Raw genomic sequence first — 70,020 nt, forward strand, 5'->3', positions numbered from 1 at the left:
CTGAATCTCAAACCAAAGCAACCTTTTGTTAAGGAACAAACAAATAAACAAAACTGCTGAACATCAATTTGCCAGGGAACAGTGTGAACAGAGGTTCTGGGCAGAGTGTCCTGCAGCAGATGCCAACCCAACCAACGTGGACTGGGGGAGGGGCTGGCGGGGTCGCGGACGTGCTCCTGGGGGCCCCGCGAGCTCTTAGGGGGTGCATCCGTGTGCACCAGGGGACAAGGCTGAGCCTTCCAGGGAGACCACAACTACCGGCCCATCGGGAGGTACTGCCAGGGGCCGGCTGGGGAAGGGGCCTCCAGGTGGGGGGCCCCTGAACAAGGCAGGAAAAAGGGGTGCATTTTGGGTGCAGGGCCAGGCTGCATTGCGTATGGGGAGAGCCGGAGAGCGTTAGAGGTTTCGTTTCCCTGAACGTCCATCCCGGGCCCATCCGAGGCAAGCTCCCTGACCCGGTCACCTTGGGGGACACTGGGTCTTCCCGAGCCTGCAGACATCCCCAGGGCCTGATGCTGTGTCTCCTGCACAGCCCACTCCCACGGGTCCTGGGACGTGGACCGCCTGGCGTTCTTCCGCAACGCCACAGTCCGGCTGCAGCAGCTGAGGCCGGCGGAGGCCCTCACGGCCAGCCCGGCGGCCGAGTGTCCAGGAGTGGCGGCCAGGCTGTGACCAGAGCCGGGGCTGCGGCCAGAACATGGAGCTGGTCATCTTTCACGACAAAGTCAGCCCCCGGAGACTGGACTTCCTGGCGGGATACAGGTAAGGCTCCCCCGGCTCTAAGAACCTGCCTCGTGCCCTGGGCTCTTCAGAACCTTCCGGTCCCGCCTCACCCCTGCACCCCAGAACTGCCCCGGGGGGGGCACAAGTCCCTGTTCCCTTGGCCTCAGAAACGTACCAAGACGGTGGTTTACTGTCGGTCACACAAGCCACTAGCAGAAAGGGACATTCCCACCGTCCTGTCCCTCCTTCCTGTGTGCAGAGTGATAACGCGTGTCGCTCCACGGGTGCCCGTCACCCCGCCCTCCAACCCCAGGCGGGGGCTGGAACCCCAGACCCACCCACAGGAGGCCTCGGGGGCCGTGGGCAGCTAGCACTTGCGCCCCTATCCAGCTGGGCTGAGTCGGGGGCTGTGACCCCTCTCCCGGGACAGCGGCTCTGACGGCCGCCCCCCACCCAGCCTCGTCGGGCTCTCGTGTCGGTGGTGATGGTCGCGGCCAAGTTCATCCACGAGCACTTCCCCGGCATCGCCCGGTCCATCATGTACGACCAGCTGCCCGACGTGGTCCGCGTGCTCGGGCTCTGCGCTGCCGTCTTCCCGGTCCGCGAGCTGGGCAAGCTGCAGCTGGAGCAGAAGCTGCTGGCCAGGCTCAGCTTCCTGTACCGCTCGCCCGAGACCACGACCAGTGGTCTGCCGTGGCCTGCCGGCCCCCAGCCACCCTGTTGCCGGGGCTCCAGAGGGGCCATGGGAAGCAGCCGTCACGTCCTCAGGCCCTTTGGCCTCGAGAAGCAGGGTCTTTGCCTCAGCCCTGGGTCCCCCGATGCCAAGCCCTTGCAGCTGCTCCCCAGCTGAGTCCCCGGGCCTGAGGCCGCCTTTGTGCCCACACAAGGGAGACTCAGTTCCTCCCGGCTCCCTGACCCTGCATCCTGCAGCCTCTGTGGGGGGTGTGGGGGGGGACAGTGCCAGCTGCCTGGAGGAGGAGCTGGGCCACCTCAGTGATCTCTGGCTCCTCCAGGGCTTCTCGGGGGAAGCTGGAGCGAGCTGCCTCCTTCAAGACCATTAAGCACGCTAATGACCCGTGAAGGCTCCTGGCCCCTCCGGCCCCCGCGCCTCCCTGAGCTCACAGCGTGGCCCGCCGAGCACCCTGTGACCACTACTACTGCGACTTAACACGTGGGCCATGGTTTTCCCAGGCGGGGCTGTGCCCACGGCAGGCAGTCATTAAATACATGCTTGGGACCAAACCCAGAAAGAGTCACCTTGATTGTCAGGGCACAGCCTGGGGACGAGTGTCCTGCAGCCGCGTTCTCGCCCTCCCGTCCCCAGCAGAGGAGGCGTGGGCAGCCGCCGCCATGCCGGGTGGGGCCCGAGTCCCCGATCTCCTCCGCTGGGCCCAGGTCAGGGGTCTCCCTGAAACCTGGCCAGACTGGGCCCTTCAGCACCTAGGAACATGCCCGGGGGGGACCTTCACTTGAACCCGTACAACACTTGCCTCGTGATGTGCTCGGGGGGTCGGGACAGCCTTCCCTGCAGACTGCAGGTCGTGGGAAAGCCCTAAGAGCCCGAGGAGTCTACGCTCTGAACCCTCAGATCCAAGATGGCCCAGGCTGTGTGCAGGCCTGGACCCGAGGGCCCCAGGGTGCTCATCTGTAAAAACGAGGTTGACAAGCTGCATCTCAAAGCCAGATGCTGGTTTGGGAGAAGGTGGTGGCATCCCGGAGCCTCAGGCCCATGGGCAGGCGTCAGGGTTGCTTTCTAAAATGGGCTGGAGAGAGAGTGAGACGGAGGCAAAAATGTGATGTGGTTCAGCCGTATTTACTTCCACCCCCAGTGAATTCTAAGGAGCCGGAGTAGAGCTTCCTCTTGCTCCATAAAATTGGGTCCCCGAAGTAAGTCACCTCCATCCTCTCAAAGGGCAGGGCTGCCTGGAGGCAGCGGCAGCCCTGGCTGGAGCACGGGCCTGGGCTCTCTGTAATGTGGGTGCCACGCACAGGGCCCAGCTGGAGACTGGGCCACGGCACCCACCGTGGACACAAGGGCCGCGCAGCCCAGAGCGTCAGGGCCGCGCACGCGTCCTGGGGCCCGGGGTCGTGCGGAGGCCCCAGCAGGGAGCGCGGTCTGCAGAAGCTGGCGGCAAATCAAACAGAAACAAGCCCACTGCTGCCCGCACAGCCCTCCCCGGGGCCCCCGCCAAACCCTGAGCTGCCTCCTAAGCCTGACAAGAAGGAGCCTTTCCGTCACCACGACAACTAAAAACAGAACAAACCCAAGTTCATCTTAAGGTATAATCTTCCAATTGCTTACAATTAATCAGTGCAAAGTGAGGTAAAGAGCCCAGCGCCGCCGGGCGGGGCAGCCGCGTCACACGAGCCTGCGCTTCTTGGAGTCCCTCTCCACGTCCTCCTCCTGGGCGTCCACCTCACAGCCTAGCGGGGACACCAGGTTCAGCAGAGGGTCCTCAGAGGCCCGGCCGAAGAGCGCCAGCAGGAGAGCCACACCGAAGCCCGTGGCCCGCTCACCCTGTGGGCGAGGGCAGTGGAAACACGTGCGGCCGAGCCACAGCCGCTCGGCAAACCGCGGCCGGGGTGTGGGTGGGGACTCCTGGCTCCCGGACCAGGGCGTCTGCCCCCCAACATGCCCCACGGCCCCCTTCTCTGTCCCGCTACACTCCGGGCCGGTGGGCAACGGGCTGGTGGACACGGCCCTGGGCTCCCTGCCCCCAGCCCGTCTCCCTGGGGTGGGAAAGGGCGAGACAGAGGGCCCTGGGCCTCCTGCCGAGGATGGGTCGGCTGGGACGGACTCCACGCAGCAGCCACGCTGTTCCCAGGGATGAGGAGGCCAGAGGTCAGGGGGACCACAGCTGGCCGTGTGACCCTCACACACAATGTTTCCGATGAGCTCAGCCTGCAGCTCTGGAGCCAGAGAGGGGCTCTGGATGCAAGAGAGGGTGAGGAGGGGCCGGGGAGGGGAGCAGAGCGGCCGGCCGGCCAAGCGAGTCCTAACGGGGGGAGGCGGGGGCACCCCCGGGGCCTGGACTCACGGCGTGCACGGGCGCAGCGATGTCCAGGTGGACCCAGACCCCGGGCCAGTCGAAGCCGATGTGCGAGGCGATGAAAAGGCCGGCGCAGGAGCTGGGGCCGTTGTCCCGGTCCTGGGGGAGGAGGACGGCAGTGACCCTTCGGCACCCGGCGGCGGGGACGCTGAGGAGGGGCTCGCCCAGAGCGCCCTCGGGGCTGCGTCCAGCTGGGCCCTCGCTGGATGCCCCGCACCCGCTCCACCCCACCGTCCTCAGCGACCACGCGGGGAGCGGCAGAGAGTGACCCCGAGGGCCATGCCCGTGGGCTACGGGGTCTGCCTTCACGCCAGGCGAGGGGGGCGCCAGCGAAAGAGCTGATGGGGCGACGGAGGCAGAGCCCGGAGTGGGGAGGACACCCCGGCGCCCGCCGAGCGTACATGCCGGCAGAGAGCGGCGCGTCCCCACTTGGGACGATTTCTCCCCTCCCCCGACCGGAGCCCGAATCTGGGGCCTCGTGGGGGGTACCTTGCCCTGCCCTGCTGCTGCTTCTCGGGGTCGCTCTGACCCCGCTCCGCCCTGCTCCACACCTACCGCCACTGAGTTCTTCATGTCTGCCACGGCCGAGGTGAACTCGCTGAAGTGCAGCTCCGGGCAGTAGACGAGCGGGTGCACCAGGTCCCCGCACTGCCGCCCGGCCTTCATGCAGGCCGCCTCCCACTCGGCGCTGTTGGTGAGCACTGCCGCGTGGTACTTGCCCGTGGCGATGCCCTGGGGACGTGGGGAGAGATGGAGAGAGCCGGCGGGGAGGGTATCCAGGTCGGGGTGGCGGGGAACACCCAGGACAGAAGAGGGGCCAACAGAAAGTGAGGCAGCAAGACAGCGAGAGAGGCCTGAGCGCGGCCACCTGGGGGACGGTCCCTGTCCTGCCCTGACGTTCCCGCTGTGGTCCTCGGGCCCTGCGCGCCTGCACCCCCACGGAGCCCCATGGGCCAGCTCCGGCCCCTTACGAAGATGAAGGGACAGCAGACCCCGCCCCTCTCAGAGTCAAGGTGGCCTCCGGCTCCTCGGGGCCACTGCTGAGGGCCCCACCTGAGCTCCGGTCAGCGTGGCGATGTCCAGGATGATGTCGGCGCCCAGGTCCTTGCATGCGTAGGACACGCCATCCGCCAGCACCAGCCTGCCCTCGGCGTCCGTGTTGTTGATTTCCACAGTCCTAGGGTGCGGCCAAGACCCCACTGAGAGCCCCTCCTTCCTGTCCCCGACAGAAACGCAGCACCAGGGCCACGAGCAAGGGGGTCCGGAGCGATGCCCGCGCCCCCCCGCTCCCGTGCCTCCATTTCCTCATCTGTCAGATGGGAGAACAGGGTTGCCTGGGTAAGTGAGGGGAGGCGGCGCCTCTCGGGGTCACCCTGGGGACAGGCGCCCGTGGGAGGGCTGGGCGGGCGGGCGAGCGGACTCCGCTATTCTGAACCCTGGGCCACCTGCTCCGCCAGAGGCTGCCTGCTGTGACTTTCGAGTGTCTCCTCCTGCAGCTGAGAAGAGGTAGCCCAAGGGCTGATCTCAGGGAGGAGATGCAGGGAGGGCCCCCCTGCTGGGGGTCTAGGGGTGCAGGCCTCAGACACCCGAAGGACGGTAAGCCAAAAGGTCGGCAAGGGCCTGTCCCCCTAAGGCAGGGTGGGTCCCAAGCCCCTGCGGGGCGCCCAACACCTCGCGCAGCGACACGGCCACGCTCGCGGCTACCCTGGGACCAAGCGGCTGCTGCCCAGGGGCTCCTGACACAGGGCGTCCTCCCCACTGCGTCTGGCCCTGGCCGGGGTGAGCTGGGCGTGGCCAGGGCTGCCAGCCGGGTCTTGGGAAGGGCCACGAGTTCCAACAACAGAGGCAACCTGAGGGGGGCAGGCACTGTGAGGTGGGCGGGCGGGGTCGGCCTTACTTTCCTGAGTACAGCAGGTGGATGTCGTCCGGCCTCGTGGCGCCGGGTCCCACCGAGTTCTCAGCCAGGCAGAACACGGCATGGAGGGTGTCTCTGAAACCCTGTAGGGACAAGGGCGGAGGCTCCAGGTACAGTCTGGGGGTGCCGGCAGTGGGGCAAGGATGGGCCAGAACTCCCCTCTGACCCACCAGGACAGCGACAGACAGACAGACAGGCAGACAGGAGTCCAGGGAGCGGCGAGCACAGCCTCCGGCACTCCCCGCGGTCCTGGCGGCGGGCTCTAGGCCAGGGGTCCGCCACCAAAGTCCGTGCAATGCAGCGTTGAGCCCGGAAGCAGGGCTGCGCTGCCGGGTTTGAGTCCCAGCCCGGCCGCTCCCCAGGGGCCTCACTCAGCCCTTGTCTCCCGCCCACACAGGGTGGCCAGCGGTCACGGTCCCTCACCACACACCTGCTGATCTGCGGGCTTCTGAGGTTGGCCTTTTGTCTCTGGCGTTTCCTTGTGCCTACCCTCAGGTCGCGTGTGCTGTCCCTGCCCGGTGGAGTCCACGGGGACACAGTGACCCCCGCCCCCGTGTCCCACCGCAGAAGCCCTTGCGTGGACTCACCTCCTCGCTCCCATTCTCACCACACTCACCTCTGGTTTTAGCATCTGTGGGTCATTCTCACCTGAGACAATTACTACACTGCTGTTTGCCCCATGGTGGTTTTCTATTTCTGTCACTTGTACCGTAAGCAACCGGGATTCTGCTGTGAATAGTGACTGTGGCTGCCCGTGTGACGCGGGGATACTTATGCTATTCTGTGGGTTACGATCCGTCTCCGTCGTTAAGCGTTTCGGGGCTCGTATTGAGGCCCGCTCCCTTCCTTACAAAACCAGTTACAAGCGGAGCCTCCAGGCTTCGGCCCCTGTGGGGTGGGGACCCCCAGCATCCCACGGCAGCACGCTTGGCGGTGGAGGGTCCAGAGGAGCCCCGAGACCACGCACGGCCGCCAGCTGATGAATCGGCGTTAATTGCCAAGCAGCTCCCTGCACACAGCACGGGTCTACCTGCTGCGGCGCCTCCCGGCCGGCTTGTCTGGATGCCAGGACAGACCCTCCACGGGCAGTTACCCGGGCCCCTCAGCAAAGACTCCGGGCAGCGCGGCCACGTGAGCTCTCCAGACACTCCCCCACGAGCTGACAACAAGCAGCAGCCGCCCGCGGCTGGGCCTTTCCCCTCGCATCCCCGTCGAGCTCATCCACCGAGGGGGCGGCCCGGCTCAGCCCGCAGGGCCCCAGGTGGGCAGGTGAGCTGGGTGCGGCCCCCAGGCCGGGCCTGCGTGTGCCAAGCAGGGCGAGGGGACGAGGGCCAAGACCCCCTCCCCACCCCACCCCTGGCTCCGCAGAGGGGGGGGCCACGTGCTGCTCCTGGGGGGTCGGTACCGTGGCCGCAGCTCTCCCTCCTAGGGAGGCCCCCCGGCACCGTCGGGACGCAGGCCGAGCCCTCCTTCCTCCCGGATTTCCTGCTCCCCTCTCGGGGGTGCCTGGGCAGAAACTACTTGACAACATCTTTTCACTGGACGCCCACCCCTGGGAGCCACGCTGCTCAGGTGGCCCCTGTCTGTGGGGAAGGAGAGCTTGTATCTGGTGACACGAAGGGCCGGGCTTCTCAGAAGCGCCCGAAGGAGCCACACTGAGAGGTAAGTGGCCCTGGACGGCCGGTGTGCGCCCACCCCCCTTTGCTGGATAAACACCCTCTACAAGGGAGCAGCCACTGCCGCTGGCCCCCCCGACGGGGCTCCTCTGGCTCAGGAATCTGGTTCCAATCGTTGGGCTCCACGAGGCCTGGCGTGCCCAGGGTGGGGAGTGAGGGGCCCTCCGGCTACCCTGGACGTCTGTGCTCAAAGTGGCCACCAGGCTACTCCAGGGCCGACCCCGGGCCCCCTCCTCCGAACAGCAGCCCGGCCCTCCCCAGACCCCGACCCTGAGCACCGGACCCCGAGTGAGGGCGGGCAGGCCGGGCGGGCAGTCTGCTCCACGGCACCCTTCCCGTTTCGGTCCGGACGGGCGAGGCTCTCAGAACTCAGCGGGTACCCGTGAAGCCAGACGCGCAGGCGAAGGTGACACGCTCGGGCTCGGGTGGAGGAGCCCGAGGGGCCCAGGGCTGGGGTGCAGAGGGAAAGGGGCCAGGGGGCTGCAGAGGCTCAGGAAGGACGCGGGGGGGGGGGCGCTCTGGGGAGAAGGGCCGCGAGGGGAGGATGGGGCCGCACCCACCTGCTTGACGGCGGCTCTGAAGGCCCCCAGCACGGCCGCGGCGCCCCCGCAGTCCCTCTTCATCCCTGGCATGGTGGTCTGTGGGTGGCACAGGGGGACGAGAGAGAGGTGAGCGGATGCTGACCCCCCAGCGCCAGGGCCCCCGCCGCAGCCCGTACATCAGGGCCCCGGAGGTGCAGGACCTGGTGCCCACAGAACCCAGGAAACGCCACTGGTCGCCTGGGGTCCCCTAGAAGCAACGGGAAGCAAGGGCTAAAGATGCCGGGGTGCCTCCGGCTCGAGCAGAGCTTTGGGAGTTACTGAAGGGAACTCTGCGAGGGGGGAGGGGGAGGGGGAGACGTCCAGAGCTGCCGGATTCGCCGTGGCCTGGCTCCTGGCTAGGCCATGACCAAGTCCCCCTACCCTGACCGCCCCGTCCGGGTTAATGGGAGCTCTTCCCAAATGTCACCAGTCACTGTGACATCACCAATCCCACCCCCACCCTGAGGATACCTGCCACCCGCCCCAGCTGGCGTCTCTGGGGTGACGGGTCTAATGGGAGGATCACTGGAGACAAAGGCGCCCTCCGGCCCCAGAGGCAACACGATTTTCTTTAGGCTAGCTGAGAGCAGGTACGCGTTTTTACATTCCATAGGTTCCCAACACTAACCCACAGGTTCGTATTTTAAATTAACAACAGGTCATCGGATGTAAGGATTTGGGATTGAAAGGTGCCAAGAGATTTTTCTCAACCCTTATTGGATTACGTGAGCCTCGAGTTTTAATGGAAAGTATCTTTAGATATAAACGGAGCTGCTTTTCCAATTACGTTGAGTGAAAATGACTCAGCTAGCACTACTGAAAATAAGCCATCTCTTTTGACCTAATCTGCAAGAAACCACAAGATTGTTTAAATGGAAAAACAGGGCCTCAGACCTAGAATCAAACCCCTTGCAAAATGGCCACACAGAAAATGGCTCGAGATGGTCCCTGAAACCCCGTGATCCCCTGTCACGGGCAGAACAAATGTCCCACCAAAAACGCAGCTCAATTGACTGTGTCAGCTTCTCGGACCCCACCCGTCGTTCCTGTTTTTATAAGAGAAACGATTTCCATGGTAACGCCTTGGTCACTGGTCGGCTGACACGTGCACCAATGGGGCAGGGGCAGTGATGGCTGGAGCCGTGGCCCGGGGCCCCACGGGAACTGGTAGTCACTGGATTCATTTCCAGGCCTTCCGGGAAATAAGGCACTGCTCATTTCACTCTAGTCTTCTTGCTGAAGCAGTAAACGATTAACTTTTCAAAATCTCAGCCGTGGAGTACAGCTGTTCCCAAACTGTCTGTGATGAGATGGAAGGTGCCGGGAAGGCCCTGCTCTCTCTCCCCGACGCCCGGCAGTCGGTCACGGTGGGTCGGCTGGAGCCCAAGTGGGAGCGGGCACTGAGTCCTTCCTGAGCTCAGCAAGCCTCTCTGTTCTTGCAAACACCGTTGTACTTGGAGGAACCACTGACACGTGCTGGGGATCTAGACTCAGGTATCTGCAGCCATTTTCTCAAAAACTATCAAAGTGAGCCTCTCGCCTCCAGGAGGGCACCGGGCACTGCCTGGTGCCAGTGGTGAACTCGGAGCTGCCAAGCAAAAACCAGAAGTTTGGGAAACTTGTATCTGCCTCCATGAGGGCTTCCTAACACTCACCTTTCTACATGAGCTAGATGGTGATATTAACGAGTATGGTTTTAAAAGATATTATATAATGAAATGTGTCAAAATCTGGAGGTTCCGCATAACTCTGTGAACAATATTTTCCAAATGACCCACATCATGGGTGATATTGTAAAATCATACAAAGTTCGAGACAGACCCCGCAGATTTCAACGTAGCAGAACACCAAAGCGCGCAGACGTGGTTTCAGATGCCACATCGTAACTAACCTTTCAGAAGCTCCCACCTGTCGAGTTTTGGTGTAATAGCAAAGAAGAATGTCCTGAGTTACCTGAAGAGGGTCCTAAAATGCTTCTCCCTTCTCCAACTACAAAAGGACTGAGGCCAGATTTTCTTTTTATATTTCAACCAAAACAGATCACAACAGACTAAATGCAGATCACAGCTGTCTTCTATTAAGGCACACATTAAAGAGCTGCAAAAATGTAAAACACTGCCACTCCTCTCGGTAATTTGTTTTCGTTTTGGAAAATACAGTTCTTTTCATAAAACTGTATTATTTACAATGGTATGCAATGGGGTCATATTGTTATTTTTTAATGAATTAATAAATATCTTTAAAATCTCCCAGTTTTAATTTCTAGTAGGGTAAATACCAGCAGACATCACCCTTATAAGCAAAATCTCTTTGGAATCAATACTTGTTAAGACTGGAAGGGGTCCTGAGTCTAACACACTCGAGACCTGTTAATTCATGCTGATCCTGATTTGCCTTGAAAACCGGGGTTTTTCCTGCAAAACTGGGAGAGGGTACCACCGGCAAAATGACTAATTTCCAGGAAGTCCTGCTTCTCACTCCTGCCCTCCAACAAGCCACCATCCAAATGAGCCCGAAATCCTGCCCCCAGAACTCAGGGCAAGAGCCCTCGGCAAGGGTGTGGGCGGGGAGCCAGCCCCAGGTGCAGCTAGAGGGGCTCATCATCTGCAGAGCATTTAAAACGGTAATAAACCGACTAGAAGTCAGTCTGCCTGTTGTCATCAGTGGAAAAAATATTCCTCCTGCTGTTGGCTGAAGCGAGCCCTAATCACGTGAATAAAAGCTTCAAATCCACCTATGTTCACTCCTACAACACTGACTCCAGCAACACTGTCCTACACGGATGCTCATCGCTGCCGGTGGCGCAGACTCCGCGAGGTGCCCTGGTTCTGAGTCGGGCGGGCTCCGGAGGCGGCCGGCCGGTCAGCGTCCACGGCGCCTGGGATGGCGAGTTCCTGCCCTCGGATGGTGCGCTCGGAGCGAACCCCAGGGAGCAGCGAGCCTCTTCGCTGCCCTCAGTCTCGGGGAACCACTGGAGTCGTGGTGTTTAAAATGTTTTTACTCCACAGACGTCTGAAAGCTGCTGGACTTGATCTCAAAGGACCGGAGACATGGCTGCTACACCAATTTGGGGAGTTTCTTGGGAAATGGGATTCTTAGCAGTCTCTGCTGAGGGACCCTACTGTTGGAGACTTTCCCTGAGTATTTGTGTATCAGCTGCTTCATGGGATAGAAACTCTTCAAAATTAAAATGAATTGTGTTGTTTTGGGTCAACCATGAGTGAACACAGACTGACCAACCCGGCACCTCTGTCTAGTGAACACAAAGATGTGAAGATGACCGATTTGGATAAAGTCATTGACAAGTCCCCAGAAGCTAAGGCCTGGCAGCAGAGCCTGATGCTGGCACGCATCACCACGCGAGAACAGCGTGGAGGCGTCAGTTTTTTCCTATCAGAAATGACATTAATGCTATTTTCTTTTTTTTTTTGGCCGCACCTCACGACATGCGGACTTCCCTGAATAGGGATCAAACCCACGTCCCCTGAAGTGGAAGGTGGAGTCTTAACCACGGGACCACCAGGTAAGCCCACATTAATGCTGTTTAGAAGTGTTAATGGATGACTGTTTTATTTGTACTATAACATTCGTTTTTAATTTTTTATTGGCATGATAAGATGTATGGAATTCAATAAAAGGGAATTCACTATCGGGGAATTCACGACTGGTGTTTGGTTTTTTTGAACATTTATTATTTGTTTCATTTCCCGATTAGTCCTGAAAGTAATTTTGTTGTTTAGAAGAGGAGGGATGTTAAAAAAAAAGATCCTCCACTCTGGGTGCAAAGAGGAGCAGCACAAGCCCTACCCTAACCAGCAGCTGACCCTGGGGTGTGACGTCAGAGGAGCGACAGGGAGTGGCGGGACCGGCCACCAGCCGGAGGAAGGAGGCGCACCCACAGGGGCAGCTGCCGCTTAGCTCCAGCAGGGCGCCCCAGGTGCCAACGCACGACCAGCGCTGCCAGGTCCCCTGAGGTTACAAAAGGTACGAGACCCAGTCCCGTGAGAATTCTTCCTGTTTTTAAATGCTGGTAACGAACTCGGATTTTAAAACACCATCTGGGCCAAGAGGACGCGTCTGAGAGCCACGAGGGCTGCCAGTCGCCAGCGTCTTCCCTGCGCGAGCTTGGCTCGCGCTCGGCCGTCTACAAGCTCCCTCTCCGGGATGGCTGACTCTCCTCTTCCAGTTTCCCCCTAGAGCCCAGCCTGGGCCTGGAGCACCTGCATGTGGGACGAGCAGATGAAGACACCTCTCCCCCTGCTCCTGGTGCAGGGCAGGCCCCTGGGCGTGAGAAGGGGCCGCCCCTTAAGAGAGACTCTGGGACTTGCAGCCTCCCAGCAACGCTCCCAGGCGCCTGGCTCCTGGGCCCAAACTCCCCTCCCTTTAACCAGGGTGTCTGCTTTCCGAAGGTCTCGTGAGAACCACCACTAAGCATCCTCTTGGGGGACCTCAGACGGTCATGGAGACGGTGGGCGTCTCCCCAGGCCCCTTCCTTCTTCTCCTCCAGATTTTCTGTTTCCTGCCTCCTGTCTGAAGTGCGGGCGTGAAATCGTCTGCCTCTCGGGGGACTGGGCCCCACGGTCTCCCCCCTGGACACCCCGACTCCGAGGCCCAGGAACCTTGCTCCTTCCTCCGACGCCTGAGAAGGGGCCCTCCCACCCGGCCCCGCCCGAGCCCCAGCCCCGCACCTCACCTTCCCCTTCATGCTGAGACCCCCGGTGTCGTAGACGATGCCCTTGCCCACCCACGCGATGGTCTGGGTGGCTCCGTCCGGGGTGTGGCTGAGGACGGCTAGGGCTGGGGGGTGGAGGGCGGCCTTGCCCACACCGTAGATCCCTAGGGAAAGCACAGGACACGTCAGTGAGGTGCGGGCTGGACCCAGCAGAGGACTCCCGGAAGCCCCCCAGCAACACTGCTCTCCCCCCGAAGTAGCCACTGGCCTGTGGACGTTCCTCCCGGAGAGCTCCCTGCCCCCTCCCGCCCCCTCCCGCCCTCTCCCGCCCCCTGGCCGGTGTGGGATCGGGGAAGGCAAATGAGTTCACTGCCCTGGGACTGCAAATGAATTCTGCACGAAGTACTGTGAGGCAAGAAAACCCGCTGAGAAAAAAAATACTGTATCATTCCCAGAAAGACGTGAACAGGATTGCAGAATGAAGTGGTTTCTGGATAATTCTGCAAGGCCGCTCCAGCCCCTGCCTGCCCTCCCTTCCCTGACCTCTCTGTGCACTCAGGAGGTACCTCCCTTCCCGACCTCGCCCCCACCACTGCCTCACTGTTGGTTCCTGGGCCCCATCTTCTCAAGAAAACTGTGGCTTGCTGTGGGCACAGCCCATGCCTCACGGTCCCCCAGTAATCGGACCAGTAACCGTAGCAACCAGGATAAGAGGCAGTAATAGCTGCCTGGCAAACTGCTACTCATCCTGCGAGACCCGCTGCCAACGCCACCTCCTCCGTGAAGCTTTCTGACTACGGCCTCTGCCTCCACTAACGCGTGCCTCAGATTCTGCCTCTGAACGGCCTCTGCCTCCACTAACGTGTGCCTCAGATTCTGCCTCTGGGCATTCACGAGCGTGTGGATCCCCTCCCCGAAGCGTGGGCAGGACGGCAGGTCTCTGTGCCTCTGGGTGTGGCAGAGATGACAAGACCACTCCCAAGATTAGGTGACAGAAGAAGACCTTGCCTCTATCTTGCTCTTTCTTGGCTCTTGTTCGGAGCCCTTGCTCTGAGAGAAGTAGTTGCCACGTTGTAAGTTGCTCAAGGACAGGCCCACAAGACAAGGAACAGCCAGTGGGGCCCGGAGGCCTGCTGGCGGGGCCGTGAGTGAGCCCTGCTGGGAGCACGCGGCCAGCCCCAGTGGGGCCTTCAGATGACCGCAGCCTCGAGAGAGACGCTGGGCCGGACCCAGCTAAGCCACGCCCGATTCCCCCCCCCCACAGGACTGCAAGACAAGGGATACGTGTTGCTTTCGGCTGCTACCTTCTGGGGTAATTGGCTTTGCAGCCTCAGATAACAACGACAGTGACCTTCCCAGCTCCTGTCCTAGTCGTCACCGCACCTCAGCGCCTGGGATTGGGGGAGGACGGGCCTGGCAAGGAGGAAAGGCTCTCTGAGGAGGTGGCCAAGACGCGCAGGGTAAGACGGCCCCGTCGTGAGACTATCTCGGGGGAAAGCATCCCAGACAGAAAGGGCCGCAAGTGCAGGCCTTGATGTAGACGTGAACTTGTGTATTCGAGGAACAGAAAGGCCCTGCTGGGTGAGCCGGGCAGCCAGGACGGCAGCACGTGGGAGGCTGCAGAGGGAGTGGGTGGGGAGGCCTTGGCTCCCGAGGCTTCCAGGATCTGAATCAGAATCTGAATCGCTGCCTCCGCTCTCCCCCACAGATGGTCTGCTTCCCAGGGTCTCGCCTCGGGGCTGGACACGGGCTGGGTTCCTTCAGAGCGAAGCTTGGGACGACACACCATGCAGCCTGGTGCCCCCCTGCCACCCAGGTACCCCGGGCCGCTCCTGAGGCCAGGATCTGCGAGGACCAGCCCCCACCCACCTCCAAATCCTCTTGTCTTCAGCTCCTCATCCCGGATAACGGTTGGGACGATCCCCAGTTCTTTTCCAACTTTCTTAATCTCCTGGATGTGTTCATGGAAAAAACAACAACACACAAACACGTGAAGACGGCTTAAATCAGGGCGAGGCCAGGGCCTGGGCCAGGGTGAGCAGATGCCTTACGGTGGGAGAGGGATGGGCTGTGATGCCGTGGCTTTGACTCTTGGCTCTGAGCATGATTAAACCCAGGAGAGGCGGCTCCCCCTCCAAATCTGCGATTTCCTGCAGCCCATGGCTGGAGGCCTGCCGAGGGGCCTTGGGGAGGAAGCTCTGCCCTCCCTCCACCCTCAGCTGAGGCCTGGGGGCCCCTCGGCTCCGGGTGGACGGCAGGACTCTGCCCGCAGCAGCCCGCGGCTTCCCCAGACGAGGTGCAGAGACTGTGGACCATCCCCCTGCAGCCCTGGGTTTCCTGACTCTCCTTGGGGTCTACCGACACCATCCCAGTCCTGGCAGGACCCCAGGGCTACGAACCTCGAGGAAGGTGTCTGTGTTCATCTCATTGCAGGGCGTGTCCACGATGCGGGCTGCCAGCCGCACGCCTTCTGTGGCGCTTGTTAAACACTAGGAGAAACAAAAGGCCGTCACTGGGGCCCGGGACCAGGTGGAAGGCATCCCTCCTCATCCGATGGCCAGGGGCCCAGAGTTGTCAGAGGCACACGTCACCCGGGACAGGTTGCAGGGCTGCCGCCAGGGGAGCGAGGGCAGGTAGAAGGGAAGCAAAAGTTTGCCCGTGACCCTCCAGCCGTCTACATAACGTCCAACGCAGCTCCAGAATCACAGAGGAACCCTTCAAGTGTGGCTGCCCGGCCTACGAGGGGCCCACCTTGCTTTCTAAACCTCATCTCCTGCTACGTACGCCCCTCATCCAGGTGGCAGGTGGCCCTCCTGCCTGCCTCTGAACACACATTATGTCTGGCCTCTGCCAACCCCCTACCCCCTTCTCAGGAGGAGGTGTTGCCCTCTGTTATGGACTGAATGTCCTGAAGCCCTGACCCTCAATGGGGTGGTATTAGGGGGCTTTAGGAGGTGTCAGGGTTCAACGAGGTCAGGAGGGTGGGGCCCCATGATGGGATGACTGCCCCTAAGAAGAGGACATAGCGGGCTTCCCTGGTGGTGCAGTGGTTAAGAATCTGCCTGCCAATGCAGTGGACATGGGTTCAAGCCCTGGTCCGGGAAGATCCCACGTGCCGCGGAGCAACCAAGCCCATGAGGCACAACTACTGAGCCTGTGCTCTAGAGCCCGCGAGCCACAGCTGCTGAAGCATGCGGGCCTAGAGCCCGTGCTCCGCAACAAGAGAAGCCACCGCAACGAGAAGCCCACGCACCGCAACGAAGAGCGGCCCCTGCTCACCGCAACTAGAGAAAGCCCGCGCGCAGCAACGAAGACCCAACGCGGCCATAAATAAATAAATAAAATAAATAAATTTATAAAAAAAAAAAAAGAAGAGGACACAGCAAGAAGGTGGTGGTCTGAAAGCCAGGAAGAGAGCCCTCACAGGACCCACCGTGATCCTGGACGTCCTAAACATGCGCTGTTCAAGCCCCCCGTCTGTGGGCTGTTGTCATGGTGGCCTGAGCAGACCAAACGACTCCCCTTCTGTTGCCAAGATCCCAGCTACGCTTTGAGGCACTTCTCAAAGGCCATATCCTCCAGGAGCTTCTCTGGATCCTCCCAATGGAGAAAAGGTCCCTGGGCCCGCTGGGGAGGTGTTTTTCTCACGTGGGCCCCATGTGAGTGTCACAGCCCCCCACCCTTTTTCCTGGTCGTCTGATGTGACACTGCTCTGGCCACAGGGCCAGAGGGAAGGACACAGACAGACCGGCCTTGCGCACCGACCCAGCGCCCAAAGGGCAGCAGGAGCCTGCCACCGGCCACCGCGGGAGGCACTGCAGACGGCACGTGCACACGCAGAGGTCATGTCCATCCCCTCCCCCCTCGGCTGACGCACGGTGGCCGCGGGTCAAGCCTGGCTCCACCCCTGCTGGCGTGGCCCCGGTAAGTCGCTTAATACCTCTGAGGCTCAGTCTGCTCAACTCTAAGTGGGGAGAGTTAGCAGAACCCATTTCACTGGGCAGTTGTGAGAATTAAGTGTGTGTGCACACGCGTGCTCGGAGCAGCGCCTGACACCTGACAGGCACTCGCAAAGCGCTGGCCCCTGCTTGGTTGTGAGGCAGTGGGAAGCGGAACCGGAGGGGGGAGTCTGGAGGCAGCGAGGCCAGTTAGGAGGCTGCCGCCATGGTCCCAGAGAACAGTGGGGTGCAGGTGGGCAAAGTAGGACGGGTGGGACGTAGGGGCCAGGGAGACCCTTCATCACATACAAAGCCGGTGCCGGGATTCTTATGCACGGGACCAGGACCCGGCCCTCCGGGGGCTGGGGGACTCTGACTCCAGCGCAGGGAACAGAGGCTAAACTCAGATGCGTCATGTCCGGCGCGGATGGCTCTCGGCTGGCAGAGGGTCTGGCAGTGTGGGAGAGGCCGGGCTAGCCAGGATGGCCAGGCCTCCCCGAGGAAGGGATGTGGGCAGAAGCCGGACTGAGACCAGGCAGAACCAGAGCCGGAGGGGCCCTGGAGAGGGACCCTGGGCAGGACTGGGCTTGGTGAGGCCAAGGGACAGCAGGAGGCCAGTCCCTGTGGCTGCGGGCAGGAGGAGAGGGGCTTGGAGGGGCTAGAGGAGGCTCAGGCCTCCAGCCCCAGCCCAGAACGCAGAAGGAACTCCCTGGAGCTGGAGGGAAGGAGTGATCATTGGCGTCCAACTGCAGGCTGGAACCCAGGGGCACTGAAACCACCCAGAGAGGAGGGAGTGAGGCCAGAATGCCCCCACGGTTGGGGGGGGGGGTGGCGACCACAAAGGGAATGCGGAGAGGGCGGGGCAGGCGGGAAAGGTACGGGGAGGAGAGAAGGCTCAGGCTCCTGGCTGGGCGGGTGCCCTTCAAGGAGGGATGACCAGTGCTCAAGTCAGACAGATGTGGCCCTTGGAAAACAATGTCAGGAAGGGGGTGGGCGAACTCCATGCTGGTGGGCTGAGGGGGGAAAGGGAGTTAAGACAGGCAAAGCAATCGGACCATGGGAGGTGAAGGGAAGAGAAAAGAGGAGCTGTCTCAGGAGGGCAGAGATGAGGCACATGGTCTCCTCCTAGGGGAAAGAATCCCGGTGGAGGGGGAGCAGTTACAGACCTGGGGGCACAGGGCGGATGAGGGGCTGCTCAAGGGGCTGGAGACAGAGCGCCGGGTGAGGGAGGGGAGGGGAAAGGACCACCTGAGTCTGGCGGTTGGAGCGGGGGCTGCAGGTGGGGCGGGTGAGACCGCAGCACCACTGGGCTGGGAGGGTCACCACGGGAGGGAAAGCTGGCATTCGGCCCACACGAGGACTTCTAGGTTGGAAATCACTTCCAGCCTCGCCGTGCCTCAAAAGGATCAAACGAAGGAGGATCAAATGAAATAACATACGTAAAAGTGCACCATGAAGGGTAACGCGATACACACACGGGCAGGAGCATCAGCATCAAAACGTGAAAGCGCCTGGCGCGGGGTGGGTGCTCGATCAACACTGGCTGAACAGAACCGAACCCTGAGAACGAGACCACCCCGGGGAGAGGGAGCCCGCTGCCCGGCTTTGGACGGGCCCCGGGGGCCTTCTCGGGAATGCCAGCAGCCCTGTCCACTCCCAGGGAGTGGGAAAGAGAGCTCTGCCCAAGCTGGGGGGTGACAGGGAGTGCGGCATGGGGCCCCGGTCTGAACTTCCAGACACCCACTTGCAAAGTGGACACTTCCACTGGCCCGTTGTCTTGTCCCACCAGGAAAAACTCCACTGTGACGGTCTTCTTCTCCGGGCGCCGTGATGCCCCCGAGCGTTGGGTGAAGAGTGGGAAAGCGCGGGCCAGGGCACAGGCCGAGGCGAAGGCGTCCGACCGCTCACAGACCATCTGCAGCACAGAGAGTGGAGCTGTGGTGAAGGGGAGCGAAGCGGGGTTGGGGCGGGGGGATGGGACCCAGGGCCCAACCCATGGGAGCCGCCACCAGGAAGTGCTAGGGCCCCAGAGCTGGGTCAGAGGCCACTGTGGAAACAATCTGGACGGAGACGCCCCAGCAAAGCCATCATCCCAGGGGCCTTCCCCGGAATCACTGTCCCACGATGTGAGAAGAAAATGTCAGCCACCAGATGGGGTCAACTGCCTCTCGAGACAGGAAGGCAGGACGTGCAGCGCTGCACAGCGGACACAGGCTCAGGAAGCCTGGGTCTGAGTCTCAGATCTGATCTGCGGTAGACCGTTCCGTCTCGGGACCCTCGGTATCCCCGGCAGCGGTAAGGCCGGGGTTGCACGGTGCGGTCGCGGCAGCATCATCCGCACCGGGGATACCGTGGGCCGGAGTGCTCTGCGGTCCGGAGGGCTGAGCCACAGGCCCCGGCCAACAGGCCAGCACGCAGCGACCCGAAGCTCGGGGGCCCGTGCGGGGCCAGCCCCTCAGAAGAACTCACCAGAATGCACCGATGGGTTCCCGGCGGCAGGCAGGTCCGCACGAGCCGGGTGACGAAATGCGCGGCCGAGGGGCTATTGTGCCGGCTCACCCTGGAGGGCAGGGCGGCCACGGTGGCATAGTTCAGGTAGAGGGGACAGCTGTCCGTGGGGCTGGGGTTGAGCGTGCTTAGGGCAGCCTGCCAGAGCTGCATCAGAAGGGGAGACACAAGACAGACACCAGCCTTTACAGGGCCGCCGGCCAGAGCCCTGCGCGCAGACGCCTGCCTCACTTGCTAAAAGGGCACTTTGCAGCCTCCCCGCGGCACCCAGGATCCCTAATTAAGAAGTGTCACATCTCACTAGATAAGCGCTGTGTGCGTACGCTGGCGCGCGTCCACCCTCGTGGGATTAAACAGTGGGGACTTAAACGGCCAGGCTGGAGGCTGCTATGCTAAAAACGCTGGAAACCTGCACTGGGGTGGGACGCAGCCAGGTGCCCCTGGAGGGGGGCGGGCGGCACCGCCACAAGGGTTCTGGAAGGTGGTGTCAGGGCCGCGCAGGCTGCCGGGGCCCGGCCCCTCGAGGGCAGTTCCTTCGCGCCTGGTCGAAGGACAGGCCAGCTCTGCCCACGAGCCTGCGGCCCGGGTGGGTGCGGGGCACGCGCGGCCTCCGGGCGGGGCTGCTGGACGGGAGCCCGCTCCTCTGCTTCCTGGGAGGCGGGCGGCCCCGGGCCTCGCCGGCCGGCCTGGCCTGCTGGGCGCGCCCGGGCCGGCGGGCGGGCGGGTTGGGGGCGCCGGGCGGTCGAGGCGGGGCCTCCGCGGCCTCCCGGCCGGCCCGGCCCCGCCCGACCTCCGCTCGCCGGCAGGGCGGCGCATGGCGGCCGGCGCGGCCCGCTCACCTCCTCGGTGACCCGGGGCAGCAGCTTCCCGCGGACGTGGCTCCAGGGCACGCGGTGCAGGTGGTGCAGCTGCCCGAGCAGCAGCAGCGGCCGGCTCTGCGGGTCCGCGTCCCCGGCGCTCGCCTGGAACTGCAGCCCCACGCTCGCCATCTTCGCCGGCCTAAGCCCCCCGCCCCGGCCACCGCGCCCGCCGCGCTTGGGCTCCCGCTCCGGCCGGGCCTCGGCGCCGCCCCGGCCCTGCCCGGCCGCCGGCCCCGCCTCCCCCGCCGCTCCGGGCCGCTCGCGAGACGTGCAGGGCCCGCCCGGGGCGCGAGGGGGCGCCGGGCCGGCGGGGCGGGGGGCAGGCCCGGGCTGGGCGGCCCGGGGCCGCCCGGACCTGCAGGCCCCGGCCCGTGGCGGGCCCCGAACTCCGCCAGGCCCCGCACCGCAGGCAGTAGGCCCAGGCCCGGCCCCACCAGGCCCCATTCCCGGCAGGCCTCAAGCCCCGGCAGGCCTCAGACCGTGGCAGGCCCTGACCCTGGGGCAGGTCCCGAGGTGGGTCCTTCCGTGCTAGTGAGGAAACACAGTTCTCCAGACGGTACTTCCGGGAAGGGGCCCCCCAGCCCCGGCAGGCTGCCAGCGGACCCTAGTGGACCTGAGCTCCAGCAGGTCCTGAGCAGACGCAGGCCCGACCTCAAGGCCACCCCAGCCCGTCCACCAGACCACAGTCTAGGTGGGCCCTGAGCCAGCCCAGCCCCGAGGAGAGGCAGGCCTCCCGGGGTCTCTGAGCGGCAGTGGTGGTCCAGGTGGACCCCTCCCGGAGCCCTCGCCACACCCTGTCGCGTTTGGGCTGGCTGGGTGATTCTTGGATTCGGGCCAGCTCCCAGTCGCACGAGGCCCCCCCTGGCATGCTAGGCAGTGTACATAGTCCCCTTCTCCTTAGTGGGTTCCTGAACCTTTGTCAGACCCCAGTATTTGCCAGGCCCGTCCTGGATGTAACGAGGGCACCGGGGACTGGGTGTCCATTCAGGTTGCTGCTTCTGGGATGGCCAGTTGTGAACCCAGGCATCACCTCGCCAGACCACCCCTTTGCGAGAAGCTGTCCCTGCAGCCTCCCACCGCGCTTAGGGAGAGAGGAGGGACAGCCAGTGGTTTACAAGACCCCTGAGCCCACCCCTCGCTGAGGAGGGAAGGCTAGTGGAGGGGCCCCTAGAGGGTGGGGGGCACCTGGTGGATGGTGAATGTGCCCGGCTCCCACTGCGGCTCAGGTACGAGGGTCCAGGGGGTGGGGACCCAGTTGAGGAAGCTCTACCAGGAGTCATTTAAAGATAAACACCTGTCACTCCATCCCGTCCACATCCTGATTGCTCAAGGGCCTTTGGTTGGCACCCCTCTCTGCTACCTCAGCTAGTTCCATGCACCAGTCCTCTTACATTTAGAGTTTTCTCTTCATAACCAACCTTAAAAAGCAGCAGAGCCAACTCTCTAGTGTGGCAGCCAAGCGCCACGGCCGCTGACCTCCCAGCGTGTCCCTGACTCCCTGACTTGTGACTTGCGCCACCCACGCACGAGCCACACTCCCATCTTCCCTGTCTGCTCCCTCCACGTCTGTCCCTGGCACAGGGCAGACGGCCCCAAGCATCCCACGGACTAGAGCCTCTTTCTTCAGGGCCTGGCACAGAGCAGCCCTCAGTTTCTGACTGAGTGAAAGGAATTCCTTCGAAACCCTCAGCTTTCCCGACACAAAAGTCGGCGCTAATTGGAGCTTATTTTCCTCAAAAGATTTTAAAGCAGCTGAATGTTTTCACACATTTGTAAAGGGTACGAAGAGCATGCATGAAGATCTGTCACTCTTCTGTTTGCAAATATGCTGCAGACAGGCGTGTGGGGCACTTGGGGGCGGTGGGGAGGGCTTCCTGGAAGGTGAGGGACATTAAGCCCTGCCCTGATGGATGAAATAGGACTTACGCAGGCTAACGGGATGGGACGGGACGGGACGGGACGGGGATGGGGGGAGGCACGGACCCCCGTGTCCACGGGGCTCTGAAACCAGAGTGTAAGAGCAGCGGGTTGCCAGAGACTAGGGAAGGAGCAGGGTCAGGGGGACCAGGGAGTCTTTGAGTCAATCCATAGACTTTTGCAAAGTGAGGGAGGATCTAAGCCGCATTTCAGAAAGCCAGATCTGGCAGTGTTTGTGTACAGGGAGTTGGGGGGCGGGAGGGGGGCAGAGAAACTGCTGGTAGACCATCTTTCCCTTTAGAATTCTTCCGTATTTAATAATAGACTGAATAACCCCGATGGCCCCAAGAAAGGGTGAACAAGATGATTAAATGTAACCAACATTTATTGAACACTTACGTACACAAAGCAAGAGAAAATGGTAGATGCTTGTTAGAAGCAGATATTCCTGATTCTGGTTTTAAGCCATCCCTGAATCAAAGAAATCCAAACTAAACAGAACACTAAGGAATTATTCCACTTCAAACGCCTGCCAATTTCCTCAAGATGCCGCTTGTGACAGATATAACTATATTCCAGGAAAGTACTTTCCCCTTTTCTCTGCAGACTCTGCAGACTTCAACATAAATAAGACAGGCCCCACTTTGTTTAGATAAATTTTTATGAAGGTATTAATCCTGAGCTTAGTATATATTTCACTGTCAATGAAAAATTCACCTCAATTTAATTTTCTTAAAAAATGAAAATTTAAAACAACTTACCAGGCTCTTTAATGCAACCCAAGAAGTAACTCATGTTTTTGATGACTTGAAACTCATTCCAAACTCAACTGGGTCTTCAGACTTTTAATTTAGGAGTTGAGGAAAAGACTAAAATCTTCTGGAAGAAATCAGAATAAAGTTCCCAGGACATATTAGGAAGTTTTTTGGTACAGGTTACACACTAGAACATAATACTTAAGTCATATCATGTAAGATGGCTCTCTGTGTATGAAATGTGCATTTTTGTGTTAATTTCATGCCAGAGTTTACCTATATAAAATCAAAACATATGAGTACCAGTTCTGAAGAGCTTCAGGCCAGGTCAGGCTTTGGGGATGTGCAGCAGTGTGTGTGTGTGTGTGTGTGTGTGTGTGTGTGTGTGTGTACGCACATGCGTGTGTGCGTGTGTGCACGTGCGCACAGGGGTGAAGGAACAAACACAGCAGTAAAACCAAGAAATTCAGTCACTGGGAGAAGACTGAGTTTGGATGAGATATTTGAGCTGGGTCTTGAGGGCAGGTGTGCCGGCCAGTCTGATCCCTGACAAGGGAATCGCTCACGCGAAGACCCAAAGTACTACTAACGGGCAGGGCCCATTCTGGAACCACCGTGGCTCCCGTGGCTGCACATAAAGTGTGCGTGAGATGTATGCTGAGCCCTGGCCTTTGGACTTGACCTTGCGGGCCACTGAAAGCCAGTGGACGTGCCTCAGTCAGGACCAACGTGAAATCAAGGGAGGGCTTGTCCCTGGTGGAGAATGACCTGCTGCTTCTTGTTCGCAGAGGATGCAGAGGAAGGCTCGGCTCCAGCCACCTCCCTCCATGGAGCAGCTGGCCTGCAAGGGAGCTCCCATCCAAGAAGGGTGGTGGGTGACCCATGCATGACCTCCCTGGAGGCTGCCTGTGTCCAGCGTGTGCCCTCCATCACCATGCCTGGACCTCAGGGAGCCTCCCAGTTACATTTTGTAAATACTGCGTCAGACGTGGCAACTAGAAGATTTGTATGTTCCCTCAAGGATTGAAAATTAACTGATTGCCATAAAAATCACATTTCCCTAAACACTTTTTTGAAAAATGCATGAACTTATGGAAAAGTTGAAAAACCAGTACAATGAATATGCGCTTCACCTAGGTTCACATATATGTGTATGGATATGTATGGGTGTAGATATAGGTATTTTTCTCTGCATCATGTAAAGTTAGCTGCACACACTTAACCCTACATGCCTCTGTGCATCTCTCTTAGGAACAGGGACACCAGCCCCCATGATGACAACAGCCATGGAAATTCAACACAGAAGCCATTCTATCACCTAACATGCAGTTCCCATTGAAACTTCTTTAATTTGTCCCCACAATGTCCTTCATGGCCTTTTCCTTTTAAATCCAGAATCCAAGTAAGGATCAGGCGTTCTGCTGGGTTGTCAAGCCTCTTTGGTCTCCTTTAATCCAGAACAATCCCTGCCTTTGTCTTTTCTGACATTGACGCGTCTCACAGAAGGTCCCCACAGTCTGGACTCCTCTGATGGTTTCCTTATGATTAGATTCGGGTTAGATGTTTTTGGCAACAGTGCACATTGTGTTTCCCACTGGGCCCCATCAGGAACCACATAACCTAGGTTGTCTCGCCTTATTGGCCAAGGCTGGTAACTTGGTCTAAGCGGGGTCGGCCAGATCTCTTCATGGTGAAGGCACACTTCCCCCTTTATACCGAATAGAATGGAAATCAGCTTCCTCTTTATAATGCGTGGAGTGGCACTCTGAGACGATGAGAATGTTCTGTTTCCTGACAACCTTTCCCCCATGGCTTTCAAATCCAATAATGATCTCTGCCTGCATCAAGGACTGGTTGCAGCATGGTTATGTTTCCAGCTATCTCATCCCTTCTACACTTGCTGCCTGGTATTTTTTTTTTTTTTTTTTTTGTGGTACGCGGGCCTCTCACTGTTGTGGCCTCTCCCGTTGCGGAGCACAGGCTCCGGACGCGCAGGCTCAGCAGCCATGGCTCACAGGCCCAGCCGCTCTGCGGCATGTGGGTTCTTCCCGGACCGGGCCACGAACCCGCACCCCCTGCATCAGCAGGCGGACTCCCAACCACTGCGCCACCAGGGAAGCCCTGCCTGGTATTCTTGAGTAAAGAAGCCCATCACCTGTGGAGGTCTAGGGCCAAAATGAAAATGCGGAGCCTCTTTTTCAAGATGGTGACAGAAGAGCATTGAACCCAAGACAGGGCCTGGGCAACTGCAGTGGCTGCAAGCCCAGGATGCCGGCCTTTCCCCCACTGAGGACATACATAAGTGGGTATCTTTCAGCATCTCTGCTCCAAGCGTCCCCACTTAGGCCGTTGAGAGCCCAGCAGGCAGGCTCCTGTGTCTTTTTCCCATGTCCCTATCGGTTTTTGTGTACTTCTGTCCTTTCTGGAACAATAAGATGACCCCCGGGCTCACAGTGTCCCTTCCTTGCCCCACATCTACAGCCAGCCACTTCCAAGGAACCCTGTTTCCTTTTGGTTGGGGGAATGGCTGGTAAGAAAGTAAGAGCTTCCTATGGAGAAACCCAGAACTGCATTCCAGGTGTGCTCACAGCTCCTTGGGTGTCACTGCTCCCCATCCTTCTAGAGGACAGCAGTAGAATTTGTTTTATAGGGACACTCAGTTGTTCTTTCCTACAACTCTCACCAAATAGCGTCCACTCCTGACAACAAACCTACCGCATCAAGCTTCCTTCCTCCCCTCCTTCCTTCCTTCTTTCCTCCCTCCCTCCCTCCCTCCTTCCTTTCTTCCTTCATGTTCTTAGAATGTATCCCACTGAGATCTTCAAAGTTTACTTCGTGTCTGTGTGGTCTGTCTATGTGACGTCCATCTAGATTCCTGTTTCTGTTTGTATTCAACATAAGGGTTTGCTGGGTCAACTGAAGTAAAAACGCACAACGTGAGAGCCGTGAGTTCAGTTCTATTTGGGGACTCACTGAGGACTCTAGCCCAGGAGCTCTGAGGAACTGCTCCAAAGAGGTGGGGCGGGGGGAGGTGTCAGTATATATGTGATATTGGAGAAGGGGTAGGTGCAATTAAGCACACGTCTTGGTAGAAGGTTACTATTAGTCACGAGGAACAGATACCTCAGTTCAAGATTTCAGCACTTTTCTAAGTATGGGAAGATACAAGAATCTAGGTTCATGAAATTTTCTCCTGAAAAGATCTAACTATCTGAGGGCCTGTTCTCCTTGTTTTCCCAGAGCACAGAGGGCCTCATTCCTGATCTCCACCCTGAATTCCTTTCAGGGTATATGGTAGGTAGAACTGGATGATGGGCAACATTCTTTGTTTTACAGCTGTTTTGTAGTTTTTTTTACATTTTCAGTTTTTGAACACGTAAAACATTTGTACGGTTCAAGAGATGAAGCTGTAAAAAGGAACGCTCAGAGAAATCTCCTGTCCCACCCCTTTCCGCATTCTCCCACAGTAACCATTTTTATTACTTTTTAGTTTATCTTTCTTGTTTCCTTTTGAAAAAAAAAAAAGATGATATATATTCACGGATCTTACACAAAAGACAGCATATTGCATGTCATCTTCTGCGCTTTGCTTTAAAAGCACATTCTGTAGTCTCATCTCAAGTCCTGTGTTTGTTTTTAACCTTCCAGGATCAGTGGGACGACAGAATGTGTTAATAAAAACGTTACTAGTGGAATCATTTATGAACAACAAAAAGCATGCCTTCTTAGCATCAGTTTTCGGGGCTTCTCGATAAAATGAGGGCTGAATGAGTTGCTCTCGGAGCCCCCTGGCCGTGCTAGCAGCCTAAATGATTCTCCCAGGAAGGGGAGAGTGTCAGATAGTAATGACCCTCATGTCTCGGGAACTAAATTTCTATTTACTTCTCAACACCTGCAAAATTATTTTTGTGGTTGTACAAGTTTTCAAGGGCATATTGAAGACCTGGAGCCTGGGGATGGGGTGGCTGAAGGAAGTAAGAGAGAAATCATTAACAGACCAAACGTGGTTCCACATTCCTTGAAGCAAACTCAGCCTATAAAACGGAGATGTATAGGAAAGCGAAACGAGGGGTCCGTGTTTATTTTGATCAAGAAATCGTTTCTTTAGGAAAAGCTTCCCTTACAGGATCCTCTGAAGTAGTAGGCTTCTCGAGTACCTTGAAAATGACTCAGTCTTCAAAAACCTGAGTCACATTTTTTTTGCAGAAACACTCTTGTGTAAAGCAACACGTCTATCTTAGTATCTAAATGTGGATCTCTTCAAAAGTAAAGACGAATCCGAATCTGTTGCTGATGATTTTGGTAGAGCTGAGCAGTGTGGAGGTGAGGCTGGGGGAGGGAAAAATTCACCAGAAATCGTTGGGTTTGTTTTTTTTTTAAGGCCCATGAGAAGGAAATTCAGTATTTTTTTCTCACTGATTCTGGAAGGCTCCATATTTTGGGCCGGTTCCTAGTCATGGATGGGAAGCACAAAGATGCAGCAACCTTGCACGTATTTACCATGCAGGTTAAAATGCTAGGTTTGAAATCAGATCACTTATCCCTTCTCGGTGATTTACGAAACTTGAGTGACATTATAACCCAAACAGAGTAAAACGCATTCCAATCAGGTCTGTGGTTCTCCTAACATCTTCATAAATTCAGTAACACTTAAACATCACCTATGAGAACCATAAAAAGACATTCTGAAGGCTTTTTCTTAAAACGTTGGGAACATGTAGTAAGTACGCACTATAAAGTACTGTTTTTAAAACATGATTGATTTGTGACATTATAAATTCAGCAGCACATGAAACCAAGAGTTCCCCTCTTTTTTTTCCCTATCCTTTAAATGAGAGGCTACTCTCCATCCTCCAGTACTCCTGGGGCCATAGAACAGGGAGAGGAGAGGTGGGCGGGGTACAGTGTCAGGCGCGGGGGGCTGCGGCAGTCCGAGGGGAAGGAGTGACAGGGCTGCATGGCAGCCGGCTCTGGCACTTAGCAAGACAGGGTGCACGATCTGCTGTGTGTCTGCACCTTCGCCGGGGACTTTCGCCTGCCGCTGTTGTGCAAAAACACACGACGGGTGCCTCCACAAGGCAGGACGTTAAGTGTTGAAGTCCTGTGTAAATTTAATTATTAGCATGAACTGAAGGTACTGTCATCGTTTAACTCAGCCGACCTTTTAAATGGATAACCAACCTTGAGGCTTAATTGGATTTAAAAAAATCAATTTCTAGCCACTGCCTATCGTGGAAATGAAGCGCTACATTCTCAGGCAACTGTAAAATCAGTTCTGCTCGAGACTGTTTTTTATTATTTACAACGTCAACATGACACGATCCATCTTGGTCAGCGTTTTATGCAGACGTACACCTTTTATGTGGACAACCGCAGATGGACACGTACGCACACCGAGGCATATCACAAAAGCAGCGTTACTGTCTGCTGGGCGGCAGCCTTAGTCATCGGCAGCCAGCTCTTCACACCAATTACACGAAAAACTGAGCTCGGGGTAATGACATACCGCTGTTGGCAAATCTCTCTTAGCCTCAGTCTGTTCTAATCTTTGTAATAAGAAAAAAAAAAATCCTTGAGGAAGCTTTTACCAAATCACATCTTGACCATTAAATCTTTCTGGAAGAAGGTCATTTAATTTTATGGAAAGAAATGAACAATGAAAAGGGCATAAGCAGGAACAGTACTGGTCTGGAAATTGGGAAGTCGAAGATTCTAGTTCCCGCCGTGCGTTCCACTAGTCTCGTGACCCTGGCAAACCCTCTGTCGGCTCTCAGTTTCCCCATCTGGAAAAGGGGGAGGTTTGGCGGGGAGAAGGGGGGCTGCTCTATTTCCCTAACAGCTGATGAAAATGGAGGTCTATTATGGTGCCGAATCAGAACACCAAGTTAAAAAAAACAAAAACAAAAACAACCATTTGATTCCCTCAGCACTTCCTCTGAGCAAAAGAGATCAAATGATGCAAACCAGAGCCCTTCTGCTTCCATTACAACAATTACAAAATGAGAGAAATAGTGATTCCTAACGGCGGAATTTGGACAATTAGCTAAAAAGCAATTTTAGCATAACAGTTGACAAACAGAGATCACTAAACCCAGTGGTCTAGCTTAACTAAGCCCGATTTACATGTGCACCGCACTGAGTGGAGTCTCACTTAAATGGTCCATTTTAGCCAGATTGCAGAGCTGAAACGGGGGCCCACACAATTATCTTAAACATTCACGGCAGGCCAGAGAGCTCATTTGGACAATTGGACAAACGGTTATTTTCTTTTGCCTCAACTGACCAGATAATTGTACACAAATCCCTGCCATTTGACGCTGTGGAATGTCCCTTTGTGTTGGAAGAAGACCCAGCCACGGACCAGCAGACCGCCGTGGGGGTGGCGCGGAGTCGGGGGACGGGATGCGCACGGCACACAGCTGATGCCCACCGTCCGACTCCAAGTCCTGAATCGGAGACACCTTCGGACGAGCAGAGGCTCTACACTCCCGCACCAGCACCCTCATTAGTTCTAACACCCATCATTTCGAAGGGGGTTGTTGTCTCCCAATTTAAAAACAAAACTAAACAAAAACATCAGGCAGCAGGGTTCGAGGTGGCACCTGGGTGGTGCAGGGAACTTGGAGAGAGGAAACTAGGAGTTTTTAAAGGGCTCACACACACAGGGATCTACGCCTCGGGCCCACATGTCCCCGTGTGCACAGCGCTGAGTTTCAGTGTAGCTAACATCAAACAAACCGAGTGTGCCCCTCTAAGTCTTAGGAGGAGAGGACACTTAGGATAACCAGACGATGAATTAGCACCACCCCATCCTCCCTACACCCGACTAATGAGTGTCCGATCTGCGGAGACAGCGAGCCAGTTTCTCTGCATGGGTCCCACATTTGACTAGAACAGGGGGTCCTGATGACCAGAGTTAATAAGCCAGCAAGTAGAGAAACACGCTACCCAATAAATGCAGAAGCAGATGATGGCAGGCTGGGTGGGTCGTTCTGCTGTGGCTACACAGGTGTGACGGACAAACCAGGCGGGATTCTAGGCTGCTCCGACTCCAGGTTACCATCACAGCTCTGAGAAGGCGCTCAGGACACTGACAGGGGCAACTACTCGCAGCCTGTCCTCCTACCGTCAGTGTGTGTCCCTGAGAGGAACCACCCAACGGCCCACACGCGACACAGTCACGCCTGAGGGTCGGCACCCAAGGAGCTCTCTGCCCAGCAGGCAGTGTTTCCAATCACTGTACCTGCGCGTACCTGGAGCACCACCTCAAGAGAAGGCCACCAAAACCTCAGCGGGAACACGACCCACGAGGCTACCGCTCAAGGAACACACGCGTCCGGCAGAGCCCACGCGTGTGGCCGCTTCTACCGTGGCCCCATCAGGATGGAGCGTTTCTTCGGTGTGTATCCTTGGAGAGTGGACTTGATCGTGGACAGAGCCAATGGCTGATAAGCAAGCTGGGGGGCTGTGGTTCTAGTCCAAAGACAAGGTGAGCGCACAGGAAGAGGAGGTTGCTTCTTCCGTGTGGATCAGCGGGCTCCAAAGACACCGTGTTGCCTGGGGCACCAGCGACCTCCAAGGACTGAATGCCTGGCGCCCAAGGAGACCGCCTGCAGAGTCAGCTCCCGCTTCCATGTGTGCGGACCCTGGGGTGCAGCTAAGAAGACACACGCCCGGCGCGCCCCGATGGCATCTCTCGCCAGGCATACGTGGGTGAGAGTCAGCGATGAGTTTACAGAGAACCATCCCGGCCTTGGAGGAGCCCAGGACGTTCGAGGGGAAATACGGTCCTGGCTTTGAGTTCGACTGGCAAACACCACCTCTGAAATTTTCGGATTAATAGGATGGGAAACGTTCGAAGTCATTTAGAAGTTCAAGTCTCCCGGAGCCCTTGTGTACGAATTACTTCTCAAAAAGGCACACGTAACTACGGTTTTATCTAAGATCTCCAGTGTTTCTTGGTATGTATAGAAAGCATACATTTTCATAAGGAAAGTAATTATCTGTCTTTTTGTATAGTGGATAGCAAATCGACTGGTCCCCTTGAAAGCATCCATTAGACAGAAAGATGGACTCTCAGACACTGAGACAAAGGCCTCGGCACAAAACAAACAGTCATCAGCCCAAACGATCACAGAACAGGCCAGGCTCTCCCGAAACACAGACGCACATGAAGAAAACATGCACCCCATCGTTAAAATTAATACTAGGATAGCAGGATGTTCTTTAATCTGCACGACTGCTTTATTGTACAAAAAGTTTCCAGTAACAGTAAATTAGTTTTTAAAAAAGGACAAAAAAAGTCATTTTAGATAGAAGCGCTTCACTAATTGCTTTATTTAAGCACACAAGAAAAAAAGTCTTATCTGACCAATTAGGTTGGAAGGGTTTTATTACTTTTAAGAAGCCATTAGCCAGGATAAAACACTGAAAGCGCTTGTGTCAAAACAAATAAATAATGCTTTCTCAGTTAGCAGAGAACGCAGTAAATTCGTTAAATTAGAGACGTATGCGGCTTCACACCCATGGTGGGCGAGCCAGCACCTCCCCGCAACCCCAAATTAATAAAACAAGAGACAGTAGCTTTCAGTTACGATCTCCCGGGAAAGATCAGGAGCTTTGGGGAACTGACAGTCAATGTCTACGTTTCCCCTCTCCAGCCCTGGTCAACAGAGCCACCCAGGGCACGTTAACAGGGGGCAGGGGTCCGGGCTGCGCCCAGGGGAGCCCTCCCTGTGGGTCCTCTTCTCGGGGCGCACTCCAGGCGAGGGGAGAAACTGGGCAGGGCATCACCGCCACCGGAGCTGCCGGCAGGAAAAGGAGGGCGGGAAGGACCCTCAGGTGCCGGGATGCTGAGTACTAACCTGCTACCCGCAACGCTGCCGCGCTTTCCGCAAGTGAAGGCTCAGCAGAGCAGGACAGCGCTTTGCGGTGCGTGGGCTCAGGGCCACTTCCCCACCTGGGGCCACAGTGGTGGCAGCGGACGGCTGGCCTTTAGCTGGCACTGCACCGGATCCGGCCAGCTGCCCGGATCCCACACAGGATCCTTCAAACCATTCCTAGTCAGATTCATACTTTTACCCAAATGAGTTGGGTAAAAAACCCAACTCTAGTCACCCTATTCACTGAAAATAAATACAAATGAAGAGTGATCCTTTCTTAATGGGTCACTTTCCTTCCAACTTGCAAAGCCTCAGCAGTAACCCATATCACCACCGCAGACCGTCTGGGAGGGAAGCCCCTCATCTCGACAGCCCCACTCCTAGCAGCAGCTTGACTCCATGAGGTCAAAACCGTTGAGACGAAAGACGCCTACAGCTACTCTCGAGGACCGCAGAAGCCCCCCGTTTCAGGGGCGATCGAGGAGGGGCTGGCCTCTTATCCCCTGACCTTCTTTCCCCATAAATAACTGTCAGGGAATGCCGTGCTATTTCCTGAAGTGCCAGGGGCACCTTTAGATCCTCCTACAGCCACATCAGTAATAAGAAAACCAGTGACTGCCCGGCGTCGTAAACCACTTGGGAAGGGAAGGCTGGGGCAGGGGTCTGGGTTTTAAGCCCATGATCTGTTTGGACAACTTGAATCTCGGGACTTGAGTTTAAATTTCTGGAAATAACTTCAAAGTCAATCCTAGAGAGACATTTTATGTGACTGGTCCAAATAAACGGCAGCACATTTAATGAGATCATGCTCTTTTAAAACATTTTAAGAAAGGTAAAAATCATGGAAAGCCATTGAAAATGATGCAAAGACCATTAAAACAATACTGGTGTCTCAAGACCAATTAAAACATGAACAACTTCAGTTTTCAAAGTTATCATCACTTTCCACATTATTCCACAGGTCCAGGGATATATTCAAGCACCATATTGATAATAGGTAAGTAAACAACGAAGTCCTACGTTGGCGATCTGATTCACGCGCACACAAACGAGGGGCTTTTCTAGGCAGGATTTTCACAAATTGCAAGAATAGGCCCACTTTCGGGGCATGGTAAGTGGCAATGGAAAGGCCAATAAATCAAACCACTGGCGGAATATTTTACTTTGAAATGGAGTGATGTGTGGTTAATAATTTGAGACCCACTAATCCTATATGGGGTGACCCATTTAGAATGGCCTCTGTGTAAATTCACAGTTCATTAAATGGTGTCTGGTTTGAACAGGTCATTAAGTAGTGAGTACATAAGCAGTGCATTGAGCAAGGATGGCTGGGGACGAGCACAGGGACACACCGGCTGCTTCTGGCGACTTTCACAACACTACCGGGCTTCCTCTCAATGTGAGGTTATTTCAAATCACCAACTTTTAAATTTAGGCGGTTTTGCTTAGTAACCCCTTTTGCTTACAGGAGAACATGCAGTGCACAAATTTTAGATGAGGAATACTCCATTTACAATTAATTTAAACTTATACAGCTGTTTTAACTGGCCCATCTAAATGTGTTAATTAACATCAACGATGGTTTCTTATTTTTCACACTTTGTTACTCTGATCATTAACAGTGATGGAAAAGCTAAATTAAGTTAATGGGGAATGGATTATAAATTCTTAAAGGACTTCTCAGTTTGTTTTCAACTGGAAAATATATCGAGAAAAATGAAGAGGCATTTTTGCCTTTACTCATAAATTTTTGGTACCAAATTTCTTAAAAACCAGATGGTTTGAAAAAAATTTTTCCAAAAATTATTTTAACATGCTGCTCAGACGTGACTGCTAAAAAAAATAGCACGTACAGCTATAATATATTGAACAGCGTGAGGAGGCCTGTGAACCTTCAACTCGTTTTCTCTTTCTAAAAAAAAAATATATTATAACTGAAGAGAGAACTCATCTCTAATCTGCAGCAGTATCCAAGGTCCTTCAAGTGTTGACAGTGAAGGAAAACCAGAAGCCCCTTCCCCTCGCGTGAGCACGACTGTGCGGCCGAGTCCATGGAAACGCTCGTGGCCCCGACGGGCCCGGGGCCGCGCCTCCGCAGGAACCCGCGGGCGCCGGGCGCGCGCACCCGGGTCCACGCGGGCCTCACACACCGACCCCACGCTGCTCAGTGCGACTTCACGCCGACGAGGACAACAATGAGGACAATGATGATGACAAATAATATTAAAATCACAAGCATCTTCCGATTCTTCTTTTGATACTGCTCTGCCTACAGAGAGAGGAGGGAAAAAAGGCCGTCATTTTCCCCAAAATCCCAAATCGTGTCTCGCTCACTTCCAGTCCTAGGCCTCTGGCTGCACCCACACACCCGACACCTCTGCCACCGGCTCCATCACCACGATCCCTGCCATCAGCTCCCGCGGGTTCAATCCACGCGAGTCCCAAGACCCCGGAGCTCCCTATTTACCCGGCTTCGCTAACGCCCGCGCTGGGGACCCGCCATCACACGGAGGCCGCCGGAGAGGCAGAAGGCTCTGCTTTCAGATCCCTGTGGGCCGCTTCTCCTTACTTCTCCTTCCACTGACCGCAAGGACCCACTCTTTCAACAGAAGCCTCTCACTTCCGGACACAGTTCTCTGGATAAACGCACAGCTCCTTCACTAAGAAATCGAACACCTGGCTAAAGTTACCACAGCCAGCAGGGATGGAACCGAGGGTCCCAAAGAAGCTTGTTTTCTACCTCCTCTGAATTTGGGAACAAGAAGAAATTCAACCTTTGAAGTAGAAACAGGAAAGTTGGCCCTGTGGTATCAAGCGCAGAAACAACCCACCGAGTCCAGTGCTGTGCGTCCGGTGACACGCACGCCCGTGGTGCAGAATGTGACCCACAGAAAGGAGAGGGGAGGAGAGAGTCGTGAGGGGGTCACTGCCCACGTCGGGGAGAGCACGTCCTGCCCTTCCGTGGACAGTGCTGCTTCACAGTGAAGGTGAAAGCAAGGAGACAGCCTGAGGGCCGTACCTGCTCAGAACGTGCAGCCTCCTCTGCCCTACTTCCCCGTCCCCACCAACCTTCTGACCAGGACGTCTGTTTCCTAAGCGAGCCTGCCCGCCCACCAGGAGCCACTCAGCCACAGGAGGAAACCTCAGCGCAGACAGGTTCACCCGTCTGGAGAGCCCGGCCCGTGTGGAGCAGCTCCCAAGGCTCCATCAGCCTCAGATGAGCCGACCGCCAAGGCAACGGCCAGCCGTGCCTGGAGAAAGAGGACGGCGCGTGCTTAGTTTTCTAATAAGTAACCTGCAACACCACGGAAGCTGACACCAAATGGTATACTTCGAAACCTCTCAAAACGGTTTATAAAGCAGAACCTTAAACAAAATTTTTAGTTCCCACTAGATTTGTACACTTGCGCGGAGAAAGCTTTTTCCCTTTATCTGTGTTATATCAAAAAACAAGTTTCGCTAGTTTTTATTTAAGAAACGTCAAAACCGATGCGTAATTCAACAGCATATGAAAGGCCGGGCATTACAGAGTGACAAACTAAAGTTAGTTTTCACTCTTTTAATATACAAAGCTTGGCAACCGAATGAACCCAACGCTTAAAAAGCCCTCTGCGTGTACAAGGCCAGCCTCTTTTTTCTCAGTCTATGCTGGAGCGCCATTCCCCATCCGGCATGTGGTGACAAAAGCACGTGGAAGAGGCAGTGAAGGGCTTCTGGTCAGACCTATGCGAGGTCTTTCTGTAAACCTGACACTACCGTCAGATACGGCCATCTCTGCCACAGGAAGTGGCTGGCTTCAGAAAGGTGATAGAGAAGTACATTAGTGAATGTACTAGGAAAAATGACCATTATATACGGCTAGGAATACTGCTAGGTCTCAAAGACATGAGGAAATGGACACAATTTATTTTATTTGTGAAGTATCACATTCCTTTTAAAGAAAACATGCACCCAATTATATATGAGAGTCACTCAGCAGCGTATGTGTATGTTTCTCATAACTCATTACAGGATTTTTAAGATGTTTTCCATCTATTTTTAACAAATATCATGAAAAACATTCCTGAAACAGCCACTTTACTATTAGCCAAGAATCAGAGAGCTAGTACTCTCACTTCAACAAACTACTCTTTCCTCAAGGTAGTACACAGATACACTGCGGTAATTAAAAGGGAAAATTAGATTTTTATCTCCTCCAGAATGAATCCCCACCAGCAATTTATCAGAAAAGTATCACAACAAAGAGAGGCCTGAGTCAGCAGCAACAAGCAGATAGAATGCTCAACACATATTTTAACAAATACCCACTCAAGTCGATTTCCTAAAACAAGAAGACCTAAACAAGGAATAAAACACTTTCTAAAAGGGAGAAAACCCCAATTCCTTCAGAATTCCCTGTCACGAAAGGGGATTCTCGGCAATTTCAGACCTGCGTGTGAGGTACACCCGGAATCATTAACTGCAGGAAAATGGCAACAGTGCACGTGGTCGGCTCTGAATAAAACGACATGGTGCATTTTTACAGTCCTATCTCGAGCCGACGGCAGACGAGAATGCCGAAGACAGTTATGATGGAAGAGAAGCCTCTCATGAATTCTTGATATCTCATAATAGTTCTTCAAATTCTCAACCACTGAAAGATATGGCATTACCTTGTGAAGCTGTTTCAAGCCATCTTCAGTTTTGATACAGGACTGTTCAACATTATAGTCGATTCTATCAAGGACGGTACCCTGAGTAATAAATGACAGTTACAGACGATCAACAACCACAACTGGGAAAACGGAACTTCAAAGATAAGAGATGCAAATTGCAGACATCATTATCCACAGAATTATCTGTTTTACTTAACTGTGATGAAAAGGTACACACTGCCAGGTCTGGAATCCATCACCGTGCAATATTAGGCACTCAGTGGCAGGCTGCTGCACTAGTTGCAATCAAAGTCTAGCTCAGGAGAAAGAGATACTGACAAATTGAGGTTTCTTTTTTGGATTTAGCCACTGCAGGATATGCCATATTCAGACTTACTGGGGCTTTAAAAAATATACGGTTCAGTGGAAATAGGCTCTGAGTGGTGAAGGGCTTGCGTCTGTGCCCGTTTGTTGCTTAAACACTTGGATTCAAGCAAGCAGAGAGGGCCAGTTAAGCCAGGCCTGGTTACGATGAGGTCTGGAAATTGACTATCATGTCCATAAACGTCAGTCACCATGTGGCTCCACGGGTCAGAACAAACACGGTGAGCTCCAAGCCACATGTAAAATTACACACTCGCCTCAGGGAGAATTTTGTTTTTAATTGTTTAATCTCTTGGTTCAAACAGGAAGAAGGGACACTGGGCTACGCAGAAGGACAGGGCTGTGAATGGAAACGTGCTGTGTTAGGAGACGACAGCAAGAGCAGTTCCGTGGGAGCCTCGGGAGTAATTAATGTAACTAGATCTCCCAGAGCCTCGCCACTCCATTCTGAGGCTGGTTTCAGGGGGATCAGGACCCAAATCCCTGCTGGCAAGATAATAAAATACCCTAATCAGATTGCAACAGCGAACAAACAATTTAATTCTACTCAAGAGCTAGTGGTTCCAGTTGCCATTACACAATAACCTGCCAAAATTAGAAGGGAAACCTTATCTATTGGCAGAATCACTGCTGAGCATGGGCAGACCAACCAGGCCCCCACCGTGGGGTGCTCCCATAAGCACCCTTGGGGTAGAGGCAGAGACTAGGAGAACTGTCACTGACATTTGTTTTTTATCTAAAAAAAGTTTATTAGTGTTTTTATGGGGAACGATAGCAGTATTTGTACACAATCCTTCCACACACATATACACACGTTAGGGGAGTAGGTTCAAATCGCTTTCCTGACGGACGTGCAGAACCAGAAAAGTCTGGAGAAGGACTAGATACTATGGCAGGAAAGGCCGGTGGGGAGGCAGGTAAGTTCACGTACCTGTTCTGCAATCATGGCCCCTAGGTCCCTAAATATCTCGTTTAGGTCGCAAATAGACTGCACGATGCGGCCAACCTCCCGCTCCCGCGCGTCCACCATCAGCGTGCTCTGCCCCACCAGCGCCAACTGGTCATCTGTGAAACCCTAGCAAAACAAAAAGGACGAAACGTGTGCGTTAGCTTCCACTCCCCTCAGGAAAGCTACAGTGTACCATTTCAGATGTCGCTGAAAGGAGATAAATTCTGAAACTAGTGCTATAAAGCACATAAACCACAGATAAGCGCTTATTCTTCCCTAACAGGAAAGCTCCGAGTTCCCCAAACAGGCGGGCTCTAAAGCGCCAGCGGCCAAAGCAGGGGACACAGAGAACCCCGCGTTTGCAGCTACCCAGGGGCTAAGGAGCAAAGCCACCGGGGAGAAGCCTGCGCACCTCTGGGTTCTTCCCAGGAGTGGGGTGGGCAGACTGCTTTCCGGAAGGTTCTGGAAGGCAGATGACAAGGTCTCCCTGCAGCCTTTGGAAAGGAAGAAACAGTATGGCCCCCATGACCGTTCTTCCGCCGGCTGCAAAAGCCACTTGATGGATGTGCACGTCACGCAGGGCTGATCCATTTGCATCGCATGGAAGTTAAAGGTCCACGAAGAGAAGGAAAACAGACCGGCGCGCAAACGCACAGCAGTCAATTCTGCAGCCCCTCACGTACCCGATCATAAAGAGTATTATCGTCTCCATCGTCCATCAGTGGTACTGATGTATCAAAAAAATGCTGGGATCTTTCCTCTCGATTCTTCAGGCCTATCATGGATAGGAATTCACTTTACTTGAATACGTAAACCATCCTGGTTACTGTCCCACCATTAAAAAGGGGAAATCTAGAGTAAAACTCAACAGTCAAAATGGAGACATTCTTAGCAGCTTTAAAAGAGCCCTATCTCACCTCCAACAGAGGTGGGGGGGACAGTAAAGGACTACAAACATGCAACAGTATGGAGTACTTGGGGTTATCTAAGACAAAAGTCACACCGTAAATGTGTATAACTCACTGGATGCCAAGTGAATGACAAAATGACACAACCATGTGAGAATCTCTAAGAGAAGCAGAAATATTTAATCTAACTGCTGTTACAAAACATTAAAAAAAAAAATCAACATCTCTCCCTAAAACCATCTCTAGTAGAATTCCAAATGGCCCTAGTCAAATTTTAGAAATAGTAAAATTAAAACACAAATATGCCAGTTGTCAGGAGGAGGGAGAACTAGTTTTGGGGGAGCATGTGGGGATACTATTGATTACAATGGCAATAAAGGAAAAACCAGTTTATAGGGTAATCAGAATGAGGGTGTAGCTGAAGGCTGACTTGGCACTGTTCAGCAAGGAAGGGAGGCCGAGTGAATCACTGTGCCTGGGGAGAAAACGTTTGTTTAAACTACTCCCAGGAAAGGTGTTGAGACGCTCTCTCAAATACTTCTTGTTGTGCAAATACGAAGCTTTAACATGATTACAACTGTTCTTTACCTACTTAGCAGCAGCTCTTCCACCCCTAACATCTAGAAAGCTACAAGCTTTTAAAATGTGCCAGACTGATTTTCAAATACTTTAAACTTGACACGGCCTATGTTTCTGTTTTGTTCTTTTTTAGATGAGAACGATTAGACACCCTGTCGCCGTGGTTTCAACCTGGGCATGGTTTCCCATTGGGGGCGGAAGGCAGCTCCTTTCTGTCCCGTAAGGTGGGAACGTGCTCAAAAGCTAACAACGAAAGGCACAGGACAAAATGGAGACTAGTAGCAAAAGAGAAGGGTAAAAACACCAAGCTGTTGCAGGCTCTAACGCCGGAACCCCCGTTACTCACGAGGCCCTGCACGGGCGGACACTCACGCTTGAGGTAGCCCGACTGCGCGCGCCGGAAGCGGGCGGACAGCTCCTGCAGAGTCTGCGCCAGGGAGCCCACCACGTTGCGAAGCAGCCGCTCTTCCTGCTCCGAGCAGGCCCTGCGGGCCTGGCTGGGCAGTGCCTGCACCGCACGCTGGCACCTGTGGAAGAGCTGGGAGAACAGGTGGCGCTCACAGCAGGCCGGCGGGTGTGTGTGGGGATGGCCCAAGGTGCCCCTCGGCCTCTTCGCTCACCGGCCAGAGTGAGACACACAGCGCTCTGTCCAGACCGGCTGGCTCCGAGAATGGTCAAGAGATCAATGCTGAACCGGACCTGAACAAATGGGGCGTGTGTGCGCGTGCGCGTGCGTGCGTGCGCGCGCACGCTGTGTGCATCACTCCTTATGGGCTTCTTCTCATTTAGTCCCGACAACCACCCTAAGAGGCAGGTATTATTATTATCACTCCCATTTTACAGACGAGAACACTGGAGTCCAAGGGATTAAATGAGAATCATGCCGTTGTTACATCGCTAAAAGCCAGGATCCAAACACTCCAACACCCCAGGGCTTTCCCACCCACCACACCGCTTCTCTGCGCATCAGCCACACAGGAGATTTAACAAATGAAAGATGTAAGTGCTAGTTTACACACTAGTCACATTATTTTAAAATTATTCAAATTTAACATGTTACAAGAAACATTTCTAGGATGCTGAGTTTCTCTAGGATACTAATATACTCAGTCTGGGGCAATAGCTCTCCATCCTTTCAGTTACAACCACCATTTTTTTTAACATGAAGAAATTTTGCACACTAGTATACAATAGAACTTACACATCTTAAAACCAAATGATTGAACTCAATAATGTTCTGAATTTAATTTTCAAATCAATCCACAGTAGCATCTACGAACAAATGAAAAACAGTCCCCACTCCTCCAAGGCATGGCGCAGATGCTGCCACCTGGAGCAGCTCAGGGCCTCCTACAGTCCCTCTGTGAACCTCCGGTTGGGAAGTGGAACTCTGGGACTAATCTGCAATCTGATTTAGAGCCGGACCGCGTTCTGGATTTTGAGAGGGGGAGAAGGCTGGGAAGCGCAGGCTCCCGCCTGCGGGCCCCTTCCGTCCTCACCTGCGTGATCTCTTGGGTGGTTATTTCGATGGCATGCTCCTGCTCGAGGCTGTCATCCAGGGTGGGTCTGTTTAAGTGCTGGTCATGAAGGCTGGCTAACTCCTTCATCTTCTGTTTAATCCGGCCAACATCGTACTGTATCTAAACAAATGAAATCACAGAACATCACTGCTGCCTGCCAGGTATCTGTCTGCCTGCCTCTGAGACAACTGGCTACACTCACAGTACGGAGCTCAGTCTTCAGCCAACTTGTAGCTGCCTGAGCAACTTTTAATTCAAACGACCAGACATTCAAATAGCACTCCTCCTGGTTACACAGTTCTTCAGTTTATTTCTATAATTCAGGTAGTTAGTACTAAAACCAAAATCACAAGCGTGCACACACACACACACACACACACACACACACACACACACACCCCTTTCTTGTGGTATGTGAACAGAATAATCCTAAATCTAACGTACTTCCAGGGACACTCATTCGAGTCTTTCTGGCAGGTATCTTAAAATACGTTAATGTCCTAATTACCTCAATAAATAAGAGAGTGTGAAACCAACATTCAACTTACTTCATCCACTCCATCCACCCATTTAGGAGGTAACCGCTTTGTCACGCCAATTGCTGCTTCTGGGTCTAAGCTAATGCCCGACACCAGAGCCATGCGATCATCAGCAAGCTACAGGGAAATAAAGGGACATTAAAAAATTATTCAAATTCAATTTAGATAAGCACAGTCTTACTCCCTTTTACTGCTGCTCCCTAAGAAGATTCAGAAATGGAGGAATAAATGCACTTCCCTGTGTTACAAACTTGCTTCTGATACTGCTAGGGTATGGAATGGTTTTCCTGTCTCTTCATGCACCACTTCTTAATTTCCTTGGGCATACTTGTGAACATGCATTTGACTTGCTCTGGCTATGGAAATGTAATGAAAAAGTCAACAAAAGATCCTTACAAGAAAAACCTTAGTACTATACTATGATGGGATGGCATGAACCTCAGCAATTAATTTGATCAGACAGATGCAAGTTAAAAAAAAATTCTAGGCTGTAAATGGAACTAACACAAAAAGGTCACAGTTTACTTACATACACTTAGCTTATTTTGTAAATAGGGCTGATCTAGTTATCTTAGTCACAAGATCATTAACCATGTGTTAAACTGTGTGAAAGAATTGCCTAAAACAGTCAGCAAATTATCCACCATTTGGCAAAAGCAATCCTTAAAATTTCAAGGCACTCTTACACTGTCCTTTCCTTTCTTTGGTTAAATGTCCACGGGCAACATTTTCACTTATTTTGAAATGATCTCGATAGTTCTTGTTTACTTTACCTATATAATACACTGCCGGAGGAAGCTTTTAAGAATGGGAGGGAAATCATGGGTTCAGCATGCTGAAGCTGCCCTCTGGCCTGGAGGCAGTAAATGCTGAAAGGGTCCCGAGGTACCCTCTGGAGCCCAGCGCTTACAAATGCCAGTTTCAAAAGATGCAAATGATGATCAAAATAGAACGGAAAACAGCACATGAAAGTCCTTTACAGGTAACACTTTGTAAATTTTCTAAATCACACTGCAGAATTGGGTGAAGAATTTATATTGCTTTTCTCCCCACCTCTGCATTTATCTAAATTTATTGTTTTTCATTCATTCGGCAAATACCTGTTTGCTTTTCTAACAATAAAGGAACAAGGCAAAATGTTTAACATCCTCAGACGAAGGGGAAGATAAATCACATAAGGAAAAGCCTAAATTAAAAGAACTCTTCAAGTAATAAGCCCTAAATCCCGAGCAGAGAGATTGTAGCAAAATCCCTAAAAGCAAATGAGAGTCCTGCGTCTGCCACCCGTCATGCCTGGGGTGGCGCTGCCCCCACTGGCTCAGGGGACCAGCAGCCCCAGCAGTGCTCCCAGAGTGTCTGAGTCGTGATCAGGGCCAGCGCATTCCGCCGCCGCGTGGACCCTGCAGGGCCGGTGTCATTTCAGGTCTTAAAGAAATGGTGCGTCATCCCACCTGCACTATCTGGGGCTCTGCGTCTGTGACATGGTAATTCTCAACCAGAGCCACCTCGTCTGTTTTTAAGAGTTCACTAACAGGAAGTTTACATTCTCTTTATTATTTTAATCCTCACAAAAGCTAGGTGAGCTAGGAACTATTATTCCAATCTATAAATGAGGAAATTGAAACTCAGGAAAGTTAACTAGCTTGCCCAAGGTCACAGCGTATTATGTGACAGATTAAAACCTGGATCGGCTGCTCCAGGAGCACCGTCCACCCGGATTGGCAGGCGCGTGAAATATAACTGTAACTTGCTAAACGCACCAGGACAACAAGCCCTCAGACTTAAACGATAACACCAGGCACGGTCCTCGGATCCACTCCCTACCAACTACACCAGGGACTACAGGACAGGCTCTGGCTGAGCACAGAGGCATCCACAGAGCAGCCTCTCTCGAGGACCAGCTGCAGATGCAGCCCCAAGGTGCAGACCTCACTCCACACAGAGCTGTGTATTCCTCAGAAGTCCTGCCCCAAAGTCACCAAGAGCTATGCAACTTTGTGGAGGGCACGAGGACCAAAACGGAAGGGACAAATCACACATCAGCACCCAGCGTCTGCCAGCTATACAGCAGGCACTGTAGAGTTGCCCGAGAGCAGAACTTGATCTTTAATCTCCAGCTGTTCATACAAAGCCACACCTACGGGTCATAGTTTCTACTACGCCAGTTGATCACCTAACCCACTATGTTCTACTATGACACCGTATCTCAATAAAGTAATAATAGGAATTTGTTTTATTTCGAGTTTTTAAACTCACGGTTTTGAACTGCTGTTACGGTTTACTAATATACATTAAACTAAAAAGGATACAGAGATGGCATTCACCTGAATTTATCTGCACGATAATTGGTATCAACTTCTCTGAAACAAATAAGAAATTATAAATCACATACGAAAAGTCAGTTGAAGTGGATTCAACTCTTTTTTAAGCAGTACTTGATTTTACACCATAGATGCGTTCCCCCAAAAAACGCATGTAAAAGGAGTGTGCGAACACACCCTCTTCAAGTGTCCTAAGGAGGCTTGCTAATCGAGAGATGCCCACGTGAGGGGGACAGATGCTAGCCCACCTAGCTGGCCCTGGCTTTCCCACATGCTGTATCAGGATGTTGCCAATAAGACAGAAGAGCTGATTCTTTGAGACCGAGAGCTTTAAACAGGGAAGAATTTGTCCCCTTTATGGTATAATCTGCAGCAATAGCTCATCATGATAAAGAAATGCAGCCCGACTCAGAAGAAATGTGGCACTTATTTTATCAGTACGGATTTGCAATATATTTCACAGTATGTACTATTTTTTTTTTAAGACTGTTTTGGGAAGGGAAAACCTAATTGAAGATAAATGTCACTTAAAAATGGGAACAAATATGGACATTAAAAAAATACATCTTAAATGCAAAACAATCACCCTTTCAACTTCAGAAACCTCACTGCCAATCTCAACACGTTTTCTCATTTTTAAGATCCAGAATGTATCAGTTTTCAAGTTGCCATCCAAGTCGGTTCAGACCTTAAAAAGCTGCCAGACTTTTCATTCTCTTTACTTGTCCCTACTCCATTCGGTGTCCCCCTCCCAAATAGATGGTGTTGGTCATTAAAGCTTTTCTTAATGAACTTGTGCTTCTGAAGTAAAAAAAAAAAATCTTTCTTACTTTTTAAATAAGAACATTTTTTTTAATAAAATTGTATTTATGAGGATTAAGAATTCTTGTCTCTTTGATTTGTAACTCTTGTCCTCCAAGAACTCTAGGGTGCACGACCACAACCCAGTCATCCAGCTCAACTCCATCAAGGCAGGAAGATTGAAATGGGTGCCCACAATGGCGCACCCAAAGGCTTCTTGTTCAGCTCATCAAAATTACCTTCTGTTCCTGGTCCACTTTAGACACTGACAACTGTCCCTTTAAAGAGTACCAGACAGTATGCACGAGTGCTTGATCTATGGACGGAACACACACACACACACACACACACACACGAGCACAGTCTTGTAAATCTTGCTGTCCCAAACATACAGCCTTCCTCCTCTTAGCGAACCCTGCCTTTACGAGAAGGCTGATTTGGTGTACCGTAAGATTACGGAAATGGCAGGGCCCCTGCAGGGACTAGGAAAGTCAAACACAGCCCCTCCCACCCCCCCCGCCACACACCCATGTAAAAAAACACACCAAGTTCAGCCATAAGGCCCTGGTAATAAGAACCAGTACTGACAATTCTGGACTTTTTAAATGTTCTGTGGCAACGAACATTTAAAAACAGTCCAGAAGGGACGTGGACAATTACAGCCTGGCAGCTCTGGTTTCCACCTGAGACAGTGTGGGAGTGTGTATGATGCAGTCAGACCACAAGCGTAACTCACTGGGCTCGGAAGGCTAATTGAGACAATTAGGCTGAAGAAATCTCAGTTCTTTGAGGGAGTGAATAAGCCTGCTGTAGAAAAGAGAATCAGGGACTGTCAGCCCTACAGTTCTGTTTTCTTTTAATCTGTGATAGTTTTAAAAGTGTTTACTTTCTCTGATTATGAAACAATAAATGTTCAAAATTGACACTTCTTTAAATGTGCAACACATATAGAAATTTTAAAAATCTGACAATCACACCACCCAGATACAGTGTTACTAGTTTCACTGATTTTCCTTTTTTTCTCAACTCTTATATACATCCTAAAAAAAAAAAAAAAGTAGGGAGCAACAATTACCTGCGCTCTGTTGGTACTGGACCCCCACTGACTTGGTCATTTTAGTCCCAACAACAAAAGTGCAGAGGGGACTGCTCCCTGTTCTACAAATACAGACACCGAGGGGCTCACAGACTTTCCTTCTCAATGCTGCCCTCAGCAGGGGGACCAGTGAGCCAGCCTGTGGCCCCCACGTCCCTGCTACTTCACCCTGCCCTCCCCAGGCTATATGGTTTGGGAGCCTGATTTTACACCTTGTTATTTTTTAATAGTTCCTCCTATGAATTTTAAAACCCAACAACTTGGGAGATGACTTTGTCCTAGGCAGGGAGTAGATGAGAGCAGAGAGCAGAGGACAGGGCCGTACACTGGGCAAAAGGGTGAACGGTGGGTGGGCTTTCTCCCTGGGCACACCTTACTTAGTATTCCTGGAGAACACAGCCTGCTATCCCCAAGGTGCAGCAGATTTTCGAATTGGTTTGAGTAGGATAAACGACAAACCAATGTGAACACACTGCAGGAGGCCACCCGTGACGCAGTCAGGACAGTGTGCTCAGGCCTCACCTACCCAGGGGTGGGCTTCCATCAGACCCACGCCAGGATCGATTCGAAACTCTACCGCAGGCTTGGCAAGGTGAGGCTCTGGACACCGTTCCTAACACAGCCCCAGCTCCTCGGCCAGTGCCTAGCACTTCGCGGTAATAAACACGCAATTATAATTAGCTGCGTGAGACAACAGTAAGTGGAATGAATGAATGAAGTCAATAAAAGACAGGTCACATACAATTCACTTCACTGATACAATGGTTCTGGACAAAGGACAAGAAGGGGAAGTGAGTGGCTCGGGTGGCCGAAGGGCCACGTGGCCCCGGAATGGAAAGGCTTGGAGCTCAGAGGGCCTCTTGGCACGTGAGGTGCGTGTGGCTGGGAAGAAGCTCTCCACTCGGGGTCTCTGCTAGAGATCGTGGCAGAGAGAATTTCTGCGGGGGGAGCCAGTGTCTGGAACTTGCTGCCTGAAGAGGAAGTAGGAGAGACTGGAAATAGGTTCAGACGGCGGAGCCCTCAGGAAAGACGACCCTTGACAGGCCCGGTGGGAGAAGTGTTCAAACTTAAGCTGTTCTGCTGTTTGTTTTTTCCCCACGGCCCACTTCCTTTTTGGGGCCACAAGTCCCACATTTCCAAACCGTTCAGTAAGCGGTAGCATCCATTCTTAGATGGATGGGTTTGGTTTTAAATACTAATTGTTTTTTAATGACTCAAGTAATAGATACACATGGTTTAAAAATATATATCCAACCTATGGAAAGGGTTTGCAACAGAAAGGCAGTTTCCCTTCCATCCCAGACTTTTCCTGGAAGGTATCCACTGTTAATAGTTTCTTCTGTCTCTTTTCAGAAATCTAAGTACACACAAGCCTGAATGTTAGTTATTTTTCTTAAAAAAATAAATTTTTTTTTTTTTTTTTTTTTAAGAGTAGGAATCGCGGTGTCCAGTGTTTCGCATCAGGCTTCTCCCCCACTTGGCCATGTGTCTGGGAGCTCATTCCCTGCAGCCCTCAGAGACCGGCTGCACTCTTTTTAACAGGTACAGTACAGGGAATTAGAGTTGCTATATAATTTATTTAACCAGTTCTCCACGAAGGACCTTTAGGTTGTTTCCCATCTGTTGTTATTATCAACTAGTAAGGGACCCCACTGGTTTTGAAGACAGTGGCCCTAACCCCACCTCACCGTTCATACTTCTAAAATTAAAACAAAAACCAATGACACTCTCCCACCCCCAATTTTAAAAGGACTCTTTTAAAAAGGTCTACCTTTAGGAAAAATATTTTCAACCCCTTCATGGCTGAAAAGATAACAGAAACACAAAACCAACAATCACAGTTCAATCCCCTTTTTCCTCAACGCTTTTATTCACACGACTAGAATAAAGTGCTGTGAACACGTACCCTCTCCATCTTCTGGGAGAATTGCTAATAAGTGATGAAAAGGCCAAAATCGTGCTGCTAGGAAGTCGGGGGGGCACGTAACGATTAGTCAGTCAGCACAACCGGAGGGCCACTCGCTCGGGGCCAGTGACACCTCAGCAGACATCTCAACAGGTCTAGTGGCTCCGGGTCCTGCTTCCTTAGGGCTTTTGCCAGACATCACGTCCTTCTACACCTCTGAGCAACCTCACTGCACAGTCTCAGGAATCAAGGGAGCTGCACGCATAATCCTAAAAACAGTCTGGCTTATTTTAAGTGCAAGAAATTTTACTGCTTCCAAAGTGGAGACACTTTCCCGACAGTAGTAAATAATGTTCCTAAGCCCTTCCCTAGATCATCAATTCACCTGGCGTGAAAATACATTAAATAAATCCTAAGTATTAAATTGTAAAACACGACAATTAGAAGTAATCAAAACAAATGCTAAAATATGTGTACACTCTTAGCATTTTACATATGACCAAAGATTTCAGAAAAACAGGCATAATTTTATAAACTAACACACAAAAATAGTCAAAACACAATACCTCATCCAGCTCCTGAGAGAGATGTTGTTCCCATCAGCCCATCCAGTTAGGGACAGCAAAAGAAAGAGGGACGGGGACAGACAGACAGATAAGGGATGGTCAGTTGAGAAAACACTGAGATTTTACGCAACTGTGAAGTTGACTAAAAATAAAGATCCACTAACCAAAGCATTTAAAAAAATCTCCCCCTTCTGATTCTTCCTTTTTTTTAAAAAAAAAAAAAAGCTACGTCAATATTTACCTTATTATGTTTTTTATTTTTATTTACCATGATTGTTGTTTTGGTAAATGAGATAGGATACAAACAATAAATAGTTGTAAAAATTAAAATACAATAGAAACAAATAAAACACACTTGCTTTAGTTTCAATAAAATATAATGGTACTGTTTCATAAATATCAAATATCATACACAAGATTCTAAATTTCCCTGAGGAAGATAAAATCGAGAGAGCAAAGCTGAAATGTAATTTTACCATGTCAAATAAATGTAAATTTTAACATGTAAATCAGCCCTGCAGATGCAGCAAAATTAGAAAATGAAAACCCCCCAAATTGTCTATGGCCGAATTCAGATAATATTCGAGTGACCACATATGCAAGGGCTCTACAGATTAAATCCCGAAGACACGGCTTTCTCCGTGGTAATAAGCAAGCCGAGAAACCACTCTTCCCCGGAGAGAGACACAGGTGGTAAAAGAAAAGAAAAACTCTTCCCATTTGCTTCGCATGCATTATTATTAGTCTAGAAGGCACACAGTTATTTATTATTAGTCTAGAAGGCACATAGTTATTTATTAGGCTATTATAAAGGAAAGTAAAACAAAACAAAAGGTAAGGAGAGGGGTTTTTTTTGCTGTTGTTGTTTTGGTTTTTAAAGGAGGAGTAGAAAGGAAGCAGCACAGGCAGGCAGAAGATTAAGTTTCAATTTAAAACCAAAGGTTCTTTTTTCGATCAAAGTGGAACTCTATCTTCTGAACAGACATTTACTAATGACAGATAATCTGAACAACTAGGTCTTTTTTTTTTTTTTTACAGTATTGATCACTGAAATAATTAGTGGTGAATTTCAATAATCAACTGTTGATTTTTTTTTATGCTGAGCAGTCAATTTAGAAAATAAAAAACCATAACTTCTTTCTTTAAAAATTAAGTGCAAATGAAACTGGTCTATCAGGGCCAAAATATTATTAAACAATGACAGCAATAACAGTGTAACCACAACATTCCTCCATGTAAAAATCCAATCAGCTGACACTATAGAAAGTGCTCTTCATTCCTTCTACACTTTGCCATGAGAGCAAGAGAACTATATTTCTATACACACCCTGCCATAACAGTAGTACTAGAAGATATTAATAGAGAAGATAGTGTCAAATGGAAATCTGATTTAATTACCTTTTACTTTAAAAAGAAAGCCTCTTTATTTTTTTAAAAGCTTAACATTTTCAGCAAGAAAGCATGGAAGTGATTTTGTTAATAAAACAAGACACAAAGCAAAACCCCTAATTCAGTATCTCAGTCTGCACATCTGCCTGTTCTGCAGTGGCTCCTTGGCATCCAATCTTTGGATAAAGCATTACTGCAAACCCTGGTTAAGATCTCTGCTGCACATGAGCCTGGCCTCTTGGATTATCAACCAAGCACACACCCTGATCTTTTGGTTTCTACAATTATTAGTTGACAAGAGGTGAAATCAGAATCATGGGCTAGATACGACTCTTTTTTTTTTTTTAACAAATAGGAAAATCAAGCTTCGGAATATATAAATCCATTTCCCCAAAGTCACAGGGCTGAGATGGGGACAGACCCAGGTGTTCAGGCCTCTTTCCACCCCACCTTCCAGTTTCTCTAATTTTATTAACAATTCAGGGAGTTACTAGTGATGGGCAGCTACTACCATGCCACATTGGGAATTAAATTCAGGAGGTCATCTTTTTGAAGAGCATTATCCCCTCCCATTTTGCTACTTAAAAACAGAAGGCCTTTCAAAACTCCCCCTGCCACCAATTTACCAGAAAATGTTGTCAAGACCTGAATTAAAACATTTAGAATTACCATCAGGAAAAACCAAAATACAGCCAAATGAAAACACGGTACTGCATACCATCACCTTCTAAATCTTTATAACGTCTACATCTAGGTTTCTGACCTGCCAATGGCATACAATCGAGCAAATACTGAAAACTCCAAGTAGCATGTGGAATTTATTGTCTAAAGAACTTTCTACATAAAACTGAAAAATAAGTGGAAACCCATCTGTGTTTACTCAGGAAGTCTGGAAGAGTTGAGCAAAATGAGTTGGAAATACAGGTCTATGCTATAGTGATACTTACTTTATTTCTGTTACTACCAAAGTAAAAGTTTGCTTCACTTTTATCCAACAAAGTACCCTTATTCTCAAGTATGCCTCTCTGCTCAAATGGAATCTTTAGAAGCAGAAAAGCAAATAGATCTAAAGAGAAATATACAATGATTTCATACTTGGATTCTAAAGACAGAGAACTAACTTTCCAACAGACTCAGCATGGACTAAAACATAGAACTTTCAATATGCAAGTCAAAATGGACTTGCATGGTTGTAAAATGAGATAAAGATGCAATCCCATCGTAAGAAAAAAAAAAGATTTTTTTTAATGGGTTCTTCCATTCTCCGGGACCTGCAGCACAAGTCCGGGAAAAGCACCCAGCACTCCTGCGGCCCAGCAGGTAATACAGGGCTCCGGGCCAGGTCTGCCTGAGTTCCCATTCCAGTTCCCTGGCTCACTAGGTGGGCAATACTGAGCAAGTTTCCTAACTCCTCTAAGCCTTAGTTTCCAGATCTGTATCATGAGAAAACAACACCACCTATTTGATGGAGCTCTGTGAGGATGAAGTAGGGTTACACCTGGAGAGGGCTAAGCCCAGTGCCAGGCACATAGTAAGCTCTCAATAAATCTTGGCTAATATTATAGTCAAGACTGAAGAAGGACCTCAGTTTTCTTAAAACCACAGTTAATCCTCAGTTGTTTTTTTCCCCAAAGCACACCATGTTTTATTAAAAATAATGTGCTACTTTCAAACTAATCTAAGACCAATTAACTCTAGCTTCCATTTATAGATTGTGCATTATTCTGAAACAGAGAGTACATGAAGCAGTAAACACTAACAAAGTAGCTCAAATCCCTCTATAAGATCTGTTTCAGGAGATCAAAGGAAATCACACAAGTCACACATCACCTCATCGGATCAGAACAGCAACTCAACATCTACTTATCATTCATTCAAGACTTTACACGTTTTTTTGAACGATTATTTAATGCTGTAAATTCATTCCAGCTCCTTAAAGCTAAGCTGCCTGTAACTACCTGAATGAGGTGCTGCCTTAAAACCTGCACTTGGCAGACAGAACGTTAAAGCTTCTTCTCCACAGTATTGGAGCTACTTTTGAGGATTTTTGAGGTAGCATCGGGCTGATGAGCAGGGCAATGCTGTTGACTGTGATTTCCTCCTTTTCAAGTTAAAGCTAAGGATGCAAGCCTTGGTCAGGAGAGACAATGTATGGAAACAGAATCTGAGAAAGCACTGCTGAATCCACAGGGCCATTAGAAATCACCTAACTCAAACCCTCCATTTATAATTAAGGCAAAAGATGTCAGAAGAGATTAAAAGCTTGCAGGAAGACCTACATTCTGGTCAGCCACAGAGTGAAACTTAGCCCTAAATTCCCAGGTTTAAACTCCAGGGCTCTTCCCTTTATTTCACGCTGCCCTGAGGCATAACCGTGATGGGGCATCCAAAACTGAGACCAAAACAGAATGAATGGGAAATGCCAACAGCTGCATTTTTGCTGACAGTCTAAAAATTAAACCCCTGGTCTATTTTTAACAATTAGTTTTACTAATATCAACACAACCGAGAATACAATTAAGTAGAATTTTGTTCAGTTCTGGGTGCTGAACTTTAAAAAGCACACAGAAAAACTAGACCATTCATAGGCAAGAAAACTTAACGTCTCTGCCTGAGCCGGGACTGCTGAGCTAGAGAAAGCTCCGGGGCACCAGCAAGCTGCAGGGTTATCTCTCCTGCAGGAGAAGGAAGAGGCTTCCTGTGTCAGAGACCCGGGGGCCAGAAGCAGAGCTAGGATCACAGGATGCAAGACACAGACAAGAGATGGGGTTAATAGAGGCAAGGACTTTTTTTCGCAGTGAAAGAGGTAGGGGTGACGGCTGCTGGAATTTCCTATCCCCATCACATAATGCGGTCAAGGAAGGCAGGCAGAGGGGTTATCACAGAGGGGATGTTGGGTCAAACGACCTTTAGGTCCCTTCTGGCCCTTGGGACGTTTTGTTTGTTTTGTCACCGCACATCCTCCTTAAATTCCTGCTTAGCTGTGACACATCTGCCTGAATGCGGCGCAAACCTGTTTTATATGCGTGTATAGGGACACACATATACCCACCACCACCAACCACCAACTTCTACTTTTTTCCTCCAACTAGGATGCAAAAAAATGCCTGTTTAAATTCTTTGAATGATAGGGCTTTAAGTGCCCTTTGTTTTGAGGTGTGTAATACACACACGCACGCACAAACACCACTTGACAATCAATTTCCACAACTTTCACCTAAAATAAGGATGTGCAAATTCAGATTTAAAACTAAAAAAAAAAAAAAAAAAATTATTTCAGATGTGATTTATTTCTAATTGTGAGATAATTTGCACACCCCAAAATCAAGGTCTACAGCTTTTTCTTCTAACTAGGAAGTAGAAATTTCAGTTTATGATTTTTTTAATTAAGTTACACTCTAGAATTTAGTTACTTCCTTTTTAAATTACCTGAGGTTTAGATAAATATATACAAATTGCCTTTTAATTGTTTTACTTGTGTTTTTAACATGCCAGGTATTTGTTGTTTTTATTTATGATTTTTTCAAACATATAGAAAACTATGTAAAATGGCACAGCCTCTCCCCACATATTCATCAGTAGACTTAACAATTTGTTACACTCTGCCTTATTTGTTTCCTTTATGGGGGGGGGTTAAGTATATAAACTAGGTGATGTTTTGACATTTCAATACGAAACATTTCAGGAGACCCCTCTAATAGAGCTAACAAATTTATTTGATTAGTTTAATTAACTAACAATTTCTTAATACCTCCTAAAACCCAGTCCATATTCAAATTTTATAGCATTAATTTTGTTTGATTTGCTACATGATTTTGAAATTTACAACTCAGAAATGAGGTTTAAAAATTTTTATGAGCTAGATATGCAGTGAAAAATATCAGATCAGTTATTTAATAAAGTTTTAAAAATTGTGTTAGACATAGTTTTCCCCAAAATGTTTATAACATTTTTCCAACTTCCAGAAAAACTGAAAATATTGTACCCTCTATGTAGTCATGCTAACATCTTGACATATTTAATTTTGCGTGTCTGTGTGTGTGTATAAATGGTTTCTGTAGAATCAACTGTGAGCAAGCTGAAAATATAATAATTCACCCCTAAACACTTCGGAAATTTATGACATGCCATGTTTTTTAATGCACACAATTAAAATATATAAACGTGTGACTTCTATTTAATTCTAACTTAGGCAAACCATCTTTGTTTAACTGCAAAAATCTATATTTTAGATAGTCTTAATTGACTACAAGGATCTTTTAAATGATCTAATTGCTCATAATGATCTGAGAAAGATTTTAAATAGTCAAACCAATATACGTAACATTTTAAATGGTATAATATGTAAAAATCACTTCTTACCGCTCTGACTTAGGCATGTATTTTTAGTCTGACTTAGAAATCTATTTTCAAGAAAATGTCTGAGTTAGCTAAATATACCTGTACATTTTCTGACATATCTATTTTTCCAAATTGTACAGTTTAGCTATATATTTGAAAATATTTGACTTAGTTTATATATATATTTAAATTTACCTAACTTCGAAAAGCATTTTAAAAATAGATTTGACTTAGAGATGCACTTTTAAAAAGCTGCCTATCTCAGACACCAGGTTTTTAAACCGTCTGACCAAATGATTATAAAAAAAAAGTCTCATGTTATCCTATGGTTCTGTGTATTCTGAACCTTACATGATTAAAAATTTTAAAGCAAACATTATGTTTTAAAATCAGTTAAAGACTGACATCTTAGAAAACATTAACGGGAGTTTTAGTTCTGTTTTTTTCTCCCCACGAGGTAGCATAAAATCAAGTCATTTAAGGAACATGCAATTTTTACATCTTATTTAGCAAAACTAAAGTTTCATGGAGGATCTTTTTTTTTTTTTCCACCCACTTCTACTCTCTATTTCTTGGCTTATTTCAGAACATTCTTTTCCAAATTAGCGCTGGAATTAGCCCGTTCCCATTTTGCACTTACTTCAGTATAATACGACTTCTTTCAGTTTACAAACGTAAAAAACCTTCAAATTCTTAAGTAAATGAAAAGCTAAACACACTCTGTCCCTCTGTTTTCTATGCTTTTTGACCTAAGTTTACTGTGACTTTATTCCTAAAACTGCTCACAGTTTACAATATCTTTTCTATATACGCAAGCTGACCAAATACATTTTCCTCTTGTGATTTTTACAAAAAGGAAAAACTGTCTTTGTAGACTCTCTGTCAATAATCAAGACAGATGGCCTGATTTTTGTGACGCATTTAGATCAAGCCATAAAGAAAAAATGTAAAGGGAATACAGTCCCTAACAGGTGAAATAAATGTGAGATTCCCCAAACTGTATATGTCAAGTATAACCTCCAAGAACCTGGTCTTGGGGTGACTTTATTCTCTCCTCCTCCAATGCTGCTTCTATTCAAACCCAGCCCGTCTACAGCAAGGACCCCCCACGACCACCACCACAAACTAGTTTCATAACTTCACTTTTCCATTTAGGCTACCACAGAGCTCATCTTCCTCCTCCTGTTTAGATCATGCACACACACCCCCTTATTCAACAGAGCAGGAAACTGAGGCTCAGGAAGAGAAAGGAGCCCCTTAAACAAACAGAAAAGCAACAGCAATCTTTCCAGGCCCTCCCAGTAAAAGATTCTACTGCTGGGCTAAAGAAAGTTTCAGGTTAATTAAATCAAAAACCGTGGGCTATTTGGGGGGGTTGATTTTCACATACACACCATGTTCTTTTTAAAAAGTTCGAATGGAGGGGAAAGCTTAATTTCCTGTCTGGGAAATGGAAAACGAAGAAGCTAGCACCTTACAGCCTCACAAACGAGAGCCCCCAGGAAAAACAGCGAAGCAATTATTCACAGGGAACACGAAACACAGAGGGCTGCGAGGCCATTAAAAGAAAACGGACGAAAAAAAAAAACCAAAACAACAACTCCTTCCTCTTTGGGGGAAGGGCATCGTGCATTTGCAAGGATTTGGGTCTGCGAGCCTGCAACCCGACCAGCAGAACCGAAGTGAGGCTCAGTCTGCGGGGGCGGAGTGGGGGAGGGGAGCTTAAAACAAAACGGAACGAAAAGGCTTCAGAAAGGCCCAAAGCTTCCAAACCTTAGTGCTAAAACATATGTAAATTGGAGGCTGCGGGTCGCGCAGGGACGGCCGGCGGGGAGGCGGGGAGGGGGGGGTGGGGGACTGGGAGGGATGCGGAAGTGAGGAGAGAGTGCAAGGCAGAGGTGGAGCAGGGGCCTAGCACTGGTTCTTCCCCAGCCAGGGTGATCGATGCTCTCGGACCCCAGCCAAGAGACCCTGCGTTTCCGTACTAGTCTTATCTTCTTTTTTAAACAGAGAGACAGACAGAGACAGACAAACAGGCAGAGCCGCAGTGCACACGGTGCGTGTGTCGGAGAGGCCGCCGGGAGACTCACCGCAGCGATACTACGTGAATGCAGAGGGCTGCAGGTGGTGTGACTACTCACTTGCTCAGCTAACAGCTGCCGGTTTTGGATGGAATTATTCCGCAACAACAAGAAAGCGTCCGTTAAACGCCTGGTGGCCATGTCTCACCCTTTGTGACCCCCGCTCAGGGGCCCCCCGCCCACTTCGATTCCAGATTTATTCACTTTCTTTCTCTTGGCCTGGCCTAGTCTAGCCCACCCTTCACAGGAGCTTCTCTTGACGAGGCCTCAGGCCTTCAGCTGAGCAGCCGCTGCTCTGCGCTTCGTCTAAGTGCAAAGACCCCTCCCCAAATAACCACCTAGGCTTTCCGATTGTCTGACTCCCCCTACCCAAGACCTGCCTTCGATCTCTAAGCACTTAAATCCCCCCAATCCTTGCGTTGCTAGCCAACTTCCCAGAGACCCCTCCCCAATCCAACCCTGGATCTACAAGCGTCTAACTCGCCAATCCGGCTCTGGACTGGGAGGCCCTGAAGCCCCCTACCACATTAGTCCCTGACACCCCCTAGGGCCTTAGCCGGCTCTGCCTAACTTGACACACAGGCGTCTGGGCCGGGCCCTCAGGCCTGTCTCCAGCTCAGTTTCCCCACCAGGGGCCTGGGAGGCCTGCTTGAGGTCCCCTTTGGACAACCCGAGCCAGGCCTGGGCCCTGAACTCCTGCTGCTGCCTTCTGGGGCCTGGTCTGAGCCTGCTAAGGCCGAGGCCCGACCTCCTGACCCCTTCCCTTTGTGGGCGGCCTGGTCCTGCACTGCCACAGCAGGCTGCCGGCCTGCAGGAGGGCAGCAGGGCCTGCCTCCCCGGCCTCCTCACTCCTCTTCTCCGGCTCCCTCCATCCCGGGATCTGACTCCTGCTCAGCCCCGGGCCGTTTCCGTGCTACGGTCCCGGGTTCTGGCGTCCCCCCCTGGCCCTCTTCCTGTCCGTCTCTCGCGAGTGCCCCCCTGCGACGTTCATAAGCCTTGCTCGCAACGTTCCGGGCGCGGGAGATCCCTACCCCCCCCCCCTCCCTGCCCCGGGGCACGGGAGCGCTCCGCCCTCTCCCGGGGTGCTCCCGCGACGCTCGGTTTCCCCTTCCCAACTGGGCCCAGGCACCGGGAGCGGGCCGCCGGGCGGGCCTGAGCCTCGAGAGCGTGGCCCCCACGTTGCAAACAACCGCCAGGGGCCTTGGCGCGCTTATTAGAGTGGAGTCGAGCGGCAGGCAAATTTGGGCTCCTGCAGAGCCGTAGTTTGAGGCGCGCGGAGTTGGGGCGGGAGAGGAAAAGTTGGAGACGACTGCCTCTGGAGGCCGAGCACGCTCCACTGCAGGCGGAGGCTCACGCTCGCTTTTTTTCTTTTTCTTTCTTTTTTTTTTTTTTCGATTCTAAAAAAAAAAAAAAAAAAGATGTATCAGAAAAACAACCAGGAGGGGAAAAAAAAAAAAAAAAAAGCAAAAGCAAAATCTGCAGCTAGAGCTCCAGGCCGCCTGGGCCGCGCCGCCGCTTGTGGTCGGGGGTCGTGGGGGGTGGCCGCCCTCCCCGGCTGCCGCTTTCTGTAGGGGGCACTGCAGGGTTGTAGAATCTCAAGTGGAAAAGTTCCCCGAAACTTTGACAGCACCCCCCCGCCCCCAGCAACTTTTCCCTGCCTAGTGGGCCCACGCGCCGGCGTGCCAAACCTGGCCCCGCGCCCCCCGCGCCCCCGGCCCGCTTTCCGGCGCTGGAGTCGGGTCGGGGAGCCCCTCACGACCGCGGCTGGAGGTTGGGGACCCGGGTGGCCGGGATTCGGGCAGGGGCTCCGCCGGGAAGCGTTGGGATCGAGCCGCCCGAGCCTGAGCGCGCGAGCAGGGACTAGGCGGTCGCCCCGAGAGGTGTCCAGCCCGGGGCCACACCACGGGCCGCACGAGGCCACCCCACCGGCGGCACGAGGTCACCCCCTGGGCGACCCGAGGCCGAAGCCCGAGCCAGAAACGGTCTGGGCCGGGCGCGCGGGCCCGAGGGGGTCGGGGTCGCGGAGCCAGGCGGCCGCGCCTCCCCCGGGCCCGGGCCCGGGGCTGTGCAGGCTTCCCCTCCCCGGGCGAGCCGGGGCCGCCGTGCCACGCTCGCGACTGAGGTCTTAACAAAGGAAAATCGCCCCGGCACTCGGGAACGGCCCCCATCCCCGCAATTGGTCCTGCATTAAACAAACTTTACACACACGTGTGTATTTTCCGAGCGTTTCCCGCGTGCTAAGCTCCGGGTTTGCAAAAAAGAAGGAAAGCAAAACGGGAAACACAAAGCCGGTGTCGGCGCTCACAAAGGGCGGCCGCCCAGGCGGCGCGGAGACCCGCGCGCGGCTCTCAGCTGCACCCGCTGGGCGCTCGGCGGAGTCCCGCCGGGGATCCGCCGGGCAGCTGGCGACCCGCTAGATAGAAATATATCATTTTTCTTTCCTAAAGGAGAATGTTTCTGTGCATCGGTTGTGTAACTAAAAATTGTTGTGAAACATATCTTTGGGAAGGATATATCAAAATGCATAAAAGAAAAAGAACCGGGAGAGCCAGCGAGCAGGGCTGGCGCGTTCGTTTCGAGGAAGGGGCTGTGGTTTCCGGAGCCAGGCGGCGGGAGAGGGAGATGCGCGGGTTAGCGGCGCTCGTTCGCGGGCTTTCGCGGGCGGTGGACGATGCTCGGGGGAGACAAAACCTCGCAACCGTCTCGCCGCCGCGTGTCTCCGCGGACAGCGAGCTGCCTGCCTCTCCGAGCGGGAGGCTGCGGCGGGAGAAAGCCGCTGCTCCAAAGGCAGGGACCCCGCTTATCTCGTGGAGGGAAATTCGGGGAACCTGTGTGCGGACCCCCGGCAAGCTCGGCACCCCGGGAGATATGTGCCTGTTTGCCGAAAGAGGGAGAGAACTGTCCCCACACCGCGTGCGATCCCCGCAGTGAGACCTGACCCGGGGCGCACGGCTAAGCCCCCTGCTCCCCCCTTCGGGGGACAGATATTGTAAATAACAACCGAGCCGGTGTTCGGCAAGACATCAGATTAGAAACGTGGTCCGCACCCTGTTCCTTTCTTTTGAGCACTCATCACCTTGCAAAGCGGGGACGTGTTTATCCCTGGCTTTCTCCCCCAGGCTAGAACGTGATCTTCCTGTGCAGGCACCGTGTTTTATTCATCTTTGTACCCTCTGCCATTTCATCTATTTGGGGCCAGGCTCCAGATAAATGTTTTGTTTTGATGTGCATGCATGAATTAGAGACCCGCGATACCCTCCACAAACTCTCTGACCTCCCTCAAGTGACTTTAAGCCTTTAGAGCCCTTATCGGTTAGGAAGGGGAAAATGTGGGGTTTTAAAAATCCGTATAATCCGTGCCCTGTCTACCTCTCGGGGCTATTGTGAAGATCCAATGAGATAAGTGAAAACCTTTGTCAACTATCAGGTACTGAGCAGATATTATATAGGATGGTTATTCATTCATTCCCTTCACTGGGAAAGCTTAACAAAGTAATTCCTGGGCTTGTGTTTCAGCAGATGGTGGTCACCCTTCCTGGTCAGTCTTAAATATTTATTGCAGGACAATCTCGTTCTTACATTTAGGAAATCAATCAAGCTTCCATTTCTTTGAGAGAGATGAACGGGCGCTTGCCCACATAAATAATGGAAGAAAAATCCCTGTATTCTCCAAACAGGCACCTCAAGCAACCCGAGAGCCCAAGAGCAGGGAAATCATGAAGAATCCGTGAGACTGGCATAGCAACCCAAAGATGGCAGCGTGCAGTTATAACCTGGCTGCGTCCAGGCACAAGATCATGTGCGTGAAACAGTGTTAAGTGAAATGGAAGCCCTGGCCAGGGCATGCACACTGGTGGAGACCGTGTCCAGTCCGTGTACGCCCTGACCCATACTGGAAGGGAGGTGGGTTGGGGGGAGAGGGAGGATGTAAATCATTACATTTGAATGTTCCTTGGCTGTTTTATTTTCCTGTCAAGTGGCTCAAGACTGATTTTTTTTTTTTTCAAGCATTCCCTCATGGCCAAGTATGTGTTTCCTTGGAATTGAAATCTAGGTTGATGGTTTTATATTTTAAAAGCTTTCATTGTGACTCATTCTTGGCCTGGGATAGGATTCTGTAATACTCCCCAAGCTCAAAGAGCCTGGGTGTCCTGTTTCTTGGGCTTTGTACCCACTTTCTAACATTTTGCCAGTGGATGCAAGAAGTCACTTTGGGAGACAAGTGTTTCATTGTCTTCTTGTCATCTTAATCAGTGCGGAAGGGAACCATAAACATGGACTTTTCCTGGCTGAAGCCAGACAATGGCAGGGGCAGGAGAAGGTTTTCAAGTGCAGATAGGTCAGTGGTTAGACAAAATGGGTCAGCAGCGCCAGACCCACACCCTTCAGGGAAGGAGTTTAGATGAGATAGGGCTCACGGAGCCCTCATCTGGGGCCAGCGCGTATTAAGTGTGCCGACCGTGGCCACGTGTTTTATTTCAGGAGCCGTCTTGCTGACACAAAGCTCACGTAGGCTGGACTCTCCCTGGAAGGCTTCACGGCAAACTCCAAATAGTAGGTCATGGTGGTGGGAACTGGGTACTCCCTGAATACATTTCAAAATTCTTATTCTGTGTCTTAGGAACCCAGATGTGTCTAAACAGGTGGAAAAGGGGTTTAAACAGTCTCAAATGGACACCTTTTACCTTGGGCCTTCCTACCTAGCGCCTTTTGGAAGACAGATGGTCATTCTTTTATCAGGATGAGCAGCAGAAGCCCCTGAGCCTCATGAATGTCTCCTCTGCACAGATCCGACGTAACAGGCAGATTCTGACCAGATTTAGGAAACAGGAGCTTTGTGATCTGTCTCCCCAAATAGCTCCTCAAAACCTTGAGTATTTCCAACCTCTGGAAACTCCCTAGCTCTGTCTGCCTTCAGCCACGATGCCTCTCGTGAGCAGAGAGATGCCAGAGAGAGGCAAGTTTTGTTTTGTCCAGACTCCATTAGGTTTTTATAGCAGACAATTCAATTCAGGAAGCATTTCTAAAAAATCTCGCAGTGGCTCTGCCTAGCTCTTGCCAGGCGCTGCTAAAACGGCTGAACCAGAGCAAACCTCTGGCCTTCAAGGAATGCAGCCTCCACTGTTCTGCCCAAATGCTGCTTCTCATCATGTGTGTTTCTCCAACAGCCTAACACACACTGTCTCTTTCCCTCCATCCATCCTCTACCCTGCAGCCGTGGTGACCTTTCCAAAGCGCGACTCTCATCATGTTACTGCCTGATTGAGGCTCTGAAACAGCTCCCTCTGGCCCACACCAGCGACGCTCAGCAGAAAACAGGTGTTCTCCAAGCCGGGCCATCACTAATAGTAACTAATGACGGTCTTTTCTTGGTTGGCAGAAACAGATTAAGCTAATTGATGGAATAGTCTCCATCTTAAGTGTTTCTCCCCTCACTGTTCCTTAAGCCTTTGTTCACTGCTACCCCTTGGCTGAAAATAGTGTAAGATTATATCTGACTGATCCCAGGATCACGAATTTCACTGACACATTTTTTTCACGTATCAACATTTCCTGGTGTTCTGCACGTGGGCGTTCTGTATGGTGGGGGGTCTGCGGGGAGGGAGGCCAGGCATTCAAGACCGTTCCCAACAGCCCTCCACCCCAAACAGCAAGCTCTTCCCTTTCCAGGCCTTGGATCAGGTGGTTTTCTCTGCCTAGATTGTGGGTCTTTCCCCTCTTGCTTTGTGAACTCTTCCTTCAATTCTTAGTGCCACCCATTGTCTACATGTCGTAAATGTTTATGGACTAGATGAATGACAGATGGAAAGATGAGAGGAAATATATTAAGGACCAGCATATGCCAGCAGGTCAAGGCCTCTGGTCCTCTTTCCCCACTTCCTCCTCACGGTGCTCCAGCTCCACTGGCCCTCCTACTACTTCTCAGACCGCCTTAGAACTTGCCGCTCCTGCCTACTTAGTCTATTCACACGACTGGCTCCTTCTCACGACTCAGGACTCAGATCACCCCACGTAAAATAGTCCCCCAACCTCGTCTGTGCCATTGGGAAACGAACATCCTCTCCTGGGGCCCTGGGCCATCATACCATGTGGCTGTGTTTGATCAACTTCAAGACTGAGATATCTAACCTCATGGCTTTTGATCTTTGAGGTCCCCAAAGAAACCTCTTAAGTAACAGCTCATGCCAGCAAAGCATGCATTCTATTCTCTTCTGTGCTCTGTTTTCTTCTGTGGGGTGATGTTGACACATGTGTCCTCAAATAAATCAACCTTCACATCTTAACCATCTTCCTTGGCAAGATCAATTAGTCGAAGTGCCGAGGCGGGGCTGACCTGGATGACTCAACCCTTGAAAAATATAAAGGAAATCATTGTGTTTTCACGTTAACAGGCGTTGAGACACAGCCAGCTCATCTATTTCTATTTTTTTTTTTCCCGTGGCGGCAACCACTGGCCTGTCCATGGTATTCTGAGTGTTGTTGTCAAGTACAGACCTGGACCCAGTCTTCTCCAGATGCCACCCTGGTGACCAGCAGCCTCTCATTAGCCACGTGGCCTAGTAGGAGTCAAGACTCCTTGGGCTGCAAGGGACAGAACCCAAATCAACTTGGTTTCAGCTTAAAAGCAAATGTATTGGCCCAAATAACTAAAAAAAAAAAAAAAAAAAAAAAAAAAAAAGAAAGAAAAAGAAAAGGAAAGAAAAATCTAGGCAGAGCTGGATCCAGAGGGGAAATGCTATTCACAAGAGTCTATCTCTCAGCTCTTCCTTCCTCTGCGTGGGTTTCATGCTCGGGCTAGCTCTCCCCAGGAGGTGGCAAATTGATACCTGGAAGCCCAGCCCTGGTGTCTCTTGGCATAGCAACCCCAGTAGAAAGGACGCTTCTCTTTCTCAATAACTTCAACAAAAGGCTAGAACCGACTCTCACTGGCCTGTCTTAGTTCCATCCTCATCCCTGGACCCTAAACACCAAACTGTGGCCAGAAAGTAGTGATCATCTGATTGGTCGGGCTTAGGTCCTGTGACCACTTCTGGACTCAGGAAGGTGAGGGCGGCTGGGTCTGAGCTACCCAAACAAAATGTACTGCAAGTTCGCCCTTTCTGAAATCAGTGTGTTGGACCCAAGAAAAGGGACACTGGGTACTCGCATGCAGCAGGTTTCTGCCTCAAGCCAGTTTTCAATCCTTACTCTGTGCCCTTCACACGTGGCCATCTGCCTCTCCTTGAAACTCACTCCTTCGTAGTCTGTCTGTGGCCCAGTCCCCAGATGTTTGGTTCTTGCTTTTCTTATCTTACCCTTTACCTACCCGTGGTTTCAGGGACCACCTAGCGAGAGGTTCTCTCCACAGACTCCACCGTGTCCAACAGCACAGAGCCTCCTGGGCGTCCTCCCCGTCCCACAGTGAACCCCTGGCTTCCCCCCGACTCCTCCTCCTGGATTCCTGATCATCAGTGGTACCACCAGTCAGCCGAGCCCCTAAGCAGAGCCTTTGCCATCATCCACCATCCTAGATCCTCCTTGCCTGAGCCAACGTACCATCCACAACCAGAATGCAAAAGATTCCTCCTCCTACGTATGGGCGGTCCTTCTGCCCCTCTGCGCCCACGACCGCTCCACTGGTCTCGTCCCTTTTGCCGGGAAAATCACAACAGCGGCCTCTCAGCCTTGTCTCCACGCGTCTAATGCTGGTCCCTGATGCAGGATGTTCTCTAAACCGTCACCTTCCCAAAAAGATCAATCTGGTCGTGCTTCTCTCCTGATTAGACGGCTGCTCTGTCATCCTACTGCATGTGGAGAAAAAATGAACGCCTTAACTTTGCCTCTAAATGCCTGTAGTGCCCCTGCCTCTCGAGCCACGCCCACGGGGAATCCTACGCCTGGTGGAACATTCTCCGCACCCTCCGTGTTGACCATTTCTGTGCCTTTTGACATCTGATAGCTTCTGCCTTGGGTTTTTTCCTTCACTCCCACCCCCTCCTCCTGGAAGGCTCACTCACCTTTCAAGATCAGGTTCCAATGTCACCGGTGAGCCTGTCCCCAGCCCCGCAGGCAACATCCGTCACTTCCCCTTCTTGGAGCACAAAGCACCACGTCCATTCATGGCCTGGAGGACACGCCACGCTGTCTCGTGTTGGTCTGTGTCCACGTCTGTCTTCTCCACTCGCTGGGGGCCGTGGGGAGGGCAGGCACTGCCGGGGGAAGTACTTGCTCATTGAGCGTGACTGGATGAATGACATTTGAGCACTGCTGATGGGGGATGTGGAATGAGGCAGGTTATAGCACATCACAGTGGGAAGATGGATCCTTGTTTTACAACCAAAGCCCAGGGTTTGGGATGTGAGGTTTGTGAGGCCAGGCCGGACCAAGCGAAGTCCAGGTAGATGTCTTTAGGGCCAGCTACCTGTGATCAGGAGGCATCCGTAAGCCCGAATGGCTCGAGGTGTATTGGGGCTAAGGAGAAGTTTGTATAAACTGAGGACAGAGGGAGAAGAATCCAGCTGAATTCTGCGTCTCCAATTGGCAGATCTCCTCTGAAAGTCCGGCTCATCCTTAGCCAGAGTCTAAACCAATTTGAGCCTCAAGGTTGGATTGTCGGGGGTAAACACATGCCTCTGGTACCCACCCTCTTTCTCTGTTTTTGCTTCCAAAGTTCAGTTACAAACCTAGTTAAGTGCTTCCTTTGGCTCTATTAGATGTGACTCACCTATTCTCCCCTGATGGGATCAACGGTGTGCTTCATGTCTTTTTGGTGGAAATAGAGGCTGAGTGAGTCAGACTGGAGTCAAATTATCTGTGGAAATATGACTGGGCATGAGTCTGAGTGAAACTCATTCAATTCTCTGTAGGTGCCCTCTTTCCCCCAAGGAGCCAGGGAAGCAGGGCGTGTGCCACTTGCAACATTCAGTGGAGAGTTGTGTGCAGGCCCATGGGGACCACAGAGTGACACGACTTGATGTAACTGGGACTCACTCTTGCCGAAGACCCAGTCTAAGCAGGGTGGGATAGAGGTCTAGGGAGGGGCCAAGCTCCCACAGACTTTTCTACATGGGTCGCATCTCCTACTTCAAAGGTTACCAGGACTGAGATGTTTAGCACCTCCTTGGTGCTCTGAGCACCATTTCCAGCCATCGGCATTGAGATCCCACTCAGTCAATGAAGGCACCAACTGCTTTCCCAATACGGAAGTATTGAACAGCTACCATGAACACAGCATCATGGAGCCTCTGGGGTCATGGAAGACGCTCTGCTCTCAAAGAACTCACTGTCTAGCTGGGGACACAAAGCCAACAGACGGGAAAAAATTAGTGAGCATTGGAGCTTGAAAAAATATGCCAAAGTGACTATAAAGGCAGCAGTGGTTCAGAAAAGGGAGAGATTGATATTTCAGCGAAAGCTTCCTCATGAAGGAAGCAGAGGAGGACCTCTTCCTGGAACGATGGGAAAGGGCTTCAGAAGGGGGAGGACATTCCAGAGAGGGGGAAGCAGCATGGGCGGAACTGAACAAGCAGGGCTCAGAAGAAGGTGGGCGAGGGACCAGGAGAGAGCCCCACTGGGCTCCGTAAACACTGGGAGGTGACCATGCAGAAGGAGCGAGATCTGGAGTCCCCTGAAGGTCAGGGGTTTAAATGTGACATTCGTTCAATTCATAAGCACTTATCTCATGCCTACTCTGTGTCAGGCACTGTGGATTGTGCCAGAGGTTCAGAGATGAACCAGACACAAGGAAAGTCAGACCCTTCAATAAATATCTTCCAGTAAGTGTTACAGGGGACATACCCACCAGCTGCCTGGAAGCCAGAGAGGGGCAGCTGGCCTCACTTAATGAAGGTTAATGGGGGCTTCTCAGAGGGAATCTCATAGAGCATCAGAAGTTGTCCAGGTGGGGAAGGGGCAGAAGCATGACATGGTCATGTACAAAGATGTTCACTGCAGTGTTGTTTATCAGAGTGAAAACGGGCAGACAATCTGAATTCCCAGCGAAAAGCCACTGATGCAATAGGTTATGGTCCATCCATATGGAATCCTGTAGAGCAGTTAAAAAGGATAAAGCAGGGCTTCCCTGGTGGCGCAGTGGTTGAGAATCCGCCTGCCGAGGCAGGGGTCATGGGTTCGTGCCCCCGTCCGGGAAGATCCCACATGCCGCGGAATGGCTGGGCCCGTGAGTCATGGCTGCTGAGCCTGTGCTCTGCAATGGGAGAGGCCACAACAGTGAGAGGCCCGCAAAAAAAAAAAAAAAAAAAGATAAAGCAGTTCAGTATATATTGATTTGGAAAGGTCTCCAAGATACAGTGTTAAGAGAAAAAAAAAAAAAAAAAAGCAAGATCCAGAAAAAAAATACTGTATGCTCTATTTCACATGAGGAAAAATTATATATGTGTTTTGCTGGCAAATGACTAGACATCTCTAGAAAGAGATGCAAGAGATATGGCACAATGGTGGCTTCCAGGGAGGAGAGCCAGCAGGGGAGCACAGAGGAAGGCTGTGACTCAGCCTTGGTGTAAAATGACTCCAAAAGGAGCCATCGCTTGAAGCTTGAATCTTAAAAGGTGCTGAGGGCCAGCCAATGGATGGGTGAAGAGCAGTATTCTGGGGGACGGGACGCTCAGACGAGCCTGGGTGTTCCTAGACCCTTAAAGATGGTTGGGAGGACGATGGGCAGGTAGAAGATGTACCCTAATACACCATAAGGAGAATGATGTTCCAGCCTAAGGAGTTCACACCTTAATCCAAAACCACTCACTCACTCCATCAGTCAATACTGATTCAGGATGGCTCTCCGATATGCTAACTTGGTATCTCAGTTGCCCGGTTCAGTCCAGACAGGCTGCTAGAACAAAATGCCTCAGACTAGCTTATAAACAACAGAAATTTACTCCTCACAGACCTGGAGGCTGGGAAGACCCAAGATCAAGGTGCCAGCAAGGTCGACCACTGGTGAGGGCCCTCGTCCTGGTGAATCACTGGTGTCTTCTCACCCGGTGGAAGGGGGCGAGGGAGCTCGACGGGTCCTCCTTTATAAGGGCACTAATCCCATTCATGAGGGCTCCACCCTCGTGACCCAGTCATCTCCCAGAGGCCCCACCTCCTAATACCATCACCTTGGGGGTTAGGATTTCAACACAGGAGTTTCGGGGTGCAGTGGGGGGAAACAAGCATTCAGACCATAGCACTTGGCCAGGCTGAACGACATTTCCTAGAATCCCCTTTCTTCCATGTTTGTAGTCGGGATGGGCCACAAGGAGATGCTTGCAAGTTTCCGGAGGCATCGTTCCTGACTTGGGACACAGGATGGACAAACCAGTGTGCTGCCTGTCCTCCGACAGCTCCCTTGCCAGGAGGAAGAATCAGAAAATAAACAGCAAATAAATAATGCGATCTCAGAAAGTAAGGATTCGCCAGCAGAAAACTAAAAAAACGTGGCCTGCTTTAGACCAGGGATGTTTCAGGGAAGGCCTCTCAGAACAAGCGACCTTGATCTGAAGGACAGCAGGGAAGGCCAGTCGTAGAGGCTCAGACTGAAGGTCGAGGTCAAGGGCTCCGAGGTGGGCCAAGCCAGAGCCTTTGGGGAACAGGTAGGAGCCGACAGGCTGGCGGGTCGTGAAGGAGGGGAGAGCGTGAGGGGTGAGGTCAGAGCCGAGGGCCTCGTTGGCCTTGGAAGTCGGGCGTTTGGATTTTATTCTAGAAGCGTCCTGGAGTCAAGGTATCTTTCAAAGTTGGCCACGTGAGAGGCCACACACAGCTTTTCCTTTGAGAAGTGGGGCTAAACCGTGGTCTTGCTGTGTGTGTGTCAGAGAGGGAGGGAGAGGTGCGTGTGTGTCAGAGAGGGAGGGAGAGAAATTTCACGTCTTGGTCTTTGCCTCGGGCTGACTTGCAGATCTCGCCACCCTGCGCCTGTGCTGGGAGGGCCCGGCTCCCTGCTGGTCTCACCAGAATTCCATCTTTCCAAGGAAATCAGACTTCCTCCTGCCAAGGAGTTCTTTCCAGGCCCCTGATAAAAGCATTATGTGAAGCCGAATAACTCACACGGTTTTACGTTTCATTACCCCGGGATGCCATTAGCAACGCGGAGCCCTTCTGCCTTTTTTCAACAGAATTTCCTACCCTGCTCTTCCTGGAACAGAAGAAAAACGAAAGGGGAGAAACGGTCTCGGGGAATTGGGCCCCCTTTCAGCAGAGGGAGGACCTCTCAGAACACAACAGATGGCAGCCACCTTCCCAAGGGTCATTGCTCCACGTCTCTGGCTCCTGTTCCAAGCCTCCTGGCCTCAGCATTTCTATCTAATTGATTTAGAAATAATGAATTTATTAGACAGATACTTAGAGATCACGGAGGCCGCAGGAGGGAAGCCATTTGGCCAAGGTCACGTACTGCCCAGTGGCAGGATTTGGCCTTGAACCCAGCTCGACCCCCACCATGGCCTTCAGCACACTAGAGTCCCTCTGAGAAGAATTAGGACCTTCCCTGGGTTCCCGACGAAGACCAGCATCTCCTCTGTGTGGGTCTCTGGGAGAGTGGGTCTCCCTTCTCACTAAATCACTTAGATCGTGGCCTGTTCCCGAGCAGGAAGTGGGCTGGGGGTGCAGGTCAGAGGGGACGGAAGCAGGGAACCACTTACATGCTGGGGAAAGGACTCGGACCCTTCAGCAAAGCCATCCACAGGCTTAGAACACAGCCAGCTTCTCTTGGGTCGGAAGATGACTGGTCACCTCGTGGGAGGGCTGGCTGCACTCACTTCTCTCCCATCATTTAAGACCCGAAGCTCTACCTTCAAAAAGCCTTCCTGGATTGATGGAAGACAAATGGATTCTTTGGCCTCGACCAGCGTTTCTGGACTCATTGGTCATTCCAGTAAAGGTCCCAGAACTGAGCCTCATTGGTCAGAGTTAGGTCACCTGCCTCTTCATCCCAGAACCAATCAATCTTTATCCCTGGGGGAGGGAGGGTCTGTGTGGCCTGGCCTGGTTCACCCACAAGGGCTGAGGCAGGTGTGGGGAGGCCTTCCCAAGGAAAATCAGGGTGTTGTTAGTGGAAGAAGGGAAAGTCGATGCTGGGCCGGCAGAAGGAACAGCGAGCCCCAGAGACCGCAAACAAGGATTTCCCTGTGTCCATTTCAGAACCACAAAGAGCTGCGGGACCACAGATTCATTTCTATATTACGCTCGGGCAGAGTGAGGGCTTTGTAAACATTTGTGGAGTGAATGAAAGAATAAATGAATAGTAAGTGAATGATGGACCTCCTGGGAGAGAGAGGCAGTCCCCACGGTGGGAATAGAGCAGGGGACGGACCCCACGTTTGGCTCCTGGAGAGCGCACGAGGCCCCGGCAGGCTGACTGCACCCCTGCCAAAGGCGCCTGGGCTTGAGGCTAAGCCGGAGGCTGCGTGAGCTGGCATGCTGGCGGCAGGGCTACGGGCTCAGGGTGCAGCTCCGTGTGAAATGAGGGCGTTCTGCCCCCTGTGTCAGCCTTGGCCAATGGCCCTGGTCCTGGAGGAACTTTCCAGGCGACAGATGGATCCAGAGTGACAGGAGGGAGCCCCCAGGCCTGATGATTTCCTCGCTCCTGGGAAGCCAGCCGTCACCAGCCCAGAATGAAGAATCGTCGATGGGCTTGTCTCCTGAGCTGGGGGGTGGATTGCCGGGGGGGCCTGGACAGTATCCCGAAGAGATGGCGGGGCAGCATCCCTTCCCCAGAGGCTGGTCTGGCTGGAGCAGGGCTCCCTGGGCCCCTGACAGTAATGCTGGGCATGGGCAACGGTGACTGAACAGACAGCCCCTTTGTTTCCAGCGCAGGAGGCTCTGATGGGCCATCTTTAACACCTGGGAAGGGTACTGGGGAGGGGCCATGCATGTCTGGATGCTAAACAAGGCTGCTTTGGGATGCTTTTCATGCAGATCCCATGATTGAGTTCCCCATGTGTGGGAGCAGTCTTTTCACAGCTCCTTGTTCTTAAAATCGAGGCACACAGAGGCTGGAAAGATTTGGCGGCCCCCAAAGGACCTACTGGGAAAGAAACCTCCCCAGGCTCTCGGCTCACGAAGAAAAAGCATCCCATGTTCCAAGAAACTCTGCCTAACCGTGCTTCTCCTTGCGGGGAGGAGGTGCTGTGCTACATCTGTGCTCAGCACCCGATCCGAGTCATCTCAAATAACCCTCCAAACAGTCCTAGGGGCCAGCGTTCCTGAGGTCACGGCGAGGCAGAGCCAAGATGGAACTCAGGTCCGGCTGGCTCCAGGGCCCACACCCAGCCCCTCAATCATGTTGTAAATTTTGCGGGAATCTACGAATGCCACCCACGATGACCTTGGTTAAGCCCACCCAGCCAAGAGCACCTTGTAAGCAAGTCCTCCGAGGACAGCCGTAGCAGAGCCCCCAGGGACAGGGGTGGGACAGACACTGAGAGTGTGCCAGGCACAGAGCCGGCTGCTGTGGATGCCGTGGCCGGCAAGACGCAAGGTCCCTGCCTCAGGGCAGACAGCAGAACCACATGAAGGGTGATCCGGGAAGGCCTCTAGGAGGAGGTGACACTG

The 70,020-nt window shown here is 52.0% G+C and overlaps 2 protein-coding genes across 11 annotated transcripts; both read right to left on the reverse strand.

The window, feature by feature from the left end:
* Positions 1-2,954: 2,954 nt before the first annotated feature.
* Positions 2,955-20,131, reverse strand: NPEPL1 (aminopeptidase like 1). The gene is made up of 12 exons (XM_060033351.1): positions 19,903-20,131; positions 19,025-19,210; positions 18,300-18,470; positions 15,017-15,106; positions 14,487-14,568; positions 12,639-12,781; positions 7,925-8,002; positions 5,671-5,771; positions 4,827-4,950; positions 4,329-4,505; positions 3,762-3,872; positions 2,955-3,241 (listed from the first exon to the last, which is right to left on the reverse strand). The coding sequence occupies exons 1-12, from the start codon at positions 20,050-20,052 to the stop codon at positions 3,083-3,085; spliced, it is 1,572 nt and encodes a 523-aa protein (XP_059889334.1). The 5' UTR covers positions 20,053-20,131; the 3' UTR covers positions 2,955-3,082.
* Positions 20,132-22,218: 2,087 nt separating this feature from the next.
* On the reverse strand, positions 22,219-56,438 carry STX16 (syntaxin 16). Of its 10 annotated transcripts, none has more exons than XR_009522253.1 (9): positions 55,501-56,438; positions 41,000-41,107; positions 40,431-40,571; positions 39,304-39,469; positions 38,128-38,219; positions 37,427-37,570; positions 36,130-36,210; positions 22,602-22,719; positions 22,219-22,234 (listed from the first exon to the last, which is right to left on the reverse strand). XR_009522253.1 is itself a non-coding variant. In XM_060033356.1 (8 exons), exons 1-8 carry the CDS (start codon positions 55,630-55,632, stop codon positions 22,678-22,680), a joined length of 906 nt encoding a protein of 301 aa, XP_059889339.1. In that variant the 5' UTR covers positions 55,633-56,438; the 3' UTR covers positions 22,563-22,677. The 10 variants fall into 10 exon arrangements, 8 of the variants coding, with proteins under 8 accessions (XP_059889339.1, XP_059889340.1, XP_059889338.1 ...); XR_009522254.1 differs by lacking the exons at positions 22,219-22,234; positions 22,602-22,719 and adding exons at positions 30,823-33,746; positions 33,945-34,222; XM_060033356.1 differs by lacking the exon at positions 22,219-22,234 and having other exon boundaries at positions 22,563-22,719.
* Positions 56,439-70,020: the final 13,582 nt, after the last annotated feature.

Source organism: Delphinus delphis, chromosome 15, assembly GCF_949987515.2.
Source record: "Delphinus delphis chromosome 15, mDelDel1.2, whole genome shotgun sequence".
NCBI lineage: Eukaryota > Metazoa > Chordata > Mammalia > Artiodactyla > Delphinidae > Delphinus > Delphinus delphis.

Excerpts from the sequence above, each read along its gene's own strand:
- NPEPL1 (XM_060033351.1), bottom strand. The coding sequence starts at position 20,052 with ATGGCGAGCGTGGGGCTGCAGTTCCAGGCGAGCGCCGGGGACGCGGAC. Across the intron at positions 8,003-12,638 it reads GTCTCAGCATGAAGGGGAAG|ACCACCATGCCAGGGATGAA; the intron begins GTGAGGTGCGGG and ends TGCCACCCACAG. Across the intron at positions 5,772-7,924 it reads TCAGAGCCGCCGTCAAGCAG|GGTTTCAGAGACACCCTCCA; the intron begins GTGGGTGCGGCC and ends TTGTCCCTACAG.
- STX16 (XM_060033353.1), bottom strand. The coding sequence starts at position 55,632 with ATGGCCACCAGGCGTTTAACGGACGCTTTCTTGTTGTTGCGGAATAAT. Across the intron at positions 38,220-39,303 it reads GCAGTCGGGCTACCTCAAGC|GCCTGAAGAATCGAGAGGAA; the intron begins GTGAGTGTCCGC and ends TATCCATGATAG. Across the intron at positions 37,571-38,127 it reads ATAATACTCTTTATGATCGG|GGTTTCACAGATGACCAGTT; the intron begins GTACGTGAGGGG and ends TTGTTTTGCTAG.